We start from the raw sequence: 67,918 nt of genomic DNA, 5'->3' as shown, positions 1-67,918 counted from the left end.
GGAGCAACTCCTGAGGCAACGCTGGGCTCAGGTGGGCACACGAGGCCCGGCCCCCTCCCCACTCCCCCCCGCCCCCCTCCGTGGACCAGGCAAGAGTGCCTTCACGAGCCTCCTGCCCATGTTTCAGGGCACAGCCCCCCCCTTCTGCAGCCTCATCCCGCCCAGCGTCATCGCTCCAGGCACTGGCCACCTTCTTGCCATGCCCAAAGACCAAGGCCTCACCTCTTCCCCCACCGACACCTGCAGCCCCGGCACTGGCAGGAGTTGCCTGGCCCCAAGCAGCTGCAGCTCCTCACGCCGCCCACGTGCCCCAGCAGCTCCCGCTCTCTCTACTTGTCCCCCGGGCAGTCCCAGGGCCTGAGCACCAGGACTGCCCTGGGAACACGCTGGCACCACGCAGCCCCGGGGAGGCCTGCTGAGAGACAGAACAAACTCAAATCAAATCAGGGACGGCGGGAAGTCGTCCCGGCCCGGCGCCCTCCGCCTCCTCTGCGCCCAGCTCCAGCGCCCCCCGCTGCCCCGCTCCCAGCCACGCAGCCCCGGGCGCTGTCCACTGTGCCGAGAGCAGACAGGGGCCCGGCCACACACAGCGTCCCGCCACTTTGCTGGGGCGCGGCGCGGCGGGCCAGGTTGGGGTTCGCGCACAGCGACAGCGGCGGCTCCCAGGCCCTCACCGTGTCTCCCAGGGCGCACTAATACAGCGCGGCGTCCCGCCGCTGTGCCCGGGCGAGGCGCAGGGCGCCACACTGGCGCTCTGCCGCCGTGAGCACGGGGGCCCGCGCCGCTTTTTCTCCGCCTCCCACACCCGTTGCTATCAGCTGCGGCCATCGGTGCGGGCGCTGCCGCGACCAGGAGGACGTTTGGCGCCCCTGCACGTTGGCGTGTGAGCAGGCGGGGATGGTGCGGGTGCCGGCGGCCTCGCTGGCCTCTGCCGACGGCTCCTGCTGCACCTGGGCTGCCTGCTGCCGCCGCCCCTGCCGAGAGAGAGAGAGGGGAGAAGAAAGTCACGTCAACAAGCGCTTGCCTGTCCCCAAGGGAGGGGTGGGCTGAAAGGAAGGCTGAAGAGAGGAAGGCTCGCAACGAGGAAAGGCTGGAGTGGGGTGGGCACAGTTGCCTCGGTAGGTGCAGGCAGCGCGGAGGAGCAAGGGAGACGTGAGAGCTGGCTGCTCGACAGCACGGCTGGGGAGAGGAGGTGCGCGAAGGAGCCGTTGGGCCAGAAGCGAGGCCCAACGCTTGGGCGGCCCCGAGGGCTGCGCAGCCCGCGGTGCTTCTCCCGGGCCACAGCCTCGGTCCCCCGCCGCCACCAGCCCCACGCTCCCACAAGCGCCGTGGTGAGCGCCGGCAGCCCGGCGAGCCGGCACGGCCGCATCGCAACGCCATGCCTCACCTCGCCTGGCATGGCCCCGCGTCATTTCGCCCTGCCGCCCGCGCCGACTCTCTGCTGCGGTGCCGGCGCCTCCTCTCGGCTGCCGCCGCCGCCGCCGCCAGCTCGGTCCCCGGGGCTGCGCCCTGGCCCCAGCGCCACTCTCAGCCTCGGCCTCGGCCTCGTCCGCGCCGGGGCCAGGGCCGGAGGTGCGCCGGGGCCAGGGCGGCGGTGCGCTGCGGAGGGGAGGTGAGAGCGGCGGGAGCGGGGCGCTCACCCGGAGGTGGCGGCTGCGTGCCAGGCCCCGCGCTCCTGGGCTCGCGAACGAGCCCGGCGGCCGCGGCCATGGCCCGCACACGGGCTCAGGCGTGCCTTGCCTTGCCGTGCCGGGTGGAGAGGAGACAGCACGGCGGCGGTGGGCAGGGTCGCGGCAGGTGGCAGAGGCGGGGACGAGCACAAAGCGGAGCGCCACGAGCGGCGGTGGCGGGGGGGGAGGGGAGCCAGCGGTCGCAGAGCTCCTCAATCCCGGCAGCAGCCACGGCTTATGTGCGGCCGCACGGGAATAGCGCAGCCCAAAACGACACCAGCCCTTGCCAGGGGCCCGCAGGCGGCTGCTGCTGCCCGTGGAGCTGCGGCCGCCGGCCGAGAGGCCCGTGACAAGCTGGCAACAGCGGCCCCGGGAAAGGCGGCTGCGAGTGGCAGCGAGACAGAGCCGCCGCGCAGCTGCGGGGTTTCAACGGCGACCGGCCCGCAGCGCCCCTCCGCCTGCAGGAGGGTGCGCAGGGGGCTGCCCCGGCGCGGGCACCTTGGCCTCGAGCATCCTCGGCCTCCCTGAAAGTAGCAAAGGGGCAGGGGGAGAAGGGGCGGCGGGGCAGAGCAAAAGTGAAAGGCACCAACTTTGACAGTTGCGTACATTACTCGAGACCCAGGCTTTTGTGTGTATATGTCTATAGTTGTTTCCAAAAAAAGTTCTGACTGGGAATGCATTGTCTGTGAGGCTTGCCCGGGAAACAGAGTCTCTGGACTGTCCTTGTCGGCTTCCACTTGAGTCCCACGCAGCGCCTCAGCTCTTCGAGGCAGGCGTTAGCCGATGCAACGCGACCTGCAGCTCTCCTCGATAAAGGCAGGAAGACTCTCCTGCGGAAGGGCCGGCTGTGGGAGAAGAGCTGTTTACTGCAGAAGCAGCAAGAGGGAGAAGGTGAAGCGGCGCTAGGAGAGCTGCAGGCAGAGCAGCGACCGCTGGGCCTGTTGGCCTGTGCGGGGAGGCTCGCGACAGTGCAAGGAAGAGCGAGTGGCCCTACAGGCAGAGCGTTACAGAGACCAGAAAGGTCTGTAAACCAGAGGAAGTCACAGCAGTTTTGCTTCCAAACTGTTGTGGAAGCAGGAGGGACGGGAGCTGCGCTCCCCACATCTGGAAGCAGCTCTGCAGACCCCGAGGCTGTGGGGCTGGGTAGGACAGAGCCGCCGGGGCCGAGCAGCGCTTCCTGGAGGTCGGGGAGGGGGGGAGTTGGGGGGGGGGCCAGCAAATGCTGCCCGGCCCCCTCGCCTGCCGCGAGTTTCTGCCCCTCCCCACTGGGAGCTTCAGGCCCGGCGCTGCCCCACGCACCCAGCGGTGGCTGCGGCGCGCAGCCGCCTCCCTGCTGTGCCCCGAGCTCGCCGGATGCCCCCGCGGGGCTCGGAGCCGCGGCAGGGCTGCTGCTGCCGCTGCTGCCGCTGCCCGAGCGCCCGCCCACCCGCCTTCCCGGCCGGCACCATGAGTGGGCCTCGGCCCCAGTGACACACCTGTCCCAGAGCCAGGCCCCAGAGAGGCGGCGCTTGGCGCCGGAGCCCGGAGCGCACTTCTGCCCTGGCAGCGCCGAGGCAAGGACAGCCTGGGCTTTTCTCGCCCTGGCACTGCCCCGGGCACACGCAGGCTGTCCGGCCAACCTCCTCCACCTGCCCGGAAAGGGCGAGTCCCGGCCAAGAGCCCTTTGCGCACCCAGAGCTCTCCCCACGGGGGCAGGCGTCTTCTGCCCACGCCTGGCACCCGTTCTCCCAGCTCGGATCAGGACGGAGGCGAGCCGCTGCTGCCAGCGCTCAGCCACACCCAGCAGAGCAGGCAGAGACACCTTGCGGCCGTTGCCCGCATGCCTTTCCCAAGGCAGCGGCGTGGGCGTGGGCGGAGAGGGCGGCACACTGTGCACCTGAGGAAGGAGGGGCTGCAGCTGCTCTTCAGGGTCCACTGTCTCTGGGCCTCTGGGCCCATGGCGTGGGAGAGTGCCAAGCTGCCCAGAGCAGAGACTTGCAGGCTAGCTGGTGCAGCTCCGCAGGAGGAGCAGACGGGGCAGGTGTCTTCTGCGGGCTTGCGCCTTGCACGTCACAAGAGCTGCTTGCATGATCTCCGGGGCAGGTGCTAACTCAGACAGGCCTGTGCTGGCAGGCACCCCCCATTGCTGTGGGCTGAGCTGTGCGCGCCAGCCTACGCTCCCTGCCCCACTTAACCCAGCCTCCATCCCCGGGGAACAGGCAGGGGAAAGGGCAGAAGCTGGGGCAGAAGCTACCACGGCACGGAACATAGCCCAGCATCTCTCCGCACCTCTGATGGCCCACCGACTGTTGAACTACTGCTGCGTTGTCAGGGCAATGAGTCGGAGAAGGCCCGAGCCCCAAGGCCGTGCAGCAGGCTGACTGGTGGCACTGTGCGGGTGCCTCTGTCAGCAGCCGACACTCTAGCAGAGGCCGTTGCTCTGCTGGCCGGCAGCCTCAGCAGGAGCACCTGCAACCCTGCCTGAGCTCTGAGCGCTACAGAAGCGGCTCTGTTCGCCAGGCTCCCCATTTCCCAGCAGGTGCTTGGCGTGCAGCTCCTCCTGCAGCCACAGAAGCCAAGGAGCCCAGGCCACAGCTCGTGCAAACAGCCAGCACGCGCTCCCAAAAGTCAGCCGGACAGAGGCCCCGCTCTCTCCTCCCTGTCTCCAAGCTCCCGCTCCAGGCTTCTGGCCATCTTTCCAGCCCAGCGTGTTCAGCTTCTCTTTCCCCCTGCACACCTGAGCTGCGCGTTTCCTCCCAGAGCTGCGAGCGCAGCCGGGCAGGCAACCTTGCCAGGCACTTCAGTCCTAGCCCAGTTCGCGGGCACCCAAAAGCGGCAGGCAGCTCCGCCACGCCAGACAAGTGTAGCCTGTGCACTGCAGTGCGCCGAGCAGCAGGCCGCAAAGGTTGCCAGCAACATGCACAGCGCGCGCAAAGGGGCGAACCTGAGCGACCTGGGCTTGGTAGCAGAACCCAAATGTGGAGCAAATGACCTCATGCGTGGGTCCCTCGTGGCGACCCGCACAGGCCCTCCATCCCACACCCACAGCTAGGGTCCAGCAGAGCAGCAGCTGCGCGGCTTCTGGGCCACTGGTGGAAATGAGCTGGGAGGGATGTGGCAGGTCGTCGCGCATCGTCGCGCATGGCAGGGTGCCCAAGGGGGCGTGCAGCCAAGGCGGGCAGGAGCTGGGCCCCTTCCGGCAAGCGGGGCCACAAGCAACACCACTGGAGTGACGCAGGCACGCGTCACCTGCCTGCGCTGGAGCCCTCTGCCACTCGAGCCGAGTCTGCCAACCACACCGACGTGTTCCTGCCCCGGAAGCCCTGGGCCAGTCACGCGAGCACTCAGAACAAGCCTCCGTGGGGGAACGGGCATGGCGTGAACGGGGAAATGACGAGGCAGCAATGCAGGAAACAAAAACACAGGCCGTCTCATTAGCGGGGATGGTCTGCATTGGAGATGAGCTTGTCAGGGGACGGTCACCTCTGCAAAGCGGGCCTCTGCGCCTGAGGCAGTGCAGGACCAGGAGAAAAGGCAGCCCGAGTCCTCCCTCTCTCACCCACTTCTCCCGCAGCCTCCTCCTTGGCAAGCAGGCGAGTCTGAAGCAATTTCTTGTTAGACCTCTGGCCTCAGCTGAAGGGAGAGATTACAGCGCTTGCGCTCCCCAAGCATCCATGCTCTGCTGCAGAGGCTGCAGAGGAGCAACTCCTGAGGCAACGCTGGGCTCAGGTGGGCACACGAGGCCCGGCCCCCTCCCCACTCCCCCCCGCCCCCCTCCGTGGACCAGGCAAGAGTGCCTTCACGAGCCTCCTGCCCATGTTTCAGGGCACAGCCCCCCCCTTCTGCAGCCTCATCCCGCCCAGCGTCATCGCTCCAGGCACTGGCCACCTTCTTGCCATGCCCAAAGACCAAGGCCTCACCTCTTCCCCCACCGACACCTGCAGCCCCGGCACTGGCAGGAGTTGCCTGGCCCCAAGCAGCTGCAGCTCCTCACGCCGCCCACGTGCCCCAGCAGCTCCCGCTCTCTCTACTTGTCCCCCGGGCAGTCCCAGGGCCTGAGCACCAGGACTGCCCTGGGAACACGCTGGCACCACGCAGCCCCGGGGAGGCCTGCTGAGAGACAGAACAAACTCAAATCAAATCAGGGACGGCGGGAAGTCGTCCCGGCCCGGCGCCCTCCGCCTCCTCTGCGCCCAGCTCCAGCGCCCCCCGCTGCCCCGCTCCCAGCCACGCAGCCCCGGGCGCTGTCCACTGTGCCGAGAGCAGACAGGGGCCCGGCCACACACAGCGTCCCGCCACTTTGCTGGGGCGCGGCGCGGCGGGCCAGGTTGGGGTTCGCGCACAGCGACAGCGGCGGCTCCCAGGCCCTCACCGTGTCTCCCAGGGCGCACTAATACAGCGCGGCGTCCCGCCGCTGTGCCCGGGCGAGGCGCAGGGCGCCACACTGGCGCTCTGCCGCCGTGAGCACGGGGGCCCGCGCCGCTTTTTCTCCGCCTCCCACACCCGTTGCTATCAGCTGCGGCCATCGGTGCGGGCGCTGCCGCGACCAGGAGGACGTTTGGCGCCCCTGCACGTTGGCGTGTGAGCAGGCGGGGATGGTGCGGGTGCCGGCGGCCTCGCTGGCCTCTGCCGACGGCTCCTGCTGCACCTGGGCTGCCTGCTGCCGCCGCCCCTGCCGAGAGAGAGAGAGGGGAGAAGAAAGTCACGTCAACAAGCGCTTGCCTGTCCCCAAGGGAGGGGTGGGCTGAAAGGAAGGCTGAAGAGAGGAAGGCTCGCAACGAGGAAAGGCTGGAGTGGGGTGGGCACAGTTGCCTCGGTAGGTGCAGGCAGCGCGGAGGAGCAAGGGAGACGTGAGAGCTGGCTGCTCGACAGCACGGCTGGGGAGAGGAGGTGCGCGAAGGAGCCGTTGGGCCAGAAGCGAGGCCCAACGCTTGGGCGGCCCCGAGGGCTGCGCAGCCCGCGGTGCTTCTCCCGGGCCACAGCCTCGGTCCCCCGCCGCCACCAGCCCCACGCTCCCACGAGCGCCGTGGTGAGCGCCGGCAGCCCGGCGAGCCGGCACGGCCGCATCGCAACGCCATGCCTCACCTCGCCCGGCATGGCCCCGCGTCATTTCGCCCTGCCACCCGCGCCGACTCTCTGCTGCGGTGCCGGCGCCTCCTCTCGGCTGCCGCCGCCGCCGCCGCCAGCTCGGTCCCCGGGGCTGCGCCCTGGCCCCGGCGCCACTCTCAGCCTCGGCCTCGGCCTCGGCCTCGGCCTCGTCCGCGCCGGGGCCGGAGGTGCGCCGGGGCCAGGGCGGCGGTGCGCTGCGGAGGGGGGGTGAGAGCGGCGGGAGCGGGGCGCTCACCCGGAGGTGGCGGCTGCGTGCCAGGCCCCGCGCTCCTGGGCTCGCGAACGAGCCCGGCGGCCGCGGCCATGGCCCGCACACGGGCTCAGGCGTGCCTTGCCTTGCCGTGCCGGGTGGAGAGGAGACAGCACGGCGGCGGTGGGCAGGGTCGCGGCAGGTGGCAGAGGCGGGGACGAGCACAAAGCGGAGCGCCACGAGCCGCGGTGGCGGTGGCGGGGGGGGGGGGGAGCCAGCGGTCGCAGAGCTCCTCAATCCCGGCAGCAGCCACGGCTTATGTGCGGCCGCACGGGAATAGCGCAGCCCAAAACGACACCAGCCCTTGCCAGGGGCCCGCAGGCGGCTGCTGCTGCCCGTGGAGCTGCGGCCGCCGGCCGAGAGGCCCGTGACAAGCTGGCAACAGCGGCCCCGGGAAAGGCGGCTGCGAGTGGCAGCGAGACGGAGCCGCCGCGCAGCTGCGGGGTTTCAACGGCGACCGGCCCGCAGCGCCCCTCCGCCTGCAGAAGGGTGCGCAGGGGGCTGCCCCGGCGCGGGCACCTTGGCCTCGAGCATCCTCGGCCTCCCTGAAAGTAGCAAAGGGGCAGGGGGAGAAGGGGCGGCGGGGCAGAGCAAAAGTGAAAGGCACCAACTTTGACAGTTGCGTACATTACTCGAGACCCAGGCTTTTGTGTGTATATGTCTATAGTTGTTTCCAAAAAAAGTTCTGACTGGGAATGCATTGTCTGTGAGGCTTGCCCGGGAAACAGAGAGTCTCTGGACTGTCCTTGTCGGCTTCCACTTGAGTCCCACGCAGCGCCTCAGCTCTTCGAGGCAGGCGTTAGCCGATGCAACGCGACCTGCAGCTCTCCTCGATAAAGGCAGGAAGACTCTCCTGCGGAAGGGCCGGCTGTGGGAGAAGAGCTGTTTACTGCAGAAGCAGCAAGAGGGAGAAGGTGAAGCGGCGCTAGGAGAGCTGCAGGCAGAGCAGCGACCGCTGGGCCTGTTGGCCTGTGCGGGGAGGCTCGCGACAGTGCAAGGAAGAGCGAGTGGCCCTACAGGCAGAGCGTTACAGAGACCAGAAAGGTCTGTAAACCAGAGGAAGTCACAGCAGTTTTGCTTCCAAACTGTTGTGGAAGCAGGAGGGACGGGAGCTGCGCTCCCCACATCTGGAAGCAGCTCTGCAGACCCCGAGGCTGTGGGGCTGGGTAGGACAGAGCCGCCGGGGCCGAGCAGCGCTTCCTGGAGGTCGGGGAGGGGGGGAGTTGGGGGGGGCCAGCAAATGCTGCCCGGCCCCCTCGCCTGCCGCGAGTTTCTGCCCCTCCCCACTGGGAGCTTCAGGCCCGGCGCTGCCCCACGCACCCAGCGGTGGCTGCGGCGCGCAGCCGCCTCCCTGCTGTGCCCCGAGCTCGCCGGATGCCCCCGCGGGGCTCGGAGCCGCGGCAGGGCTGCTGCTGCCGCTGCCCGAGCGCCCGCCCACCCGCCTTCCCGGCCGGCACCATGAGTGGGCCTCGGCCCCAGTGACACACCTGTCCCAGAGCCAGGCCCCAGAGAGGCGGCGCTTGGCGCCGGAGCCCGGAGCGCACTTCTGCCCTGGCAGCGCCGAGGCAAGGACAGCCTGGGCTTTTCTCGCCCTGGCACTGCCCCGGGCACACGCAGGCTGTCCAGCCAACCTCCTCCACCTGCCCGGAAAGGGCGAGTCCCGGCCAAGAGCCCTTCGCGCACCCAGAGCTCTCCCCACGGGGGCAGGCGTCTTCTGCCCACGCCTGGCACCCGTTCTCCCAGCTCGGATCAGGACGGAGGCGAGCCGCTGCTGCCAGCGCTCAGCCACACCCAGCAGAGCAGGCAGAGACACCTTGCGGCCGTTGCCCGCATGCCTTTCCCAAGGCAGCGGCGTGGGCGTGGGCGGAGAGGGCGGCACACTGTGCACCTGAGGAAGGAGGGGCTGCAGCTGCTCTTCAGGGTCCACTGTCTCTGGGCCTCTGGGCCCATGGCGTGGGAGAGTGCCAAGCTGCCCAGAGCAGAGACTTGCAGGCTAGCTGGTGCAGCTCCGCAGGAGGAGCAGACGGGGCAGGTGTCTTCTGCGGGCTTGCGCCTTGCACGTCACAAGAGCTGCTTGCATGATCTCCGGGGCAGGTGCTAACTCAGACAGGCCTGTGCTGGCAGGCACCCCCCATTGCTGTGGGCTGAGCTGTGCGCGCCAGCCTACGCTCCCTGCCCCACTTAACCCAGCCTCCATCCCCGGGGAACAGGCAGGGGAAAGGGCAGAAGCTGGGGCAGAAGCTACCACGGCACGGAACATAGCCCAGCATCTCTCCGCACCTCTGATGGCCCACCGACTGTTGAACTACTGCTGCGTTGTCAGGGCAATGAGTCGGAGAAGGCCCGAGCCCCAAGGCCGTGCAGCAGGCTGACTGGTGGCACTGTGCGGGTGCCTCTGTCAGCAGCCGACACTCTAGCAGAGGCCGTTGCTCTGCTGGCCGGCAGCCTCAGCAGGAGCACCTGCAACCCTGCCTGAGCTCTGAGCGCTACAGAAGCGGCTCTGTTCGCCAGGCTCCCCATTTCCCAGCAGGTGCTTGGCGTGCAGCTCCTCCTGCAGCCACAGAAGCCAAGGAGCCCAGGCCACAGCTCGTGCAAACAGCCAGCACGCGCTCCCAAAAGTCAGCCGGACAGAGGCCCCGCTCTCTCCTCCCTGTCTCCAAGCTCCCGCTCCAGGCTTCTGGCCATCTTTCCAGCCCAGCGTGTTCAGCTTCTCTTTCCCCCTGCACACCTGAGCTGCGCGTTTCCTCCCAGAGCTGCGAGCGCAGCCGGGCAGGCAACCTTGCCAGGCACTTCAGTCCTAGCCCAGTTCGCGGGCACCCAAAAGCGGCAGGCAGCTCCGCCACGCCAGACAAGTGTAGCCTGTGCACTGCAGTGCGCCGAGCAGCAGGCCGCAAAGGTTGCCAGCAACATGCACAGCGCGCGCAAAGGGGCGAACCTGAGCGACCTGGGCTTGGTAGCAGAACCCAAATGTGGAGCAAATGACCTCATGCGTGGGTCCCTCGTGGCGACCCGCACAGGCCCTCCATCCCACACCCACAGCTAGGGTCCAGCAGAGCAGCAGCTGCGCGGCTTCTGGGCCACTGGTGGAAATGAGCTGGGAGGGATGTGGCAGGTCGTCGCGCATCGTCGCGCATGGCAGGGTGCCCAAGGGGGCGTGCAGCCAAGGCGGGCAGGAGCTGGGCCCCTTCCGGCAAGCGGGGCCACAAGCAACACCACTGGAGTGACGCAGGCACGCGTCACCTGCCTGCGCTGGAGCCCTCTGCCACTCGAGCCGAGTCTGCCAACCACACCGACGTGTTCCTGCCCCGGAAGCCCTGGGCCAGTCACGCGAGCACTCAGAACAAGCCTCCGTGGGGGAACGGGCATGGCGTGAACGGGGAAATGACGAGGCAGCAATGCAGGAAACAAAAACACAGGCCGTCTCATTAGCGGGGATGGTCTGCATTGGAGATGAGCTTGTCAGGGGACGGTCACCTCTGCAAAGCGGGCCTCTGCGCCTGAGGCAGTGCAGGACCAGGAGAAAAGGCAGCCCGAGTCCTCCCTCTCTCACCCACTTCTCCCGCAGCCTCCTCCTTGGCAAGCAGGCGAGTCTGAAGCAATTTCTTGTTAGACCTCTGGCCTCAGCTGAAGGGAGAGATTACAGCGCTTGCGCTCCCCAAGCATCCATGCTCTGCTGCAGAGGCTGCAGAGGAGCAACTCCTGAGGCAACGCTGGGCTCAGGTGGGCACACGAGGCCCGGCCCCCTCCCCACTCCCCCCCGCCCCCCTCCGTGGACCAGGCAAGAGTGCCTTCACGAGCCTCCTGCCCATGTTTCAGGGCACAGCCCCCCCCTTCTGCAGCCTCATCCCGCCCAGCGTCATCGCTCCAGGCACTGGCCACCTTCTTGCCATGCCCAAAGACCAAGGCCTCACCTCTTCCCCCACCGACACCTGCAGCCCCGGCACTGGCAGGAGTTGCCTGGCCCCAAGCAGCTGCAGCTCCTCACGCCGCCCACGTGCCCCAGCAGCTCCCGCTCTCTCTACTTGTCCCCCGGGCAGTCCCAGGGCCTGAGCACCAGGACTGCCCTGGGAACACGCTGGCACCACGCAGCCCCGGGGAGGCCTGCTGAGAGACAGAACAAACTCAAATCAAATCAGGGACGGCGGGAAGTCGTCCCGGCCCGGCGCCCTCCGCCTCCTCTGCGCCCAGCTCCAGCGCCCCCCGCTGCCCCGCTCCCAGCCACGCAGCCCCGGGCGCTGTCCACTGTGCCGAGAGCAGACAGGGGCCCGGCCACACACAGCGTCCCGCCACTTTGCTGGGGCGCGGCGCGGCGGGCCAGGTTGGGGTTCGCGCACAGCGACAGCGGCGGCTCCCAGGCCCTCACCGTGTCTCCCAGGGCGCACTAATACAGCGCGGCGTCCCGCCGCTGTGCCCGGGCGAGGCGCAGGGCGCCACACTGGCGCTCTGCCGCCGTGAGCACGGGGGCCCGCGCCGCTTTTTCTCCGCCTCCCACACCCGTTGCTATCAGCTGCGGCCATCGGTGCGGGCGCTGCCGCGACCAGGAGGACGTTTGGCGCCCCTGCACGTTGGCGTGTGAGCAGGCGGGGATGGTGCGGGTGCCGGCGGCCTCGCTGGCCTCTGCCGACGGCTCCTGCTGCACCTGGGCTGCCTGCTGCCGCCGCCCCTGCCGAGAGAGAGAGAGGGGAGAAGAAAGTCACGTCAACAAGCGCTTGCCTGTCCCCAAGGGAGGGGTGGGCTGAAAGGAAGGCTGAAGAGAGGAAGGCTCGCAACGAGGAAAGGCTGGAGTGGGGTGGGCACAGTTGCCTCGGTAGGTGCAGGCAGCGCGGAGGAGCAAGGGAGACGTGAGAGCTGGCTGCTCGACAGCACGGCTGGGGAGAGGAGGTGCGCGAAGGAGCCGTTGGGCCAGAAGCGAGGCCCAACGCTTGGGCGGCCCCGAGGGCTGCGCAGCCCGCGGTGCTTCTCCCGGGCCACAGCCTCGGTCCCCCGCCGCCACCAGCCCCACGCTCCCACGAGCGCCGTGGTGAGCGCCGGCAGCCCGGCGAGCCGGCACGGCCGCATCGCAACGCCATGCCTCACCTCGCCCGGCATGGCCCCGCGTCATTTCGCCCTGCCACCCGCGCCGACTCTCTGCTGCGGTGCCGGCGCCTCCTCTCGGCTGCCGCCGCCGCCGCCGCCAGCTCGGTCCCCGGGGCTGCGCCCTGGCCCCGGCGCCACTCTCAGCCTCGGCCTCGGCCTCGGCCTCGGCCTCGTCCGCGCCGGGGCCGGAGGTGCGCCGGGGCCAGGGCGGCGGTGCGCTGCGGAGGGGGGGTGAGAGCGGCGGGAGCGGGGCGCTCACCCGGAGGTGGCGGCTGCGTGCCAGGCCCCGCGCTCCTGGGCTCGCGAACGAGCCCGGCGGCCGCGGCCATGGCCCGCACACGGGCTCAGGCGTGCCTTGCCTTGCCGTGCCGGGTGGAGAGGAGACAGCACGGCGGCGGTGGGCAGGGTCGCGGCAGGTGGCAGAGGCGGGGACGAGCACAAAGCGGAGCGCCACGAGCCGCGGTGGCGGTGGCGGGGGGGGGGGGGAGCCAGCGGTCGCAGAGCTCCTCAATCCCGGCAGCAGCCACGGCTTATGTGCGGCCGCACGGGAATAGCGCAGCCCAAAACGACACCAGCCCTTGCCAGGGGCCCGCAGGCGGCTGCTGCTGCCCGTGGAGCTGCGGCCGCCGGCCGAGAGGCCCGTGACAAGCTGGCAACAGCGGCCCCGGGAAAGGCGGCTGCGAGTGGCAGCGAGACGGAGCCGCCGCGCAGCTGCGGGGTTTCAACGGCGACCGGCCCGCAGCGCCCCTCCGCCTGCAGAAGGGTGCGCAGGGGGCTGCCCCGGCGCGGGCACCTTGGCCTCGAGCATCCTCGGCCTCCCTGAAAGTAGCAAAGGGGCAGGGGGAGAAGGGGCGGCGGGGCAGAGCAAAAGTGAAAGGCACCAACTTTGACAGTTGCGTACATTACTCGAGACCCAGGCTTTTGTGTGTATATGTCTATAGTTGTTTCCAAAAAAAGTTCTGACTGGGAATGCATTGTCTGTGAGGCTTGCCCGGGAAACAGAGAGTCTCTGGACTGTCCTTGTCGGCTTCCACTTGAGTCCCACGCAGCGCCTCAGCTCTTCGAGGCAGGCGTTAGCCGATGCAACGCGACCTGCAGCTCTCCTCGATAAAGGCAGGAAGACTCTCCTGCGGAAGGGCCGGCTGTGGGAGAAGAGCTGTTTACTGCAGAAGCAGCAAGAGGGAGAAGGTGAAGCGGCGCTAGGAGAGCTGCAGGCAGAGCAGCGACCGCTGGGCCTGTTGGCCTGTGCGGGGAGGCTCGCGACAGTGCAAGGAAGAGCGAGTGGCCCTACAGGCAGAGCGTTACAGAGACCAGAAAGGTCTGTAAACCAGAGGAAGTCACAGCAGTTTTGCTTCCAAACTGTTGTGGAAGCAGGAGGGACGGGAGCTGCGCTCCCCACATCTGGAAGCAGCTCTGCAGACCCCGAGGCTGTGGGGCTGGGTAGGACAGAGCCGCCGGGGCCGAGCAGCGCTTCCTGGAGGTCGGGGAGGGGGGGAGTTGGGGGGGGCCAGCAAATGCTGCCCGGCCCCCTCGCCTGCCGCGAGTTTCTGCCCCTCCCCACTGGGAGCTTCAGGCCCGGCGCTGCCCCACGCACCCAGCGGTGGCTGCGGCGCGCAGCCGCCTCCCTGCTGTGCCCCGAGCTCGCCGGATGCCCCCGCGGGGCTCGGAGCCGCGGCAGGGCTGCTGCTGCCGCTGCCCGAGCGCCCGCCCACCCGCCTTCCCGGCCGGCACCATGAGTGGGCCTCGGCCCCAGTGACACACCTGTCCCAGAGCCAGGCCCCAGAGAGGCGGCGCTTGGCGCCGGAGCCCGGAGCGCACTTCTGCCCTGGCAGCGCCGAGGCAAGGACAGCCTGGGCTTTTCTCGCCCTGGCACTGCCCCGGGCACACGCAGGCTGTCCAGCCAACCTCCTCCACCTGCCCGGAAAGGGCGAGTCCCGGCCAAGAGCCCTTCGCGCACCCAGAGCTCTCCCCACGGGGGCAGGCGTCTTCTGCCCACGCCTGGCACCCGTTCTCCCAGCTCGGATCAGGACGGAGGCGAGCCGCTGCTGCCAGCGCTCAGCCACACCCAGCAGAGCAGGCAGAGACACCTTGCGGCCGTTGCCCGCATGCCTTTCCCAAGGCAGCGGCGTGGGCGTGGGCGGAGAGGGCGGCACACTGTGCACCTGAGGAAGGAGGGGCTGCAGCTGCTCTTCAGGGTCCACTGTCTCTGGGCCTCTGGGCCCATGGCGTGGGAGAGTGCCAAGCTGCCCAGAGCAGAGACTTGCAGGCTAGCTGGTGCAGCTCCGCAGGAGGAGCAGACGGGGCAGGTGTCTTCTGCGGGCTTGCGCCTTGCACGTCACAAGAGCTGCTTGCATGATCTCCGGGGCAGGTGCTAACTCAGACAGGCCTGTGCTGGCAGGCACCCCCCATTGCTGTGGGCTGAGCTGTGCGCGCCAGCCTACGCTCCCTGCCCCACTTAACCCAGCCTCCATCCCCGGGGAACAGGCAGGGGAAAGGGCAGAAGCTGGGGCAGAAGCTACCACGGCACGGAACATAGCCCAGCATCTCTCCGCACCTCTGATGGCCCACCGACTGTTGAACTACTGCTGCGTTGTCAGGGCAATGAGTCGGAGAAGGCCCGAGCCCCAAGGCCGTGCAGCAGGCTGACTGGTGGCACTGTGCGGGTGCCTCTGTCAGCAGCCGACACTCTAGCAGAGGCCGTTGCTCTGCTGGCCGGCAGCCTCAGCAGGAGCACCTGCAACCCTGCCTGAGCTCTGAGCGCTACAGAAGCGGCTCTGTTCGCCAGGCTCCCCATTTCCCAGCAGGTGCTTGGCGTGCAGCTCCTCCTGCAGCCACAGAAGCCAAGGAGCCCAGGCCACAGCTCGTGCAAACAGCCAGCACGCGCTCCCAAAAGTCAGCCGGACAGAGGCCCCGCTCTCTCCTCCCTGTCTCCAAGCTCCCGCTCCAGGCTTCTGGCCATCTTTCCAGCCCAGCGTGTTCAGCTTCTCTTTCCCCCTGCACACCTGAGCTGCGCGTTTCCTCCCAGAGCTGCGAGCGCAGCCGGGCAGGCAACCTTGCCAGGCACTTCAGTCCTAGCCCAGTTCGCGGGCACCCAAAAGCGGCAGGCAGCTCCGCCACGCCAGACAAGTGTAGCCTGTGCACTGCAGTGCGCCGAGCAGCAGGCCGCAAAGGTTGCCAGCAACATGCACAGCGCGCGCAAAGGGGCGAACCTGAGCGACCTGGGCTTGGTAGCAGAACCCAAATGTGGAGCAAATGACCTCATGCGTGGGTCCCTCGTGGCGACCCGCACAGGCCCTCCATCCCACACCCACAGCTAGGGTCCAGCAGAGCAGCAGCTGCGCGGCTTCTGGGCCACTGGTGGAAATGAGCTGGGAGGGATGTGGCAGGTCGTCGCGCATCGTCGCGCATGGCAGGGTGCCCAAGGGGGCGTGCAGCCAAGGCGGGCAGGAGCTGGGCCCCTTCCGGCAAGCGGGGCCACAAGCAACACCACTGGAGTGACGCAGGCACGCGTCACCTGCCTGCGCTGGAGCCCTCTGCCACTCGAGCCGAGTCTGCCAACCACACCGACGTGTTCCTGCCCCGGAAGCCCTGGCCCGAGTCCTCCCTCTCTCACCCACTTCTCCCGCAGCCTCCTCCTTGGCAAGCAGGCGAGTCTGAAGCAATTTCTTGTTAGACCTCTGGCCTCAGCTGAAGGGAGAGATTACAGCGCTTGCGCTCCCCAAGCATCCATGCTCTGCTGCAGAGGCTGCAGAGGAGCAACTCCTGAGGCAACGCTGGGCTCAGGTGGGCACACGAGGCCCGGCCCCCTCCCCACTCCCCCCGCCCCCCTCCGTGGACCAGGCAAGAGTGCCTTCACGAGCCTCCTGCCCATGTTTCAGGGCACAGCCCCCCCCTTCTGCAGCCTCATCCCGCCCAGCGTCATCGCTCCAGGCACTGGCCACCTTCTTGCCATGCCCAAAGACCAAGGCCTCACCTCTTCCCCCACCGACACCTGCAGCCCCGGCACTGGCAGGAGTTGCCTGGCCCCAAGCAGCTGCAGCTCCTCACGCCGCCCACGTGCCCCAGCAGCTCCCGCTCTCTCTACTTGTCCCCCGGGCAGTCCCAGGGCCTGAGCACCAGGACTGCCCTGGGAACACGCTGGCACCACGCAGCCCCGGGGAGGCCTGCTGAGAGACAGAACAAACTCAAATCAAATCAGGGACGGCGGGAAGTCGTCCCGGCCCGGCGCCCTCCGCCTCCTCTGCGCCCAGCTCCAGCGCCCCCCGCTGCCCCGCTCCCAGCCACGCAGCCCCGGGCGCTGTCCACTGTGCCGAGAGCAGACAGGGGCCCGGCCACACACAGCGTCCCGCCACTTTGCTGGGGCGCGGCGCGGCGGGCCAGGTTGGGGTTCGCGCACAGCGACAGCGGCGGCTCCCAGGCCCTCACCGTGTCTCCCAGGGCGCACTAATACAGCGCGGCGTCCCGCCGCTGTGCCCGGGCGAGGCGCAGGGCGCCACACTGGCGCTCTGCCGCCGTGAGCACGGGGGCCCGCGCCGCTTTTTCTCCGCCTCCCACACCCGTTGCTATCAGCTGCGGCCATCGGTGCGGGCGCTGCCGCGACCAGGAGGACGTTTGGCGCCCCTGCACGTTGGCGTGTGAGCAGGCGGGGATGGTGCGGGTGCCGGCGGCCTCGCTGGCCTCTGCCGACGGCTCCTGCTGCACCTGGGCTGCCTGCTGCCGCCGCCCCTGCCGAGAGAGAGAGAGGGGAGAAGAAAGTCACGTCAACAAGCGCTTGCCTGTCCCCAAGGGAGGGGTGGGCTGAAAGGAAGGCTGAAGAGAGGAAGGCTCGCAACGAGGAAAGGCTGGAGTGGGGTGGGCACAGTTGCCTCGGTAGGTGCAGGCAGCGCGGAGGAGCAAGGGAGACGTGAGAGCTGGCTGCTCGACAGCACGGCTGGGGAGAGGAGGTGCGCGAAGGAGCCGTTGGGCCAGAAGCGAGGCCCAACGCTTGGGCGGCCCCGAGGGCTGCGCAGCCCGCGGTGCTTCTCCCGGGCCACAGCCTCGGTCCCCCGCCGCCACCAGCCCCACGCTCCCACGAGCGCCGTGGTGAGCGCCGGCAGCCCGGCGAGCCGGCACGGCCGCATCGCAACGCCATGCCTCACCTCGCCCGGCATGGCCCCGCGTCATTTCGCCCTGCCACCCGCGCCGACTCTCTGCTGCGGTGCCGGCGCCTCCTCTCGGCTGCCGCCGCCGCCGCCGCCAGCTCGGTCCCCGGGGCTGCGCCCTGGCCCCGGCGCCACTCTCAGCCTCGGCCTCGGCCTCGGCCTCGTCCGCGCCGGGGCCAGGGCCGGAGGTGCGCCGGGGCCAGGGCGGCGGTGCGCTGCGGAGGGGGGGTGAGAGCGGCGGGAGCGGGGCGCTCACCCGGAGGTGGCGGCTGCGTGCCAGGCCCCGCGCTCCTGGGCTCGCGAACGAGCCCGGCGGCCGCGGCCATGGCCCGCACACGGGCTCAGGCGTGCCTTGCCTTGCCGTGCCGGGTGGAGAGGAGACAGCACGGCGGCGGTGGGCAGGGTCGCGGCAGGTGGCAGAGGCGGGGACGAGCACAAAGCGGAGCGCCACGAGCCGCGGTGGCGGTGGCGGGGGGGGGGAGCCAGCGGTCGCAGAGCTCCTCAATCCCGGCAGCAGCCACGGCTTATGTGCGGCCGCACGGGAATAGCGCAGCCCAAAACGACACCAGCCCTTGCCAGGGGCCCGCAGGCGGCTGCTGCTGCCCGTGGAGCTGCGGCCGCCGGCCGAGAGGCCCGTGACAAGCTGGCAACAGCGGCCCCGGGAAAGGCGGCTGCGAGTGGCAGCGAGACGGAGCCGCCGCGCAGCTGCGGGGTTTCAACGGCGACCGGCCCGCAGCGCCCCTCCGCCTGCAGGAGGGTGCGCAGGGGGCTGCCCCGGCGCGGGCACCTTGGCCTCGAGCATCCTCGGCCTCCCTGAAAGTAGCAAAGGGGCAGGGGGAGAAGGGGCGGCGGGGCAGAGCAAAAGTGAAAGGCACCAACTTTGACAGTTGCGTACATTACTCGAGACCCAGGCTTTTGTGTGTATATGTCTATAGTTGTTTCCAAAAAAAGTTCTGACTGGGAATGCATTGTCTGTGAGGCTTGCCCGGGAAACAGAGAGTCTCTGGACTGTCCTTGTCGGCTTCCACTTGAGTCCCACGCAGCGCCTCAGCTCTTCGAGGCAGGCGTTAGCCGATGCAACGCGACCTGCAGCTCTCCTCGATAAAGGCAGGAAGACTCTCCTGCGGAAGGGCCGGCTGTGGGAGAAGAGCTGTTTACTGCAGAAGCAGCAAGAGGGAGAAGGTGAAGCGGCGCTAGGAGAGCTGCAGGCAGAGCAGCGACCGCTGGGCCTGTTGGCCTGTGCGGGGAGGCTCGCGACAGTGCAAGGAAGAGCGAGTGGCCCTACAGGCAGAGCGTTACAGAGACCAGAAAGGTCTGTAAACCAGAGGAAGTCACAGCAGTTTTGCTTCCAAACTGTTGTGGAAGCAGGAGGGACGGGAGCTGCGCTCCCCACATCTGGAAGCAGCTCTGCAGACCCCGAGGCTGTGGGGCTGGGTAGGACAGAGCCGCCGGGGCCGAGCAGCGCTTCCTGGAGGTCGGGGAGGGGGGGAGTTGGGGGGGGCCAGCAAATGCTGCCCGGCCCCCTCGCCTGCCGCGAGTTTCTGCCCCTCCCCACTGGGAGCTTCAGGCCCGGCGCTGCCCCACGCACCCAGCGGTGGCTGCGGCGCGCAGCCGCCTCCCTGCTGTGCCCCGAGCTCGCCGGATGCCCCCGCGGGGCTCGGAGCCGCGGCAGGGCTGCTGCTGCCGCTGCCCGAGCGCCCGCCCACCCGCCTTCCCGGCCGGCACCATGAGTGGGCCTCGGCCCCAGTGACACACCTGTCCCAGAGCCAGGCCCCAGAGAGGCGGCGCTTGGCGCCGGAGCCCGGAGCGCACTTCTGCCCTGGCAGCGCCGAGGCAAGGACAGCCTGGGCTTTTCTCGCCCTGGCACTGCCCCGGGCACACGCAGGCTGTCCAGCCAACCTCCTCCACCTGCCCGGAAAGGGCGAGTCCCGGCCAAGAGCCCTTCGCGCACCCAGAGCTCTCCCCACGGGGGCAGGCGTCTTCTGCCCACGCCTGGCACCCGTTCTCCCAGCTCGGATCAGGACGGAGGCGAGCCGCTGCTGCCAGCGCTCAGCCACACCCAGCAGAGCAGGCAGAGACACCTTGCGGCCGTTGCCCGCATGCCTTTCCCAAGGCAGCGGCGTGGGCGTGGGCGGAGAGGGCGGCACACTGTGCACCTGAGGAAGGAGGGGCTGCAGCTGCTCTTCAGGGTCCACTGTCTCTGGGCCTCTGGGCCCATGGCGTGGGAGAGTGCCAAGCTGCCCAGAGCAGAGACTTGCAGGCTAGCTGGTGCAGCTCCGCAGGAGGAGCAGACGGGGCAGGTGTCTTCTGCGGGCTTGCGCCTTGCACGTCACAAGAGCTGCTTGCATGATCTCCGGGGCAGGTGCTAACTCAGACAGGCCTGTGCTGGCAGGCACCCCCCATTGCTGTGGGCTGAGCTGTGCGCGCCAGCCTACGCTCCCTGCCCCACTTAACCCAGCCTCCATCCCCGGGGAACAGGCAGGGGAAAGGGCAGAAGCTGGGGCAGAAGCTACCACGGCACGGAACATAGCCCAGCATCTCTCCGCACCTCTGATGGCCCACCGACTGTTGAACTACTGCTGCGTTGTCAGGGCAATGAGTCGGAGAAGGCCCGAGCCCCAAGGCCGTGCAGCAGGCTGACTGGTGGCACTGTGCGGGTGCCTCTGTCAGCAGCCGACACTCTAGCAGAGGCCGTTGCTCTGCTGGCCGGCAGCCTCAGCAGGAGCACCTGCAACCCTGCCTGAGCTCTGAGCGCTACAGAAGCGGCTCTGTTCGCCAGGCTCCCCATTTCCCAGCAGGTGCTTGGCGTGCAGCTCCTCCTGCAGCCACAGAAGCCAAGGAGCCCAGGCCACAGCTCGTGCAAACAGCCAGCACGCGCTCCCAAAAGTCAGCCGGACAGAGGCCCCGCTCTCTCCTCCCTGTCTCCAAGCTCCCGCTCCAGGCTTCTGGCCATCTTTCCAGCCCAGCGTGTTCAGCTTCTCTTTCCCCCTGCACACCTGAGCTGCGCGTTTCCTCCCAGAGCTGCGAGCGCAGCCGGGCAGGCAACCTTGCCAGGCACTTCAGTCCTAGCCCAGTTCGCGGGCACCCAAAAGCGGCAGGCAGCTCCGCCACGCCAGACAAGTGTAGCCTGTGCACTGCAGTGCGCCGAGCAGCAGGCCGCAAAGGTTGCCAGCAACATGCACAGCGCGCGCAAAGGGGCGAACCTGAGCGACCTGGGCTTGGTAGCAGAACCCAAATGTGGAGCAAATGACCTCATGCGTGGGTCCCTCGTGGCGACCCGCACAGGCCCTCCATCCCACACCCACAGCTAGGGTCCAGCAGAGCAGCAGCTGCGCGGCTTCTGGGCCACTGGTGGAAATGAGCTGGGAGGGATGTGGCAGGTCGTCGCGCATCGTCGCGCATGGCAGGGTGCCCAAGGGGGCGTGCAGCCAAGGCGGGCAGGAGCTGGGCCCCTTCCGGCAAGCGGGGCCACAAGCAACACCACTGGAGTGACGCAGGCACGCGTCACCTGCCTGCGCTGGAGCCCTCTGCCACTCGAGCCGAGTCTGCCAACCACACCGACGTGTTCCTGCCCCGGAAGCCCTGGGCCAGTCACGCGAGCACTCAGAACAAGCCTCCGTGGGGGAACGGGCATGGCGTGAACGGGGAAATGACGAGGCAGCAATGCAGGAAACAAAAACACAGGCCGTCTCATTAGCGGGGATGGTCTGCATTGGAGATGAGCTTGTCAGGGGACGGTCACCTCTGCAAAGCGGGCCTCTGCGCCTGAGGCAGTGCAGGACCAGGAGAAAAGGCAGCCCGAGTCCTCCCTCTCTCACCCACTTCTCCCGCAGCCTCCTCCTTGGCAAGCAGGCGAGTCTGAAGCAATTTCTTGTTAGACCTCTGGCCTCAGCTGAAGGGAGAGATTACAGCGCTTGCGCTCCCCAAGCATCCATGCTCTGCTGCAGAGGCTGCAGAGGAGCAACTCCTGAGGCAACGCTGGGCTCAGGTGGGCACACGAGGCCCGGCCCCCTCCCCACTCCCCCCCGCCCCCCTCCGTGGACCAGGCAAGAGTGCCTTCACGAGCCTCCTGCCCATGTTTCAGGGCACAGCCCCCCCCTTCTGCAGCCTCATCCCGCCCAGCGTCATCGCTCCAGGCACTGGCCACCTTCTTGCCATGCCCAAAGACCAAGGCCTCACCTCTTCCCCCACCGACACCTGCAGCCCCGGCACTGGCAGGAGTTGCCTGGCCCCAAGCAGCTGCAGCTCCTCACGCCGCCCACGTGCCCCAGCAGCTCCCGCTCTCTCTACTTGTCCCCCGGGCAGTCCCAGGGCCTGAGCACCAGGACTGCCCTGGGAACACGCTGGCACCACGCAGCCCCGGGGAGGCCTGCTGAGAGACAGAACAAACTCAAATCAAATCAGGGACGGCGGGAAGTCGTCCCGGCCCGGCGCCCTCCGCCTCCTCTGCGCCCAGCTCCAGCGCCCCCCGCTGCCCCGCTCCCAGCCACGCAGCCCCGGGCGCTGTCCACTGTGCCGAGAGCAGACAGGGGCCCGGCCACACACAGCGTCCCGCCACTTTGCTGGGGCGCGGCGCGGCGGGCCAGGTTGGGGTTCGCGCACAGCGACAGCGGCGGCTCCCAGGCCCTCACCGTGTCTCCCAGGGCGCACTAATACAGCGCGGCGTCCCGCCGCTGTGCCCGGGCGAGGCGCAGGGCGCCACACTGGCGCTCTGCCGCCGTGAGCACGGGGGCCCGCGCCGCTTTTTCTCCGCCTCCCACACCCGTTGCTATCAGCTGCGGCCATCGGTGCGGGCGCTGCCGCGACCAGGAGGACGTTTGGCGCCCCTGCACGTTGGCGTGTGAGCAGGCGGGGATGGTGCGGGTGCCGGCGGCCTCGCTGGCCTCTGCCGACGGCTCCTGCTGCACCTGGGCTGCCTGCTGCCGCCGCCCCTGCCGAGAGAGAGAGAGGGGAGAAGAAAGTCACGTCAACAAGCGCTTGCCTGTCCCCAAGGGAGGGGTGGGCTGAAAGGAAGGCTGAAGAGAGGAAGGCTCGCAACGAGGAAAGGCTGGAGTGGGGTGGGCACAGTTGCCTCGGTAGGTGCAGGCAGCGCGGAGGAGCAAGGGAGACGTGAGAGCTGGCTGCTCGACAGCACGGCTGGGGAGAGGAGGTGCGCGAAGGAGCCGTTGGGCCAGAAGCGAGGCCCAACGCTTGGGCGGCCCCGAGGGCTGCGCAGCCCGCGGTGCTTCTCCCGGGCCACAGCCTCGGTCCCCCGCCGCCACCAGCCCCACGCTCCCACGAGCGCCGTGGTGAGCGCCGGCAGCCCGGCGAGCCGGCACGGCCGCATCGCAACGCCATGCCTCACCTCGCCCGGCATGGCCCCGCGTCATTTCGCCCTGCCACCCGCGCCGACTCTCTGCTGCGGTGCCGGCGCCTCCTCTCGGCTGCCGCCGCCGCCGCCGCCAGCTCGGTCCCCGGGGCTGCGCCCTGGCCCCGGCGCCACTCTCAGCCTCGGCCTCGGCCTCGGCCTCGTCCGCGCCGGGGCCAGGGCCGGAGGTGCGCCGGGGCCAGGGCGGCGGTGCGCTGCGGAGGGGGGGTGAGAGCGGCGGGAGCGGGGCGCTCACCCGGAGGTGGCGGCTGCGTGCCAGGCCCCGCGCTCCTGGGCTCGCGAACGAGCCCGGCGGCCGCGGCCATGGCCCGCACACGGGCTCAGGCGTGCCTTGCCTTGCCGTGCCGGGTGGAGAGGAGACAGCACGGCGGCGGTGGGCAGGGTCGCGGCAGGTGGCAGAGGCGGGGACGAGCACAAAGCGGAGCGCCACGAGCCGCGGTGGCGGTGGCGGGGGGGGGGAGCCAGCGGTCGCAGAGCTCCTCAATCCCGGCAGCAGCCACGGCTTATGTGCGGCCGCACGGGAATAGCGCAGCCCAAAACGACACCAGCCCTTGCCAGGGGCCCGCAGGCGGCTGCTGCTGCCCGTGGAGCTGCGGCCGCCGGCCGAGAGGCCCGTGACAAGCTGGCAACAGCGGCCCCGGGAAAGGCGGCTGCGAGTGGCAGCGAGACGGAGCCGCCGCGCAGCTGCGGGGTTTCAACGGCGACCGGCCCGCAGCGCCCCTCCGCCTGCAGGAGGGTGCGCAGGGGGCTGCCCCGGCGCGGGCACCTTGGCCTCGAGCATCCTCGGCCTCCCTGAAAGTAGCAAAGGGGCAGGGGGAGAAGGGGCGGCGGGGCAGAGCAAAAGTGAAAGGCACCAACTTTGACAGTTGCGTACATTACTCGAGACCCAGGCTTTTGTGTGTATATGTCTATAGTTGTTTCCAAAAAAAGTTCTGACTGGGAATGCATTGTCTGTGAGGCTTGCCCGGGAAACAGAGAGTCTCTGGACTGTCCTTGTCGGCTTCCACTTGAGTCCCACGCAGCGCCTCAGCTCTTCGAGGCAGGCGTTAGCCGATGCAACGCGACCTGCAGCTCTCCTCGATAAAGGCAGGAAGACTCTCCTGCGGAAGGGCCGGCTGTGGGAGAAGAGCTGTTTACTGCAGAAGCAGCAAGAGGGAGAAGGTGAAGCGGCGCTAGGAGAGCTGCAGGCAGAGCAGCGACCGCTGGGCCTGTTGGCCTGTGCGGGGAGGCTCGCGACAGTGCAAGGAAGAGCGAGTGGCCCTACAGGCAGAGCGTTACAGAGACCAGAAAGGTCTGTAAACCAGAGGAAGTCACAGCAGTTTTGCTTCCAAACTGTTGTGGAAGCAGGAGGGACGGGAGCTGCGCTCCCCACATCTGGAAGCAGCTCTGCAGACCCCGAGGCTGTGGGGCTGGGTAGGACAGAGCCGCCGGGGCCGAGCAGCGCTTCCTGGAGGTCGGGGAGGGGGGGAGTTGGGGGGGGCCAGCAAATGCTGCCCGGCCCCCTCGCCTGCCGCGAGTTTCTGCCCCTCCCCACTGGGAGCTTCAGGCCCGGCGCTGCCCCACGCACCCAGCGGTGGCTGCGGCGCGCAGCCGCCTCCCTGCTGTGCCCCGAGCTCGCCGGATGCCCCCGCGGGGCTCGGAGCCGCGGCAGGGCTGCTGCTGCCGCTGCCCGAGCGCCCGCCCACCCGCCTTCCCGGCCGGCACCATGAGTGGGCCTCGGCCCCAGTGACACACCTGTCCCAGAGCCAGGCCCCAGAGAGGCGGCGCTTGGCGCCGGAGCCCGGAGCGCACTTCTGCCCTGGCAGCGCCGAGGCAAGGACAGCCTGGGCTTTTCTCGCCCTGGCACTGCCCCGGGCACACGCAGGCTGTCCAGCCAACCTCCTCCACCTGCCCGGAAAGGGCGAGTCCCGGCCAAGAGCCCTTCGCGCACCCAGAGCTCTCCCCACGGGGGCAGGCGTCTTCTGCCCACGCCTGGCACCCGTTCTCCCAGCTCGGATCAGGACGGAGGCGAGCCGCTGCTGCCAGCGCTCAGCCACACCCAGCAGAGCAGGCAGAGACACCTTGCGGCCGTTGCCCGCATGCCTTTCCCAAGGCAGCGGCGTGGGTGTGGGCGGAGAGGGCGGCACACTGTGCACCTGAGGAAGGAGGGGCTGCAGCTGCTCTTCAGGGTCCACTGTCTCTGGGCCTCTGGGCCCATGGCGTGGGAGAGTGCCAAGCTGCCCAGAGCAGAGACTTGCAGGCTAGCTGGTGCAGCTCCGCAGGAGGAGCAGACGGGGCAGGTGTCTTCTGCGGGCTTGCGCCTTGCACGTCACAAGAGCTGCTTGCATGATCTCCGGGGCAGGTGCTAACTCAGACAGGCCTGTGCTGGCAGGCACCCCCCATTGCTGTGGGCTGAGCTGTGCGCGCCAGCCTACGCTCCCTGCCCCACTTAACCCAGCCTCCATCCCCGGGGAACAGGCAGGGGAAAGGGCAGAAGCTGGGGCAGAAGCTACCACGGCACGGAACATAGCCCAGCATCTCTCCGCACCTCTGATGGCCCACCGACTGTTGAACTACTGCTGCGTTGTCAGGGCAATGAGTCGGAGAAGGCCCGAGCCCCAAGGCCGTGCAGCAGGCTGACTGGTGGCACTGTGCGGGTGCCTCTGTCAGCAGCCGACACTCTAGCAGAGGCCGTTGCTCTGCTGGCCGGCAGCCTCAGCAGGAGCACCTGCAACCCTGCCTGAGCTCTGAGCGCTACAGAAGCGGCTCTGTTCGCCAGGCTCCCCATTTCCCAGCAGGTGCTTGGCGTGCAGCTCCTCCTGCAGCCACAGAAGCCAAGGAGCCCAGGCCACAGCTCGTGCAAACAGCCAGCACGCGCTCCCAAAAGTCAGCCGGACAGAGGCCCCGCTCTCTCCTCCCTGTCTCCAAGCTCCCGCTCCAGGCTTCTGGCCATCTTTCCAGCCCAGCGTGTTCAGCTTCTCTTTCCCCCTGCACACCTGAGCTGCGCGTTTCCTCCCAGAGCTGCGAGCGCAGCCGGGCAGGCAACCTTGCCAGGCACTTCAGTCCTAGCCCAGTTCGCGGGCACCCAAAAGCGGCAGGCAGCTCCGCCACGCCAGACAAGTGTAGCCTGTGCACTGCAGTGCGCCGAGCAGCAGGCCGCAAAGGTTGCCAGCAACATGCACAGCGCGCGCAAAGGGGCGAACCTGAGCGACCTGGGCTTGGTAGCAGAACCCAAATGTGGAGCAAATGACCTCATGCGTGGGTCCCTCGTGGCGACCCGCACAGGCCCTCCATCCCACACCCACAGCTAGGGTCCAGCAGAGCAGCAGCTGCGCGGCTTCTGGGCCACTGGTGGAAATGAGCTGGGAGGGATGTGGCAGGTCGTCGCGCATCGTCGCGCATGGCAGGGTGCCCAAGGGGGCGTGCAGCCAAGGCGGGCAGGAGCTGGGCCCCTTCCGGCAAGCGGGGCCACAAGCAACACCACTGGAGTGACGCAGGCACGCGTCACCTGCCTGCGCTGGAGCCCTCTGCCACTCGAGCCGAGTCTGCCAACCACACCGACGTGTTCCTGCCCCGGAAGCCCTGGGCCAGTCACGCGAGCACTCAGAACAAGCCTCCGTGGGGGAACGGGCATGGCGTGAACGGGGAAATGACGAGGCAGCAATGCAGGAAACAAAAACACAGGCCGTCTCATTAGCGGGGATGGTCTGCATTGGAGATGAGCTTGTCAGGGGACGGTCACCTCTGCAAAGCGGGCCTCTGCGCCTGAGGCAGTGCAGGACCAGGAGAAAAGGCAGCCCGAGTCCTCCCTCTCTCACCCACTTCTCCCGCAGCCTCCTCCTTGGCAAGCAGGCGAGTCTGAAGCAATTTCTTGTTAGACCTCTGGCCTCAGCTGAAGGGAGAGATTACAGCGCTTGCGCTCCCCAAGCATCCATGCTCTGCTGCAGAGGCTGCAGAGGAGCAACTCCTGAGGCAACGCTGGGCTCAGGTGGGCACACGAGGCCCGGCCCCCTCCCCACTCCCCCCCGCCCCCCTCCGTGGACCAGGCAAGAGTGCCTTCACGAGCCTCCTGCCCATGTTTCAGGGCACAGCCCCCCCCTTCTGCAGCCTCATCCCGCCCAGCGTCATCGCTCCAGGCACTGGCCACCTTCTTGCCATGCCCAAAGACCAAGGCCTCACCTCTTCCCCCACCGACACCTGCAGCCCCGGCACTGGCAGGAGTTGCCTGGCCCCAAGCAGCTGCAGCTCCTCACGCCGCCCACGTGCCCCAGCAGCTCCCGCTCTCTCTACTTGTCCCCCGGGCAGTCCCAGGGCCTGAGCACCAGGACTGCCCTGGGAACACGCTGGCACCACGCAGCCCCGGGGAGGCCTGCTGAGAGACAGAACAAACTCAAATCAAATCAGGGACGGCGGGAAGTCGTCCCGGCCCGGCGCCCTCCGCCTTCTCTGCGCCCAGCTCCAGCGCCCCCCGCTGCCCCGCTCCCAGCCACGCAGCCCCGGGCGCTGTCCACTGTGCCGAGAGCAGACAGGGGCCCGGCCACACACAGCGTCCCGCCACTTTGCTGGGGCGCGGCGCGGCGGGCCAGGTTGGGGTTCGCGCACAGCGACAGCGGCGGCTCCCAGGCCCTCACCGTGTCTCCCAGGGCGCACTAATACAGCGCGGCGTCCCGCCGCTGTGCCCGGGCGAGGCGCAGGGTGCCACACTGGCGCTCTGCCGCCGTGAGCACGGGGGCCCGCGCCGCTTTTTCTCCGCCTCCCACACCCGTTGCTATCAGCTGCGGCCATCGGTGCGGGCGCTGCCGCGACCAGGAGGACGTTTGGCGCCCCTGCACGTTGGCGTGTGAGCAGGCGGGGATGGTGCGGGTGCCGGCGGCCTCGCTGGCCTCTGCCGACGGCTCCTGCTGCACCTGGGCTGCCTGCTGCCGCCGCCCCTGCCGAGAGAGAGAGAGGGGAGAAGAAAGTCACGTCAACAAGCGCTTGCCTGTCCCCAAGGGAGGGGTGGGCTGAAAGGAAGGCTGAAGAGAGGAAGGCTCGCAACGAGGAAAGGCTGGAGTGGGGTGGGCACAGTTGCCTCGGTAGGTGCAGGCAGCGCGGAGGAGCAAGGGAGACGTGAGAGCTGGCTGCTCGACAGCACGGCTGGGGAGAGGAGGTGCGCGAAGGAGCCGTTGGGCCAGAAGCGAGGCCCAACGCTTGGGCGGCCCCGAGGGCTGCGCAGCCCGCGGTGCTTCTCCCGGGCCACAGCCTCGGTCCCCCGCCGCCACCAGCCCCACGCTCCCACGAGCGCCGTGGTGAGCGCCGGCAGCCCGGCGAGCCGGCACGGCCGCATCGCAACGCCATGCCTCACCTCGCCTGGCATGGCCCCGCGTCATTTCGCCCTGCCGCCCGCGCCGACTCTCTGCTGCGGTGCCGGCGCCTCCTCTCGGCTGCCGCCGCCGCCGCCGCCAGCTCGGTCCCCGGGGCTGCGCCCTGGCCCCGGCGCCACTCTCAGCCTCGGCCTCGGCCTCGGCCTCGGCCTCGTCCGCGCCGGGGCCAGGGCCGGAGGTGCGCCGGGGCCAGGGCGGCGGTGCGCTGCGGAGGGGAGGTGAGAGCGGCGGGAGCGGGGCGCTCACCCGGAGGTGGCGGCTGCGTGCCAGGCCCCGCGCTCCTGGGCTCGCGAACGAGCCCGGCGGCCGCGGCCATGGCCCGCACACGGGCTCAGGCGTGCCTTGCCTTGCCGTGCCGGGTGGAGAGGAGACAGCACGGCGGCGGTGGGCAGGGTCGCGGCAGGTGGCAGAGGCGGGGACGAGCACAAAGCGGAGCGCCACGAGCCGCGGTGGCGGTGGCGGGGGGGGGGAGCCAGCGGTCGCAGAGCTCCTCAATCCCGGCAGCAGCCACGGCTTATGTGCGGCCGCACGGGAATAGCGCAGCCCAAAACGACACCAGCCCTTGCCAGGGGCCCGCAGGCGGCTGCTGCTGCCCGTGGAGCTGCGGCCGCCGGCCGAGAGGCCCGTGACAAGCTGGCAACAGCGGCCCCGGGAAAGGCGGCTGCGAGTGGCAGCGAGACGGAGCCGCCGCGCAGCTGCGGGGTTTCAACGGCGACCGGCCCGCAGCGCCCCTCCGCCTGCAGGAGGGTGCGCAGGGGGCTGCCCCGGCGCGGGCACCTTGGCCTCGAGCATCCTCGGCCTCCCTGAAAGTAGCAAAGGGGCAGGGGGAGAAGGGGCGGCGGGGCAGAGCAAAAGTGAAAGGCACCAACTTTGACAGTTGCGTACATTACTCGAGACCCAGGCTTTTGTGTGTATATGTCTATAGTTGTTTCCAAAAAAAGTTCTGACTGGGAATGCATTGTCTGTGAGGCTTGCCCGGGAAACAGAGAGTCTCTGGACTGTCCTTGTCGGCTTCCACTTGAGTCCCACGCAGCGCCTCAGCTCTTCGAGGCAGGCGTTAGCCGATGCAACGCGACCTGCAGCTCTCCTCGATAAAGGCAGGAAGACTCTCCTGCGGAAGGGCCGGCTGTGGGAGAAGAGCTGTTTACTGCAGAAGCAGCAAGAGGGAGAAGGTGAAGCGGCGCTAGGAGAGCTGCAGGCAGAGCAGCGACCGCTGGGCCTGTTGGCCTGTGCGGGGAGGCTCGCGACAGTGCAAGGAAGAGCGAGTGGCCCTACAGGCAGAGCGTTACAGAGACCAGAAAGGTCTGTAAACCAGAGGAAGTCACAGCAGTTTTGCTTCCAAACTGTTGTGGAAGCAGGAGGGACGGGAGCTGCGCTCCCCACATCTGGAAGCAGCTCTGCAGACCCCGAGGCTGTGGGGCTGGGTAGGACAGAGCCGCCGGGGCCGAGCAGCGCTTCCTGGAGGTCGGGGAGGGGGGGAGTTGGGGGGGGCCAGCAAATGCTGCCCGGCCCCCTCGCCTGCCGCGAGTTTCTGCCCCTCCCCACTGGGAGCTTCAGGCCCGGCGCTGCCCCACGCACCCAGCGGTGGCTGCGGCGCGCAGCCGCCTCCCTGCTGTGCCCCGAGCTCGCCGGATGCCCCCGCGGGGCTCGGAGCCGCGGCAGGGCTGCTGCTGCCGCTGCCCGAGCGCCCGCCCACCCGCCTTCCCGGCCGGCACCATGAGTGGGCCTCGGCCCCAGTGACACACCTGTCCCAGAGCCAGGCCCCAGAGAGGCGGCGCTTGGCGCCGGAGCCCGGAGCGCACTTCTGCCCTGGCAGCGCCGAGGCAAGGACAGCCTGGGCTTTTCTCGCCCTGGCACTGCCCCGGGCACACGCAGGCTGTCCAGCCAACCTCCTCCACCTGCCCGGAAAGGGCGAGTCCCGGCCAAGAGCCCTTCGCGCACCCAGAGCTCTCCCCACGGGGGCAGGCGTCTTCTGCCCACGCCTGGCACCCGTTCTCCCAGCTCGGATCAGGACGGAGGCGAGCCGCTGCTGCCAGCGCTCAGCCACACCCAGCAGAGCAGGCAGAGACACCTTGCGGCCGTTGCCCGCATGCCTTTCCCAAGGCAGCGGCGTGGGCGTGGGCGGAGAGGGCGGCACACTGTGCACCTGAGGAAGGAGGGGCTGCAGCTGCTCTTCAGGGTCCACTGTCTCTGGGCCTCTGGGCCCATGGCGTGGGAGAGTGCCAAGCTGCCCAGAGCAGAGACTTGCAGGCTAGCTGGTGCAGCTCCGCAGGAGGAGCAGACGGGGCAGGTGTCTTCTGCGGGCTTGCGCCTTGCACGTCACAAGAGCTGCTTGCATGATCTCCGGGGCAGGTGCTAACTCAGACAGGCCTGTGCTGGCAGGCACCCCCCATTGCTGTGGGCTGAGCTGTGCGCGCCAGCCTACGCTCCCTGCCCCACTTAACCCAGCCTCCATCCCCGGGGAACAGGCAGGGGAAAGGGCAGAAGCTGGGGCAGAAGCTACCACGGCACGGAACATAGCCCAGCATCTCTCCGCACCTCTGATGGCCCACCGACTGTTGAACTACTGCTGCGTTGTCAGGGCAATGAGTCGGAGAAGGCCCGAGCCCCAAGGCCGTGCAGCAGGCTGACTGGTGGCACTGTGCGGGTGCCTCTGTCAGCAGCCGACACTCTAGCAGAGGCCGTTGCTCTGCTGGCCGGCAGCCTCAGCAGGAGCACCTGCAACCCTGCCTGAGCTCTGAGCGCTACAGAAGCGGCTCTGTTCGCCAGGCTCCCCATTTCCCAGCAGGTGCTTGGCGTGCAGCTCCTCCTGCAGCCACAGAAGCCAAGGAGCCCAGGCCACAGCTCGTGCAAACAGCCAGCACGCGCTCCCAAAAGTCAGCCGGACAGAGGCCCCGCTCTCTCCTCCCTGTCTCCAAGCTCCCGCTCCAGGCTTCTGGCCATCTTTCCAGCCCAGCGTGTTCAGCTTCTCTTTCCCCCTGCACACCTGAGCTGCGCGTTTCCTCCCAGAGCTGCGAGCGCAGCCGGGCAGGCAACCTTGCCAGGCACTTCAGTCCTAGCCCAGTTCGCGGGCACCCAAAAGCGGCAGGCAGCTCCGCCACGCCAGACAAGTGTAGCCTGTGCACTGCAGTGCGCCGAGCAGCAGGCCGCAAAGGTTGCCAGCAACATGCACAGCGCGCGCAAAGGGGCGAACCTGAGCGACCTGGGCTTGGTAGCAGAACCCAAATGTGGAGCAAATGACCTCATGCGTGGGTCCCTCGTGGCGACCCGCACAGGCCCTCCATCCCACACCCACAGCTAGGGTCCAGCAGAGCAGCAGCTGCGCGGCTTCTGGGCCACTGGTGGAAATGAGCTGGGAGGGATGTGGCAGGTCGTCGCGCATCGTCGCGCATGGCAGGGTGCCCAAGGGGGCGTGCAGCCAAGGCGGGCAGGAGCTGGGCCCCTTCCGGCAAGCGGGGCCACAAGCAACACCACTGGAGTGACGCAGGCACGCGTCACCTGCCTGCGCTGGAGCCCTCTGCCACTCGAGCCGAGTCTGCCAACCACACCGACGTGTTCCTGCCCCGGAAGCCCTGGGCCAGTCACGCGAGCACTCAGAACAAGCCTCCGTGGGGGAACGGGCATGGCGTGAACGGGGAAATGACGAGGCAGCAATGCAGGAAACAAAAACACAGGCCGTCTCATTAGCGGGGATGGTCTGCATTGGAGATGAGCTTGTCAGGGGACGGTCACCTCTGCAAAGCGGGCCTCTGCGCCTGAGGCAGTGCAGGACCAGGAGAAAAGGCAGCCCGAGTCCTCCCTCTCTCACCCACTTCTCCCGCAGCCTCCTCCTTGGCAAGCAGGCGAGTCTGAAGCAATTTCTTGTTAGACCTCTGGCCTCAGCTGAAGGGAGAGATTACAGCGCTTGCGCTCCCCAAGCATCCATGCTCTGCTGCAGAGGCTGCAGAGGAGCAACTCCTGAGGCAACGCTGGGCTCAGGTGGGCACACGAGGCCCGGCCCCCTCCCCACTCCCCCCGCCCCCCTCCGTGGACCAGGCAAGAGTGCCTTCACGAGCCTCCTGCCCATGTTTCAGGGCACAGCCCCCCCCTTCTGCAGCCTCATCCCGCCCAGCGTCATCGCTCCAGGCACTGGCCACCTTCTTGCCATGCCCAAAGACCAAGGCCTCACCTCTTCCCCCACCGACACCTGCAGCCCCGGCACTGGCAGGAGTTGCCTGGCCCCAAGCAGCTGCAGCTCCTCACGCCGCCCACGTGCCCCAGCAGCTCCCGCTCTCTCTACTTGTCCCCCGGGCAGTCCCAGGGCCTGAGCACCAGGACTGCCCTGGGAACACGCTGGCACCACGCAGCCCCGGGGAGGCCTGCTGAGAGACAGAACAAACTCAAATCAAATCAGGGACGGCGGGAAGTCGTCCCGGCCCGGCGCCCTCCGCCTCCTCTGCGCCCAGCTCCAGCGCCCCCCGCTGCCCCGCTCCCAGCCACGCAGCCCCGGGCGCTGTCCACTGTGCCGAGAGCAGACAGGGGCCCGGCCACACACAGCGTCCCGCCACTTTGCTGGGGCGCGGCGCGGCGGGCCAGGTTGGGGTTCGCGCACAGCGACAGCGGCGGCTCCCAGGCCCTCACCGTGTCTCCCAGGGCGCACTAATACAGCGCGGCGTCCCGCCGCTGTGCCCGGGCGAGGCGCAGGGCGCCACACTGGCGCTCTGCCGCCGTGAGCACGGGGGCCCGCGCCGCTTTTTCTCCGCCTCCCACACCCGTTGCTATCAGCTGCGGCCATCGGTGCGGGCGCTGCCGCGACCAGGAGGACGTTTGGCGCCCCTGCACGTTGGCGTGTGAGCAGGCGGGGATGGTGCGGGTGCCGGCGGCCTCGCTGGCCTCTGCCGACGGCTCCTGCTGCACCTGGGCTGCCTGCTGCCGCCGCCCCTGCCGAGAGAGAGAGAGGGGAGAAGAAAGTCACGTCAACAAGCGCTTGCCTGTCCCCAAGGGAGGGGTGGGCTGAAAGGAAGGCTGAAGAGAGGAAGGCTCGCAACGAGGAAAGGCTGGAGTGGGGTGGGCACAGTTGCCTCGGTAGGTGCAGGCAGCGCGGAGGAGCAAGGGAGACGTGAGAGCTGGCTGCTCGACAGCACGGCTGGGGAGAGGAGGTGCGCGAAGGAGCCGTTGGGCCAGAAGCGAGGCCCAACGCTTGGGCGGCCCCGAGGGCTGCGCAGCCCGCGGTGCTTCTCCCGGGCCACAGCCTCGGTCCCCCGCCGCCACCAGCCCCACGCTCCCACGAGCGCCGTGGTGAGCGCCGGCAGCCCGGCGAGCCGGCACGGCCGCATCGCAACGCCATGCCTCACCTCGCCCGGCATGGCCCCGCGTCATTTCGCCCTGCCACCCGCGCCGACTCTCTGCTGCGGTGCCGGCGCCTCCTCTCGGCTGCCGCCGCCGCCGCCGCCAGCTCGGTCCCCGGGGCTGCGCCCTGGCCCCGGCGCCACTCTCAGCCTCGGCCTCGGCCTCGGCCTCGGCCTCGTCCGCGCCGGGGCCAGGGCCGGAGGTGCGCCGGGGCCAGGGCGGCGGTGCGCTGCGGAGGGGGGGTGAGAGCGGCGGGAGCGGGGCGCTCACCCGGAGGTGGCGGCTGCGTGCCAGGCCCCGCGCTCCTGGGCTCGCGAACGAGCCCGGCGGCCGCGGCCATGGCCCGCACACGGGCTCAGGCGTGCCTTGCCTTGCCGTGCCGGGTGGAGAGGAGACAGCACGGCGGCGGTGGGCAGGGTCGCGGCAGGTGGCAGAGGCGGGGACGAGCACAAAGCGGAGCGCCACGAGCCGCGGTGGCGGTGGCGGGGGGGGGAGCCAGCGGTCGCAGAGCTCCTCAATCCCGGCAGCAGCCACGGCTTATGTGCGGCCGCACGGGAATAGCGCAGCCCAAAACGACACCAGCCCTTGCCAGGGGCCCGCAGGCGGCTGCTGCTGCCCGTGGAGCTGCGGCCGCCGGCCGAGAGGCCCGTGACAAGCTGGCAACAGCGGCCCCGGGAAAGGCGGCTGCGAGTGGCAGCGAGACGGAGCCGCCGCGCAGCTGCGGGGTTTCAACGGCGACCGGCCCGCAGCGCCCCTCCGCCTGCAGGAGGGTGCGCAGGGGGCTGCCCCGGCGCGGGCACCTTGGCCTCGAGCATCCTCGGCCTCCCTGAAGGTAGCAAAGGGGCAGGGGGAGAAGGGGCGGCGGGGCAGAGCAAAAGTGAAAGGCACCAACTTTGACAGTTGCGTACATTACTCGAGACCCAGGCTTTTGTGTGTATATGTCTATAGTTGTTTCCAAAAAAAGTTCTGACTGGGAATGCATTGTCTGTGAGGCTTGCCCGGGAAACAGAGAGTCTCTGGACTGTCCTTGTCGGCTTCCACTTGAGTCCCACGCAGCGCCTCAGCTCTTCGAGGCAGGCGTTAGCCGATGCAACGCGACCTGCAGCTCTCCTCGATAAAGGCAGGAAGACTCTCCTGCGGAAGGGCCGGCTGTGGGAGAAGAGCTGTTTACTGCAGAAGCAGCAAGAGGGAGAAGGTGAAGCGGCGCTAGGAGAGCTGCAGGCAGAGCAGCGACCGCTGGGCCTGTTGGCCTGTGCGGGGAGGCTCGCGACAGTGCAAGGAAGAGCGAGTGGCCCTACAGGCAGAGCGTTACAGAGACCAGAAAGGTCTGTAAACCAGAGGAAGTCACAGCAGTTTTGCTTCCAAACTGTTGTGGAAGCAGGAGGGACGGGAGCTGCGCTCCCCACATCTGGAAGCAGCTCTGCAGACCCCGAGGCTGTGGGGCTGGGTAGGACAGAGCCGCCGGGGCCGAGCAGCGCTTCCTGGAGGTCGGGGAGGGGGGGAGTTGGGGGGGGGCCAGCAAATGCTGCCCGGCCCCCTCGCCTGCCGCGAGTTTCTGCCCCTCCCCACTGGGAGCTTCAGGCCCGGCGCTGCCCCACGCACCCAGCGGTGGCTGCGGCGCGCAGCCGCCTCCCTGCTGTGCCCCGAGCTCGCCGGATGCCCCCGCGGGGCTCGGAGCCGCGGCAGGGCTGCTGCTGCCGCTGCCCGAGCGCCCGCCCACCCGCCTTCCCGGCCGGCACCATGAGTGGGCCTCGGCCCCAGTGACACACCTGTCCCAGAGCCAGGCCCCAGAGAGGCGGCGCTTGGCGCCGGAGCCCGGAGCGCACTTCTGCCCTGGCAGCGCCGAGGCAAGGACAGCCTGGGCTTTTCTCGCCCTGGCACTGCCCCGGGCACACGCAGGCTGTCCAGCCAACCTCCTCCACCTGCCCGGAAAGGGCGAGTCCCGGCCAAGAGCCCTTCGCGCACCCAGAGCTCTCCCCACGGGGGCAGGCGTCTTCTGCCCACGCCTGGCACCCGTTCTCCCAGCTCGGGTCAGGACGGAGGCGAGCCGCTGCTGCCAGCGCTCAGCCACACCCAGCAGAGCAGGCAGAGACACCTTGCGGCCGTTGCCCGCATGCCTTTCCCAAGGCAGCGGCGTGGGCGTGGGCGGAGAGGGCGGCACACTGTGCACCTGAGGAAGGAGGGGCTGCAGCTGCTCTTCAGGGTCCACTGTCTCTGGGCCTCTGGGCCCATGGCGTGGGAGAGTGCCAAGCTGCCCAGAGCAGAGACTTGCAGGCTAGCTGGTGCAGCTCCGCAGGAGGAGCAGACGGGGCAGGTGTCTTCTGCGGGCTTGCGCCTTGCACGTCACAAGAGCTGCTTGCATGATCTCCGGGGCAGGTGCTAACTCAGACAGGCCTGTGCTGGCAGGCACCCCCCATTGCTGTGGGCTGAGCTGTGCGCGCCAGCCTACGCTCCCTGCCCCACTTAACCCAGCCTCCATCCCCGGGGAACAGGCAGGGGAAAGGGCAGAAGCTGGGGCAGAAGCTACCACGGCACGGAACATAGCCCAGCATCTCTCCGCACCTCTGATGGCCCACCGACTGTTGAACTACTGCTGCGTTGTCAGGGCAATGAGTCGGAGAAGGCCCGAGCCCCAAGGCCGTGCAGCAGGCTGACTGGTGGCACTGTGCGGGTGCCTCTGTCAGCAGCCGACACTCTAGCAGAGGCCGTTGCTCTGCTGGCCGGCAGCCTCAGCAGGAGCACCTGCAACCCTGCCTGAGCTCTGAGCGCTACAGAAGCGGCTCTGTTCGCCAGGCTCCCCATTTCCCAGCAGGTGCTTGGCGTGCAGCTCCTCCTGCAGCCACAGAAGCCAAGGAGCCCAGGCCACAGCTCGTGCAAACAGCCAGCACGCGCTCCCAAAAGTCAGCCGGACAGAGGCCCCGCTCTCTCCTCCCTGTCTCCAAGCTCCCGCTCCAGGCTTCTGGCCATCTTTCCAGCCCAGCGTGTTCAGCTTCTCTTTCCCCCTGCACACCTGAGCTGCGCGTTTCCTCCCAGAGCTGCGAGCGCAGCCGGGCAGGCAACCTTGCCAGGCACTTCAGTCCTAGCCCAGTTCGCGGGCACCCAAAAGCGGCAGGCAGCTCCGCCACGCCAGACAAGTGTAGCCTGTGCACTGCAGTGCGCCGAGCAGCAGGCCGCAAAGGTTGCCAGCAACATGCACAGCGCGCGCAAAGGGGCGAACCTGAGCGACCTGGGCTTGGTAGCAGAACCCAAATGTGGAGCAAATGACCTCATGCGTGGGTCCCTCGTGGCGACCCGCACAGGCCCTCCATCCCACACCCACAGCTAGGGTCCAGCAGAGCAGCAGCTGCGCGGCTTCTGGGCCACTGGTGGAAATGAGCTGGGAGGGATGTGGCAGGTCGTCGCGCATCGTCGCGCATGGCAGGGTGCCCAAGGGGGCGTGCAGCCAAGGCGGGCAGGAGCTGGGCCCCTTCCGGCAAGCGGGGCCACAAGCAACACCACTGGAGTGACGCAGGCACGCGTCACCTGCCTGCGCTGGAGCCCTCTGCCACTCGAGCCGAGTCTGCCAACCACACCGACGTGTTCCTGCCCCGGAAGCCCTGGGCCAGTCACGCGAGCACTCAGAACAAGCCTCCGTGGGGGAACGGGCATGGCGTGAACGGGGAAATGACGAGGCAGCAATGCAGGAAACAAAAACACAGGCCGTCTCATTAGCGGGGATGGTCTGCATTGGAGATGAGCTTGTCAGGGGACGGTCACCTCTGCAAAGCGGGCCTCTGCGCCTGAGGCAGTGCAGGACCAGGAGAAAAGGCAGCCCGAGTCCTCCCTCTCTCACCCACTTCTCCCGCAGCCTCCTCCTTGGCAAGCAGGCGAGTCTGAAGCAATTTCTTGTTAGACCTCTGGCCTCAGCTGAAGGGAGAGATTACAGCGCTTGCGCTCCCCAAGCATCCATGCTCTGCTGCAGAGGCTGCAGAGGAGCAACTCCTGAGGCAACGCTGGGCTCAGGTGGGCACACGAGGCCCGGCCCCCTCCCCACTCCCCCCCGCCCCCCTCCGTGGACCAGGCAAGAGTGCCTTCACGAGCCTCCTGCCCATGTTTCAGGGCACAGCCCCCCCCTTCTGCAGCCTCATCCCGCCCAGCGTCATCGCTCCAGGCACTGGCCACCTTCTTGCCATGCCCAAAGACCAAGGCCTCACCTCTTCCCCCACCGACACCTGCAGCCCCGGCACTGGCAGGAGTTGCCTGGCCCCAAGCAGCTGCAGCTCCTCACGCCGCCCACGTGCCCCAGCAGCTCCCGCTCTCTCTACTTGTCCCCCGGGCAGTCCCAGGGCCTGAGCACCAGGACTGCCCTGGGAACACGCTGGCACCACGCAGCCCCGGGGAGGCCTGCTGAGAGACAGAACAAACTCAAATCAAATCAGGGACGGCGGGAAGTCGTCCCGGCCCGGCGCCCTCCGCCTCCTCTGCGCCCAGCTCCAGCGCCCCCCGCTGCCCCGCTCCCAGCCACGCAGCCCCGGGCGCTGTCCACTGTGCCGAGAGCAGACAGGGGCCCGGCCACACACAGCGTCCCGCCACTTTGCTGGGGCGCGGCGCGGCGGGCCAGGTTGGGGTTCGCGCACAGCGACAGCGGCGGCTCCCAGGCCCTCACCGTGTCTCCCAGGGCGCACTAATACAGCGCGGCGTCCCGCCGCTGTGCCCGGGCGAGGCGCAGGGCGCCACACTGGCGCTCTGCCGCCGTGAGCACGGGGGCCCGCGCCGCTTTTTCTCCGCCTCCCACACCCGTTGCTATCAGCTGCGGCCATCGGTGCGGGCGCTGCCGCGACCAGGAGGACGTTTGGCGCCCCTGCACGTTGGCGTGTGAGCAGGCGGGGATGGTGCGGGTGCCGGCGGCCTCGCTGGCCTCTGCCGACGGCTCCTGCTGCACCTGGGCTGCCTGCTGCCGCCGCCCCTGCCGAGAGAGAGAGAGGGGAGAAGAAAGTCACGTCAACAAGCGCTTGCCTGTCCCCAAGGGAGGGGTGGGCTGAAAGGAAGGCTGAAGAGAGGAAGGCTCGCAACGAGGAAAGGCTGGAGTGGGGTGGGCACAGTTGCCTCGGTAGGTGCAGGCAGCGCGGAGGAGCAAGGGAGACGTGAGAGCTGGCTGCTCGACAGCACGGCTGGGGAGAGGAGGTGCGCGAAGGAGCCGTTGGGCCAGAAGCGAGGCCCAACGCTTGGGCGGCCCCGAGGGCTGCGCAGCCCGCGGTGCTTCTCCCGGGCCACAGCCTCGGTCCCCCGCCGCCACCAGCCCCACGCTCCCACGAGCGCCGTGGTGAGCGCCGGCAGCCCGGCGAGCCGGCACGGCCGCATCGCAACGCCATGCCTCACCTCGCCCGGCATGGCCCCGCGTCATTTCGCCCTGCCACCCGCGCCGACTCTCTGCTGCGGTGCCGGCGCCTCCTCTCGGCTGCCGCCGCCGCCGCCGCCAGCTCGGTCCCCGGGGCTGCGCCCTGGCCCCGGCGCCACTCTCAGCCTCGGCCTCGGCCTCGGCCTCGTCCGCGCCGGGGCCAGGGCCGGAGGTGCGCCGGGGCCAGGGCGGCGGTGCGCTGCGGAGGGGGGGTGAGAGCGGCGGGAGCGGGGCGCTCACCCGGAGGTGGCGGCTGCGTGCCAGGCCCCGCGCTCCTGGGCTCGCGAACGAGCCCGGCGGCCGCGGCCATGGCCCGCACACGGGCTCAGGCGTGCCTTGCCTTGCCGTGCCGGGTGGAGAGGAGACAGCACGGCGGCGGTGGGCAGGGTCGCGGCAGGTGGCAGAGGCGGGGACGAGCACAAAGCGGAGCGCCACGAGCCGCGGTGGCGGTGGCGGGGGGGGGGAGCCAGCGGTCGCAGAGCTCCTCAATCCCGGCAGCAGCCACGGCTTATGTGCGGCCGCACGGGAATAGCGCAGCCCAAAACGACACCAGCCCTTGCCAGGGGCCCGCAGGCGGCTGCTGCTGCCCGTGGAGCTGCGGCCGCCGGCCGAGAGGCCCGTGACAAGCTGGCAACAGCGGCCCCGGGAAAGGCGGCTGCGAGTGGCAGCGAGACGGAGCCGCCGCGCAGCTGCGGGGTTTCAACGGCGACCGGCCCGCAGCGCCCCTCCGCCTGCAGGAGGGTGCGCAGGGGGCTGCCCCGGCGCGGGCACCTTGGCCTCGAGCATCCTCGGCCTCCCTGAAAGTAGCAAAGGGGCAGGGGGAGAAGGGGCGGCGGGGCAGAGCAAAAGTGAAAGGCACCAACTTTGACAGTTGCGTACATTACTCGAGACCCAGGCTTTTGTGTGTATATGTCTATAGTTGTTTCCAAAAAAAGTTCTGACTGGGAATGCATTGTCTGTGAGGCTTGCCCGGGAAACAGAGAGTCTCTGGACTGTCCTTGTCGGCTTCCACTTGAGTCCCACGCAGCGCCTCAGCTCTTCGAGGCAGGCGTTAGCCGATGCAACGCGACCTGCAGCTCTCCTCGATAAAGGCAGGAAGACTCTCCTGCGGAAGGGCCGGCTGTGGGAGAAGAGCTGTTTACTGCAGAAGCAGCAAGAGGGAGAAGGTGAAGCGGCGCTAGGAGAGCTGCAGGCAGAGCAGCGACCGCTGGGCCTGTTGGCCTGTGCGGGGAGGCTCGCGACAGTGCAAGGAAGAGCGAGTGGCCCTACAGGCAGAGCGTTACAGAGACCAGAAAGGTCTGTAAACCAGAGGAAGTCACAGCAGTTTTGCTTCCAAACTGTTGTGGAAGCAGGAGGGACGGGAGCTGCGCTCCCCACATCTGGAAGCAGCTCTGCAGACCCCGAGGCTGTGGGGCTGGGTAGGACAGAGCCGCCGGGGCCGAGCAGCGCTTCCTGGAGGTCGGGGAGGGGGGGAGTTGGGGGGGGCCAGCAAATGCTGCCCGGCCCCCTCGCCTGCCGCGAGTTTCTGCCCCTCCCCACTGGGAGCTTCAGGCCCGGCGCTGCCCCACGCACCCAGCGGTGGCTGCGGCGCGCAGCCGCCTCCCTGCTGTGCCCCGAGCTCGCCGGATGCCCCCGCGGGGCTCGGAGCCGCGGCAGGGCTGCTGCTGCCGCTGCCCGAGCGCCCGCCCACCCGCCTTCCCGGCCGGCACCATGAGTGGGCCTCGGCCCCAGTGACACACCTGTCCCAGAGCCAGGCCCCAGAGAGGCGGCGCTTGGCGCCGGAGCCCGGAGCGCACTTCTGCCCTGGCAGCGCCGAGGCAAGGACAGCCTGGGCTTTTCTCGCCCTGGCACTGCCCCGGGCACACGCAGGCTGTCCAGCCAACCTCCTCCACCTGCCCGGAAAGGGCGAGTCCCGGCCAAGAGCCCTTCGCGCACCCAGAGCTCTCCCCACGGGGGCAGGCGTCTTCTGCCCACGCCTGGCACCCGTTCTCCCAGCTCGGATCAGGACGGAGGCGAGCCGCTGCTGCCAGCGCTCAGCCACACCCAGCAGAGCAGGCAGAGACACCTTGCGGCCGTTGCCCGCATGCCTTTCCCAAGGCAGCGGCGTGGGCGTGGGCGGAGAGGGCGGCACACTGTGCACCTGAGGAAGGAGGGGCTGCAGCTGCTCTTCAGGGTCCACTGTCTCTGGGCCTCTGGGCCCATGGCGTGGGAGAGTGCCAAGCTGCCCAGAGCAGAGACTTGCAGGCTAGCTGGTGCAGCTCCGCAGGAGGAGCAGACGGGGCAGGTGTCTTCTGCGGGCTTGCGCCTTGCACGTCACAAGAGCTGCTTGCATGATCTCCGGGGCAGGTGCTAACTCAGACAGGCCTGTGCTGGCAGGCACCCCCCATTGCTGTGGGCTGAGCTGTGCGCGCCAGCCTACGCTCCCTGCCCCACTTAACCCAGCCTCCATCCCCGGGGAACAGGCAGGGGAAAGGGCAGAAGCTGGGGCAGAAGCTACCACGGCACGGAACATAGCCCAGCATCTCTCCGCACCTCTGATGGCCCACCGACTGTTGAACTACTGCTGCGTTGTCAGGGCAATGAGTCGGAGAAGGCCCGAGCCCCAAGGCCGTGCAGCAGGCTGACTGGTGGCACTGTGCGGGTGCCTCTGTCAGCAGCCGACACTCTAGCAGAGGCCGTTGCTCTGCTGGCCGGCAGCCTCAGCAGGAGCACCTGCAACCCTGCCTGAGCTCTGAGCGCTACAGAAGCGGCTCTGTTCGCCAGGCTCCCCATTTCCCAGCAGGTGCTTGGCGTGCAGCTCCTCCTGCAGCCACAGAAGCCAAGGAGCCCAGGCCACAGCTCGTGCAAACAGCCAGCACGCGCTCCCAAAAGTCAGCCGGACAGAGGCCCCGCTCTCTCCTCCCTGTCTCCAAGCTCCCGCTCCAGGCTTCTGGCCATCTTTCCAGCCCAGCGTGTTCAGCTTCTCTTTCCCCCTGCACACCTGAGCTGCGCGTTTCCTCCCAGAGCTGCGAGCGCAGCCGGGCAGGCAACCTTGCCAGGCACTTCAGTCCTAGCCCAGTTCGCGGGCACCCAAAAGCGGCAGGCAGCTCCGCCACGCCAGACAAGTGTAGCCTGTGCACTGCAGTGCGCCGAGCAGCAGGCCGCAAAGGTTGCCAGCAACATGCACAGCGCGCGCAAAGGGGCGAACCTGAGCGACCTGGGCTTGGTAGCAGAACCCAAATGTGGAGCAAATGACCTCATGCGTGGGTCCCTCGTGGCGACCCGCACAGGCCCTCCATCCCACACCCACAGCTAGGGTCCAGCAGAGCAGCAGCTGCGCGGCTTCTGGGCCACTGGTGGAAATGAGCTGGGAGGGATGTGGCAGGTCGTCGCGCATCGTCGCGCATGGCAGGGTGCCCAAGGGGGCGTGCAGCCAAGGCGGGCAGGAGCTGGGCCCCTTCCGGCAAGCGGGGCCACAAGCAACACCACTGGAGTGACGCAGGCACGCGTCACCTGCCTGCGCTGGAGCCCTCTGCCACTCGAGCCGAGTCTGCCAACCACACCGACGTGTTCCTGCCCCGGAAGCCCTGGGCCAGTCACGCGAGCACTCAGAACAAGCCTCCGTGGGGGAACGGGCATGGCGTGAACGGGGAAATGACGAGGCAGCAATGCAGGAAACAAAAACACAGGCCGTCTCATTAGCGGGGATGGTCTGCATTGGAGATGAGCTTGTCAGGGGACGGTCACCTCTGCAAAGCGGGCCTCTGCGCCTGAGGCAGTGCAGGACCAGGAGAAAAGGCAGCCCGAGTCCTCCCTCTCTCACCCACTTCTCCCGCAGCCTCCTCCTTGGCAAGCAGGCGAGTCTGAAGCAATTTCTTGTTAGACCTCTGGCCTCAGCTGAAGGGAGAGATTACAGCGCTTGCGCTCCCCAAGCATCCATGCTCTGCTGCAGAGGCTGCAGAGGAGCAACTCCTGAGGCAACGCTGGGCTCAGGTGGGCACACGAGGCCCGGCCCCCTCCCCACTCCCCCCCGCCCCCCTCCGTGGACCAGGCAAGAGTGCCTTCACGAGCCTCCTGCCCATGTTTCAGGGCACAGCCCCCCCCTTCTGCAGCCTCATCCCGCCCAGCGTCATCGCTCCAGGCACTGGCCACCTTCTTGCCATGCCCAAAGACCAAGGCCTCACCTCTTCCCCCACCGACACCTGCAGCCCCGGCACTGGCAGGAGTTGCCTGGCCCCAAGCAGCTGCAGCTCCTCACGCCGCCCACGTGCCCCAGCAGCTCCCGCTCTCTCTACTTGTCCCCCGGGCAGTCCCAGGGCCTGAGCACCAGGACTGCCCTGGGAACATGCTGGCACCACGCAGCCCCGGGGAGGCCTGCTGAGAGACAGAACAAACTCAAATCAAATCAGGGACGGCGGGAAGTCGTCCCGGCCCGGCGCCCTCCGCCTCCTCTGCGCCCAGCTCCAGCGCCCCCCGCTGCCCCGCTCCCAGCCACGCAGCCCCGGGCGCTGTCCACTGTGCCGAGAGCAGACAGGGGCCCGGCCACACACAGCGTCCCGCCACTTTGCTGGGGCGCGGTGCGGCGGGCCAGGTTGGGGTTCACGCACAGCGACAGCGGCGGCTCCCAGGCCCTCACCGTGTCTCCCAGGGCGCACTAATACAGCGCGGCGTCCCGCCGCTGTGCCCGGGCGAGGCGCAGGGCGCCACACTGGCGCTCTGCCGCCGTGAGCACGGGGGCCCGCGCCGCTTTTTCTCCGCCTCCCACACCCGTTGCTATCAGCTGCGGCCATCGGTGCGGGCGCTGCCGCGACCAGGAGGACGTTTGGCGCCCCTGCACGTTGGCGTGTGAGCAGGCGGGGATGGTGCGGGTGCCGGCGGCCTCGCTGGCCTCTGCCGACGGCTCCTGCTGCACCTGGGCTGCCTGCTGCCGCCGCCCCTGCCGAGAGAGAGAGAGGGGAGAAGAAAGTCACGTCAACAAGCGCTTGCCTGTCCCCAAGGGAGGGGTGGGCTGAAAGGAAGGCTGAAGAGAGGAAGGCTCGCAACGAGGAAAGGCTGGAGTGGGGTGGGCACAGTTGCCTCGGTAGGTGCAGGCAGCGCGGAGGAGCAAGGGAGACGTGAGAGCTGGCTGCTCGACAGCACGGCTGGGGAGAGGAGGTGCGCGAAGGAGCCGTTGGGCCAGAAGCGAGGCCCAACGCTTGGGCGGCCCCGAGGGCTGCGCAGCCCGCGGTGCTTCTCCCGGGCCACAGCCTCGGTCCCCCGCCGCCACCAGCCCCACGCTCCCACGAGCGCCGTGGTGAGCGCCGGCAGCCCGGCGAGCCGGCACGGCCGCATCGCAACGCCATGCCTCACCTCGCCCGGCATGGCCCCGCGTCATTTCGCCCTGCCACCCGCGCCGACTCTCTGCTGCGGTGCCGGCGCCTCCTCTCGGCTGCCGCCGCCGCCGCCGCCAGCTCGGTCCCCGGGGCTGCGCCCTGGCCCCGGCGCCACTCTCAGCCTCGGCCTCGGCCTCGGCCTCGGCCTCGTCCGCGCCGGGGCCAGGGCCGGAGGTGCGCCGGGGCCAGGGCGGCGGTGCGCTGCGGAGGGGGGGTGAGAGCGGCGGGAGCGGGGCGCTCACCCGGAGGTGGCGGCTGCGTGCCAGGCCCCGCGCTCCTGGGCTCGCGAACGAGCCCGGCGGCCGCGGCCATGGCCCGCACACGGGCTCAGGCGTGCCTTGCCTTGCCGTGCCGGGTGGAGAGGAGACAGCACGGCGGCGGTGGGCAGGGTCGCGGCAGGTGGCAGAGGCGGGGACGAGCACAAAGCGGAGCGCCACGAGCCGCGGTGGCGGTGGCGGGGGGGGGGAGCCAGCGGTCGCAGAGCTCCTCAATCCCGGCAGCAGCCACGGCTTATGTGCGGCCGCACGGGAATAGCGCAGCCCAAAACGACACCAGCCCTTGCCAGGGGCCCGCAGGCGGCTGCTGCTGCCCGTGGAGCTGCGGCCGCCGGCCGAGAGGCCCGTGACAAGCTGGCAACAGCGGCCCCGGGAAAGGCGGCTGCGAGTGGCAGCGAGACGGAGCCGCCGCGCAGCTGCGGGGTTTCAACGGCGACCGGCCCGCAGCGCCCCTCCGCCTGCAGGAGGGTGCGCAGGGGGCTGCCCCGGCGCGGGCACCTTGGCCTCGAGCATCCTCGGCCTCCCTGAAAGTAGCAAAGGGGCAGGGGGAGAAGGGGCGGCGGGGCAGAGCAAAAGTGAAAGGCACCAACTTTGACAGTTGCGTACATTACTCGAGACCCAGGCTTTTGTGTGTATATGTCTATAGTTGTTTCCAAAAAAAGTTCTGACTGGGAATGCATTGTCTGTGAGGCTTGCCCGGGAAACAGAGAGTCTCTGGACTGTCCTTGTCGGCTTCCACTTGAGTCCCACGCAGCGCCTCAGCTCTTCGAGGCAGGCGTTAGCCGATGCAACGCGACCTGCAGCTCTCCTCGATAAAGGCAGGAAGACTCTCCTGCGGAAGGGCCGGCTGTGGGAGAAGAGCTGTTTACTGCAGAAGCAGCAAGAGGGAGAAGGTGAAGCGGCGCTAGGAGAGCTGCAGGCAGAGCAGCGACCGCTGGGCCTGTTGGCCTGTGCGGGGAGGCTCGCGACAGTGCAAGGAAGAGCGAGTGGCCCTACAGGCAGAGCGTTACAGAGACCAGAAAGGTCTGTAAACCAGAGGAAGTCACAGCAGTTTTGCTTCCAAACTGTTGTGGAAGCAGGAGGGACGGGAGCTGCGCTCCCCACATCTGGAAGCAGCTCTGCAGACCCCGAGGCTGTGGGGCTGGGTAGGACAGAGCCGCCGGGGCCGAGCAGCGCTTCCTGGAGGTCGGGGAGGGGGGGAGTTGGGGGGGGGCCAGCAAATGCTGCCCGGCCCCCTCGCCTGCCGCGAGTTTCTGCCCCTCCCCACTGGGAGCTTCAGGCCCGGCGCTGCCCCACGCACCCAGCGGTGGCTGCGGCGCGCAGCCGCCTCCCTGCTGTGCCCCGAGCTCGCCGGATGCCCCCGCGGGGCTCGGAGCCGCGGCAGGGCTGCTGCTGCCGCTGCCCGAGCGCCCGCCCACCCGCCTTCCCGGCCGGCACCATGAGTGGGCCTCGGCCCCAGTGACACACCTGTCCCAGAGCCAGGCCCCAGAGAGGCGGCGCTTGGCGCCGGAGCCCGGAGCGCACTTCTGCCCTGGCAGCGCCGAGGCAAGGACAGCCTGGGCTTTTCTCGCCCTGGCACTGCCCCGGGCACACGCAGGCTGTCCAGCCAACCTCCTCCACCTGCCCGGAAAGGGCGAGTCCCGGCCAAGAGCCCTTCGCGCACCCAGAGCTCTCCCCACGGGGGCAGGCGTCTTCTGCCCACGCCTGGCACCCGTTCTCCCAGCTCGGATCAGGACGGAGGCGAGCCGCTGCTGCCAGCGCTCAGCCACACCCAGCAGAGCAGGCAGAGACACCTTGCGGCCGTTGCCCGCATGCCTTTCCCAAGGCAGCGGCGTGGGCGTGGGCGGAGAGGGCGGCACACTGTGCACCTGAGGAAGGAGGGGCTGCAGCTGCTCTTCAGGGTCCACTGTCTCTGGGCCTCTGGGCCCATGGCGTGGGAGAGTGCCAAGCTGCCCAGAGCAGAGACTTGCAGGCTAGCTGGTGCAGCTCCGCAGGAGGAGCAGACGGGGCAGGTGTCTTCTGCGGGCTTGCGCCTTGCACGTCACAAGAGCTGCTTGCATGATCTCCGGGGCAGGTGCTAACTCAGACAGGCCTGTGCTGGCAGGCACCCCCCATTGCTGTGGGCTGAGCTGTGCGCGCCAGCCTACGCTCCCTGCCCCACTTAACCCAGCCTCCATCCCCGGGGAACAGGCAGGGGAAAGGGCAGAAGCTGGGGCAGAAGCTACCACGGCACGGAACATAGCCCAGCATCTCTCCGCACCTCTGATGGCCCACCGACTGTTGAACTACTGCTGCGTTGTCAGGGCAATGAGTCGGAGAAGGCCCGAGCCCCAAGGCCGTGCAGCAGGCTGACTGGTGGCACTGTGCGGGTGCCTCTGTCAGCAGCCGACACTCTAGCAGAGGCCGTTGCTCTGCTGGCCGGCAGCCTCAGCAGGAGCACCTGCAACCCTGCCTGAGCTCTGAGCGCTACAGAAGCGGCTCTGTTCGCCAGGCTCCCCATTTCCCAGCAGGTGCTTGGCGTGCAGCTCCTCCTGCAGCCACAGAAGCCAAGGAGCCCAGGCCACAGCTCGTGCAAACAGCCAGCACGCGCTCCCAAAAGTCAGCCGGACAGAGGCCCCGCTCTCTCCTCCCTGTCTCCAAGCTCCCGCTCCAGGCTTCTGGCCATCTTTCCAGCCCAGCGTGTTCAGCTTCTCTTTCCCCCTGCACACCTGAGCTGCGCGTTTCCTCCCAGAGCTGCGAGCGCAGCCGGGCAGGCAACCTTGCCAGGCACTTCAGTCCTAGCCCAGTTCGCGGGCACCCAAAAGCGGCAGGCAGCTCCGCCACGCCAGACAAGTGTAGCCTGTGCACTGCAGTGCGCCGAGCAGCAGGCCGCAAAGGTTGCCAGCAACATGCACAGCGCGCGCAAAGGGGCGAACCTGAGCGACCTGGGCTTGGTAGCAGAACCCAAATGTGGAGCAAATGACCTCATGCGTGGGTCCCTCGTGGCGACCCGCACAGGCCCTCCATCCCACACCCACAGCTAGGGTCCAGCAGAGCAGCAGCTGCGCGGCTTCTGGGCCACTGGTGGAAATGAGCTGGGAGGGATGTGGCAGGTCGTCGCGCATCGTCGCGCATGGCAGGGTGCCCAAGGGGGCGTGCAGCCAAGGCGGGCAGGAGCTGGGCCCCTTCCGGCAAGCGGGGCCACAAGCAACACCACTGGAGTGACGCAGGCACGCGTCACCTGCCTGCGCTGGAGCCCTCTGCCACTCGAGCCGAGTCTGCCAACCACACCGACGTGTTCCTGCCCCGGAAGCCCTGGGCCAGTCACGCGAGCACTCAGAACAAGCCTCCGTGGGGGAACGGGCATGGCGTGAACGGGGAAATGACGAGGCAGCAATGCAGGAAACAAAAACACAGGCCGTCTCATTAGCGGGGATGGTCTGCATTGGAGATGAGCTTGTCAGGGGACGGTCACCTCTGCAAAGCGGGCCTCTGCGCCTGAGGCAGTGCAGGACCAGGAGAAAAGGCAGCCCGAGTCCTCCCTCTCTCACCCACTTCTCCCGCAGCCTCCTCCTTGGCAAGCAGGCGAGTCTGAAGCAATTTCTTGTTAGACCTCTGGCCTCAGCTGAAGGGAGAGATTACAGCGCTTGCGCTCCCCAAGCATCCATGCTCTGCTGCAGAGGCTGCAGAGGAGCAACTCCTGAGGCAACGCTGGGCTCAGGTGGGCACACGAGGCCCGGCCCCCTCCCCACTCCCCCCCGCCCCCCTCCGTGGACCAGGCAAGAGTGCCTTCACGAGCCTCCTGCCCATGTTTCAGGGCACAGCCCCCCCCTTCTGCAGCCTCATCCCGCCCAGCGTCATCGCTCCAGGCACTGGCCACCTTCTTGCCATGCCCAAAGACCAAGGCCTCACCTCTTCCCCCACCGACACCTGCAGCCCCGGCACTGGCAGGAGTTGCCTGGCCCCAAGCAGCTGCAGCTCCTCACGCCGCCCACGTGCCCCAGCAGCTCCCGCTCTCTCTACTTGTCCCCCGGGCAGTCCCAGGGCCTGAGCACCAGGACTGCCCTGGGAACACGCTGGCACCACGCAGCCCCGGGGAGGCCTGCTGAGAGACAGAACAAACTCAAATCAAATCAGGGACGGCGGGAAGTCGTCCCGGCCCGGCGCCCTCCGCCTCCTCTGCGCCCAGCTCCAGCGCCCCCCGCTGCCCCGCTCCCAGCCACGCAGCCCCGGGCGCTGTCCACTGTGCCGAGAGCAGACAGGGGCCCGGCCACACACAGCGTCCCGCCACTTTGCTGGGGCGCGGCGCGGCGGGCCAGGTTGGGGTTCGCGCACAGCGACAGCGGCGGCTCCCAGGCCCTCACCGTGTCTCCCAGGGCGCACTAATACAGCGCGGCGTCCCGCCGCTGTGCCCGGGCGAGGCGCAGGGCGCCACACTGGCGCTCTGCCGCCGTGAGCACGGGGGCCCGCGCCGCTTTTTCTCCGCCTCCCACACCCGTTGCTATCAGCTGCGGCCATCGGTGCGGGCGCTGCCGCGACCAGGAGGACGTTTGGCGCCCCTGCACGTTGGCGTGTGAGCAGGCGGGGATGGTGCGGGTGCCGGCGGCCTCGCTGGCCTCTGCCGACGGCTCCTGCTGCACCTGGGCTGCCTGCTGCCGCCGCCCCTGCCGAGAGAGAGAGAGGGGAGAAGAAAGTCACGTCAACAAGCGCTTGCCTGTCCCCAAGGGAGGGGTGGGCTGAAAGGAAGGCTGAAGAGAGGAAGGCTCGCAACGAGGAAAGGCTGGAGTGGGGTGGGCACAGTTGCCTCGGTAGGTGCAGGCAGCGCGGAGGAGCAAGGGAGACGTGAGAGCTGGCTGCTCGACAGCACGGCTGGGGAGAGGAGGTGCGCGAAGGAGCCGTTGGGCCAGAAGCGAGGCCCAACGCTTGGGCGGCCCCGAGGGCTGCGCAGCCCGCGGTGCTTCTCCCGGGCCACAGCCTCGGTCCCCCGCCGCCACCAGCCCCACGCTCCCACGAGCGCCGTGGTGAGCGCCGGCAGCCCGGCGAGCCGGCACGGCCGCATCGCAACGCCATGCCTCACCTCGCCCGGCATGGCCCCGCGTCATTTCGCCCTGCCACCCGCGCCGACTCTCTGCTGCGGTGCCGGCGCCTCCTCTCGGCTGCCGCCGCCGCCGCCGCCAGCTCGGTCCCCGGGGCTGCGCCCTGGCCCCGGCGCCACTCTCAGCCTCGGCCTCGGCCTCGGCCTCGGCCTCGTCCGCGCCGGGGCCAGGGCCGGAGGTGCGCCGGGGCCAGGGCGGCGGTGCGCTGCGGAGGGGGGGTGAGAGCGGCGGGAGCGGGGCGCTCACCCGGAGGTGGCGGCTGCGTGCCAGGCCCCGCGCTCCTGGGCTCGCGAACGAGCCCGGCGGCCGCGGCCATGGCCCGCACACGGGCTCAGGCGTGCCTTGCCGTGCCGTGCCGGGTGGAGAGGAGACAGCACGGCGGCGGTGGGCAGGGTCGCGGCAGGTGGCAGAGGCGGGGACGAGCACAAAGCGGAGCGCCACGAGCCGCGGTGGCGGTGGCGGGGGGGGGGGAGCCAGCGGTCGCAGAGCTCCTCAATCCCGGCAGCAGCCACGGCTTATGTGCGGCCGCACGGGAATAGCGCAGCCCAAAACGACACCAGCCCTTGCCAGGGGCCCGCAGGCGGCTGCTGCTGCCCGTGGAGCTGCGGCCGCCGGCCGAGAGGCCCGTGACAAGCTGGCAACAGCGGCCCCGGGAAAGGCGGCTGCGAGTGGCAGCGAGACGGAGCCGCCGCGCAGCTGCGGGGTTTCAACGGCGACCGGCCCGCAGCGCCCCTCCGCCTGCAGGAGGGTGCGCAGGGGGCTGCCCCGGCGCGGGCACCTTGGCCTCGAGCATCCTCGGCCTCCCTGAAAGTAGCAAAGGGGCAGGGGGAGAAGGGGCGGCGGGGCAGAGCAAAAGTGAAAGGCACCAACTTTGACAGTTGCGTACATTACTCGAGACCCAGGCTTTTGTGTGTATATGTCTATAGTTGTTTCCAAAAAAAGTTCTGACTGGGAATGCATTGTCTGTGAGGCTTGCCCGGGAAACAGAGAGTCTCTGGACTGTCCTTGTCGGCTTCCACTTGAGTCCCACGCAGCGCCTCAGCTCTTCGAGGCAGGCGTTAGCCGATGCAACGCGACCTGCAGCTCTCCTCGATAAAGGCAGGAAGACTCTCCTGCGGAAGGGCCGGCTGTGGGAGAAGAGCTGTTTACTGCAGAAGCAGCAAGAGGGAGAAGGTGAAGCGGCGCTAGGAGAGCTGCAGGCAGAGCAGCGACCGCTGGGCCTGTTGGCCTGTGCGGGGAGGCTCGCGACAGTGCAAGGAAGAGCGAGTGGCCCTACAGGCAGAGCGTTACAGAGACCAGAAAGGTCTGTAAACCAGAGGAAGTCACAGCAGTTTTGCTTCCAAACTGTTGTGGAAGCAGGAGGGACGGGAGCTGCGCTCCCCACATCTGGAAGCAGCTCTGCAGACCCCGAGGCTGTGGGGCTGGGTAGGACAGAGCCGCCGGGGCCGAGCAGCGCTTCCTGGAGGTCGGGGAGGGGGGGAGTTGGGGGGGGCCAGCAAATGCTGCCCGGCCCCCTCGCCTGCCGCGAGTTTCTGCCCCTCCCCACTGGGAGCTTCAGGCCCGGCGCTGCCCCACGCACCCAGCGGTGGCTGCGGCGCGCAGCCGCCTCCCTGCTGTGCCCCGAGCTCGCCGGATGCCCCCGCGGGGCTCGGAGCCGCGGCAGGGCTGCTGCTGCCGCTGCCCGAGCGCCCGCCCACCCGCCTTCCCGGCCGGCACCATGAGTGGGCCTCGGCCCCAGTGACACACCTGTCCCAGAGCCAGGCCCCAGAGAGGCGGCGCTTGGCGCCGGAGCCCGGAGCGCACTTCTGCCCTGGCAGCGCCGAGGCAAGGACAGCCTGGGCTTTTCTCGCCCTGGCACTGCCCCGGGCACACGCAGGCTGTCCGGCCAACCTCCTCCACCTGCCCGGAAAGGGCGAGTCCCGGCCAAGAGCCCTTCGCGCACCCAGAGCTCTCCCCACGGGGGCAGGCGTCTTCTGCCCACGCCTGGCACCCGTTCTCCCAGCTCGGATCAGGACGGAGGCGAGCCGCTGCTGCCAGCGCTCAGCCACACCCAGCAGAGCAGGCAGAGACACCTTGCGGCCGTTGCCCGCATGCCTTTCCCAAGGCAGCGGCGTGGGCGTGGGCGGAGAGGGCGGCACACTGTGCACCTGAGGAAGGAGGGGCTGCAGCTGCTCTTCAGGGTCCACTGTCTCTGGGCCTCTGGGCCCATGGCGTGGGAGAGTGCCAAGCTGCCCAGAGCAGAGACTTGCAGGCTAGCTGGTGCAGCTCCGCAGGAGGAGCAGACGGGGCAGGTGTCTTCTGCGGGCTTGCGCCTTGCACGTCACAAGAGCTGCTTGCATGATCTCCGGGGCAGGTGCTAACTCAGACAGGCCTGTGCTGGCAGGCACCCCCCATTGCTGTGGGCTGAGCTGTGCGCGCCAGCCTACGCTCCCTGCCCCACTTAACCCAGCCTCCATCCCCGGGGAACAGGCAGGGGAAAGGGCAGAAGCTGGGGCAGAAGCTACCACGGCACGGAACATAGCCCAGCATCTCTCCGCACCTCTGATGGCCCACCGACTGTTGAACTACTGCTGCGTTGTCAGGGCAATGAGTCGGAGAAGGCCCGAGCCCCAAGGCCGTGCAGCAGGCTGACTGGTGGCACTGTGCGGGTGCCTCTGTCAGCAGCCGACACTCTAGCAGAGGCCGTTGCTCTGCTGGCCGGCAGCCTCAGCAGGAGCACCTGCAACCCTGCCTGAGCTCTGAGCGCTACAGAAGCGGCTCTGTTCGCCAGGCTCCCCATTTCCCAGCAGGTGCTTGGCGTGCAGCTCCTCCTGCAGCCACAGAAGCCAAGGAGCCCAGGCCACAGCTCGTGCAAACAGCCAGCACGCGCTCCCAAAAGTCAGCCGGACAGAGGCCCCGCTCTCTCCTCCCTGTCTCCAAGCTCCCGCTCCAGGCTTCTGGCCATCTTTCCAGCCCAGCGTGTTCAGCTTCTCTTTCCCCCTGCACACCTGAGCTGCGCGTTTCCTCCCAGAGCTGCGAGCGCAGCCGGGCAGGCAACCTTGCCAGGCACTTCAGTCCTAGCCCAGTTCGCGGGCACCCAAAAGCGGCAGGCAGCTCCGCCACGCCAGACAAGTGTAGCCTGTGCACTGCAGTGCGCCGAGCAGCAGGCCGCAAAGGTTGCCAGCAACATGCACAGCGCGCGCAAAGGGGCGAACCTGAGCGACCTGGGCTTGGTAGCAGAACCCAAATGTGGAGCAAATGACCTCATGCGTGGGTCCCTCGTGGCGACCCGCACAGGCCCTCCATCCCACACCCACAGCTAGGGTCCAGCAGAGCAGCAGCTGCGCGGCTTCTGGGCCACTGGTGGAAATGAGCTGGGAGGGATGTGGCAGGTCGTCGCGCATCGTCGCGCATGGCAGGGTGCCCAAGGGGGCGTGCAGCCAAGGCGGGCAGGAGCTGGGCCCCTTCCGGCAAGCGGGGCCACAAGCAACACCACTGGAGTGACGCAGGCACGCGTCACCTGCCTGCGCTGGAGCCCTCTGCCACTCGAGCCGAGTCTGCCAACCACACCGACGTGTTCCTGCCCCGGAAGCCCTGGGCCAGTCACGCGAGCACTCAGAACAAGCCTCCGTGGGGGAACGGGCATGGCGTGAACGGGGAAATGACGAGGCAGCAATGCAGGAAACAAAAACACAGGCCGTCTCATTAGCGGGGATGGTCTGCATTGGAGATGAGCTTGTCAGGGGACGGTCACCTCTGCAAAGCGGGCCTCTGCGCCTGAGGCAGTGCAGGACCAGGAGAAAAGGCAGCCCGAGTCCTCCCTCTCTCACCCACTTCTCCCGCAGCCTCCTCCTTGGCAAGCAGGCGAGTCTGAAGCAATTTCTTGTTAGACCTCTGGCCTCAGCTGAAGGGAGAGATTACAGCGCTTGCGCTCCCCAAGCATCCATGCTCTGCTGCAGAGGCTGCAGAGGAGCAACTCCTGAGGCAACGCTGGGCTCAGGTGGGCACACGAGGCCCGGCCCCCTCCCCACTCCCCCCCGCCCCCCTCCGTGGACCAGGCAAGAGTGCCTTCACGAGCCTCCTGCCCATGTTTCAGGGCACAGCCCCCCCCTTCTGCAGCCTCATCCCGCCCAGCGTCATCGCTCCAGGCACTGGCCACCTTCTTGCCATGCCCAAAGACCAAGGCCTCACCTCTTCCCCCACCGACACCTGCAGCCCCGGCACTGGCAGGAGTTGCCTGGCCCCAAGCAGCTGCAGCTCCTCACGCCGCCCACGTGCCCCAGCAGCTCCCGCTCTCTCTACTTGTCCCCCGGGCAGTCCCAGGGCCTGAGCACCAGGACTGCCCTGGGAACACGCTGGCACCATGCAGCCCCGGGGAGGCCTGCTGAGAGACAGAACAAACTCAAATCAAATCAGGGACGGCGGGAAGTCGTCCCGGCCCGGCGCCCTCCGCCTCCTCTGCGCCCAGCTCCAGCGCCCCCCGCTGCCCCGCTCCCAGCCACGCAGCCCCGGGCGCTGTCCACTGTGCCGAGAGCAGACAGGGGCCCGGCCACACACAGCGTCCCACCACTTTGCTGGGGCGCGGTGCGGCGGGCCAGGTTGGGGTTCGCGCACAGCGACAGCGGCGGCTCCCAGGCCCTCACCGTGTCTCCCAGGGCGCACTAATACAGCGCGGCGTCCCGCCGCTGTGCCCGGGCGAGGCGCAGGGCGCCACACTGGCGCTCTGCCGCCGTGAGCACGGGGGCCCGCGCCGCTTTTTCTCCGCCTCCCACACCCGTTGCTATCAGCTGCGGCCATCGGTGCGGGCGCTGCCGCGACCAGGAGGACGTTTGGCGCCCCTGCACGTTGGCGTGTGAGCAGGCGGGGATGGTGCGGGTGCCGGCGGCCTCGCTGGCCTCTGCCGACGGCTCCTGCTGCACCTGGGCTGCCTGCTGCCGCCGCCCCTGCCGAGAGAGAGAGAGGGGAGAAGAAAGTCACGTCAACAAGCGCTTGCCTGTCCCCAAGGGAGGGGTGGGCTGAAAGGAAGGCTGAAGAGAGGAAGGCTCGCAACGAGGAAAGGCTGGAGTGGGGTGGGCACAGTTGCCTCGGTAGGTGCAGGCAGCGCGGAGGAGCAAGGGAGACGTGAGAGCTGGCTGCTCGACAGCACGGCTGGGGAGAGGAGGTGCGCGAAGGAGCCGTTGGGCCAGAAGCGAGGCCCAACGCTTGGGCGGCCCCGAGGGCTGCGCAGCCCGCGGTGCTTCTCCCGGGCCACAGCCTCGGTCCCCCGCCGCCACCAGCCCCACGCTCCCACGAGCGCCGTGGTGAGCGCCGGCAGCCCGGCGAGCCGGCACGGCCGCATCGCAACGCCATGCCTCACCTCGCCTGGCATGGCCCCGCGTCATTTCGCCCTGCCACCCGCGCCGACTCTCTGCTGCGGTGCCGGCGCCTCCTCTCGGCTGCCGCCGCCGCCGCCGCCAGCTCGGTCCCCGGGGCTGCGCCCTGGCCCCGGCGCCACTCTCAGCCTCGGCCTCGGCCTCGGCCTCGTCCGCGCCGGGGCCAGGGCCGGAGGTGCGCCGGGGCCAGGGCGGCGGTGCGCTGCGGAGGGGAGGTGAGAGCGGCGGGAGCGGGGCGCTCACCCGGAGGTGGCGGCTGCGTGCCAGGCCCCGCGCTCCTGGGCTCGCGAACGAGCCCGGCGGCCGCGGCCATGGCCCGCACACAGGCTCAGGCGTGCCTTGCCTTGCCGTGCCGGGTGGAGAGGAGACAGCACGGCGGCGGTGGGCAGGGTCGCGGCAGGTGGCAGAGGCGGGGACGAGCACAAAGCGGAGCGCCACGAGCCGCGGTGGCGGTGGCGGGGGGGGGGGGGAGCCAGCGGTCGCAGAGCTCCTCAATCCCGGCAGCAGCCACGGCTTATGTGCGGCCGCACGGGAATAGCGCAGCCCAAAACGACACCAGCCCTTGCCAGGGGCCCGCAGGCGGCTGCTGCTGCCCGTGGAGCTGCGGCCGCCGGCCGAGAGGCCCGTGACAAGCTGGCAACAGCGGCCCCGGGAAAGGCGGCTGCGAGTGGCAGCGAGACGGAGCCGCCGCGCAGCTGCGGGGTTTCAACGGCGACCGGCCCGCAGCGCCCCTCCGCCTGCAGGAGGGTGCGCAGGGGGCTGCCCCGGCGCGGGCACCTTGGCCTCGAGCATCCTCGGCCTCCCTGAAAGTAGCAAAGGGGCAGGGGGAGAAGGGGCGGCGGGGCAGAGCAAAAGTGAAAGGCACCAACTTTGACAGTTGCGTACATTACTCGAGACCCAGGCTTTTGTGTGTATATGTCTATAGTTGTTTCCAAAAAAAGTTCTGACTGGGAATGCATTGTCTGTGAGGCTTGCCCGGGAAACAGAGAGTCTCTGGACTGTCCTTGTCGGCTTCCACTTGAGTCCCACGCAGCGCCTCAGCTCTTCGAGGCAGGCGTTAGCCGATGCAACGCGACCTGCAGCTCTCCTCGATAAAGGCAGGAAGACTCTCCTGCGGAAGGGCCGGCTGTGGGAGAAGAGCTGTTTACTGCAGAAGCAGCAAGAGGGAGAAGGTGAAGCGGCGCTAGGAGAGCTGCAGGCAGAGCAGCGACCGCTGGGCCTGTTGGCCTGTGCGGGGAGGCTCGCGACAGTGCAAGGAAGAGCGAGTGGCCCTACAGGCAGAGCGTTACAGAGACCAGAAAGGTCTGTAAACCAGAGGAAGTCACAGCAGTTTTGCTTCCAAACTGTTGTGGAAGCAGGAGGGACGGGAGCTGCGCTCCCCACATCTGGAAGCAGCTCTGCAGACCCCGAGGCTGTGGGGCTGGGTAGGACAGAGCCGCCGGGGCCGAGCAGCGCTTCCTGGAGGTCGGGGAGGGGGGGAGTTGGGGGGGGGCCAGCAAATGCTGCCCGGCCCCCTCGCCTGCCGCGAGTTTCTGCCCCTCCCCACTGGGAGCTTCAGGCCCGGCGCTGCCCCACGCACCCAGCGGTGGCTGCGGCGCGCAGCCGCCTCCCTGCTGTGCCCCGAGCTCGCCGGATGCCCCCGCGGGGCTCGGAGCCGCGGCAGGGCTGCTGCTGCCGCTGCCCGAGCGCCCGCCCACCCGCCTTCCCGGCCGGCACCATGAGTGGGCCTCGGCCCCAGTGACACACCTGTCCCAGAGCCAGGCCCCAGAGAGGCGGCGCTTGGCGCCGGAGCCCGGAGCGCACTTCTGCCCTGGCAGCGCCGAGGCAAGGACAGCCTGGGCTTTTCTCGCCCTGGCACTGCCCCGGGCACACGCAGGCTGTCCAGCCAACCTCCTCCACCTGCCCGGAAAGGGCGAGTCCCGGCCAAGAGCCCTTCGCGCACCCAGAGCTCTCCCCACGGGGGCAGGCGTCTTCTGCCCACGCCTGGCACCCGTTCTCCCAGCTCGGATCAGGACGGAGGCGAGCCGCTGCTGCCAGCGCTCAGCCACACCCAGCAGAGCAGGCAGAGACACCTTGCGGCCGTTGCCCGCATGCCTTTCCCAAGGCAGCGGCGTGGGCGTGGGCGGAGAGGGCGGCACACTGTGCACCTGAGGAAGGAGGGGCTGCAGCTGCTCTTCAGGGTCCACTGTCTCTGGGCCTCTGGGCCCATGGCGTGGGAGAGTGCCAAGCTGCCCAGAGCAGAGACTTGCAGGCTAGCTGGTGCAGCTCCGCAGGAGGAGCAGACGGGGCAGGTGTCTTCTGCGGGCTTGCGCCTTGCACGTCACAAGAGCTGCTTGCATGATCTCCGGGGCAGGTGCTAACTCAGACAGGCCTGTGCTGGCAGGCACCCCCCATTGCTGTGGGCTGAGCTGTGCGCGCCAGCCTACGCTCCCTGCCCCACTTAACCCAGCCTCCATCCCCGGGGAACAGGCAGGGGAAAGGGCAGAAGCTGGGGCAGAAGCTACCACGGCACGGAACATAGCCCAGCATCTCTCCGCACCTCTGATGGCCCACCGACTGTTGAACTACTGCTGCGTTGTCAGGGCAATGAGTCGGAGAAGGCCCGAGCCCCAAGGCCGTGCAGCAGGCTGACTGGTGGCACTGTGCGGGTGCCTCTGTCAGCAGCCGACACTCTAGCAGAGGCCGTTGCTCTGCTGGCCGGCAGCCTCAGCAGGAGCACCTGCAACCCTGCCTGAGCTCTGAGCGCTACAGAAGCGGCTCTGTTCGCCAGGCTCCCCATTTCCCAGCAGGTGCTTGGCGTGCAGCTCCTCCTGCAGCCACAGAAGCCAAGGAGCCCAGGCCACAGCTCGTGCAAACAGCCAGCACGCGCTCCCAAAAGTCAGCCGGACAGAGGCCCCGCTCTCTCCTCCCTGTCTCCAAGCTCCCGCTCCAGGCTTCTGGCCATCTTTCCAGCCCAGCGTGTTCAGCTTCTCTTTCCCCCTGCACACCTGAGCTGCGCGTTTCCTCCCAGAGCTGCGAGCGCAGCCGGGCAGGCAACCTTGCCAGGCACTTCAGTCCTAGCCCAGTTCGCGGGCACCCAAAAGCGGCAGGCAGCTCCGCCACGCCAGACAAGTGTAGCCTGTGCACTGCAGTGCGCCGAGCAGCAGGCCGCAAAGGTTGCCAGCAACATGCACAGCGCGCGCAAAGGGGCGAACCTGAGCGACCTGGGCTTGGTAGCAGAACCCAAATGTGGAGCAAATGACCTCATGCGTGGGTCCCTCGTGGCGACCCGCACAGGCCCTCCATCCCACACCCACAGCTAGGGTCCAGCAGAGCAGCAGCTGCGCGGCTTCTGGGCCACTGGTGGAAATGAGCTGGGAGGGATGTGGCAGGTCGTCGCGCATCGTCGCGCATGGCAGGGTGCCCAAGGGGGCGTGCAGCCAAGGCGGGCAGGAGCTGGGCCCCTTCCGGCAAGCGGGGCCACAAGCAACACCACTGGAGTGACGCAGGCACGCGTCACCTGCCTGCGCTGGAGCCCTCTGCCACTCGAGCCGAGTCTGCCAACCACACCGACGTGTTCCTGCCCCGGAAGCCCTGGGCCAGTCACGCGAGCACTCAGAACAAGCCTCCGTGGGGGAACGGGCATGGCGTGAACGGGGAAATGACGAGGCAGCAATGCAGGAAACAAAAACACAGGCCGTCTCATTAGCGGGGATGGTCTGCATTGGAGATGAGCTTGTCAGGGGACGGTCACCTCTGCAAAGCGGGCCTCTGCGCCTGAGGCAGTGCAGGACCAGGAGAAAAGGCAGCCCGAGTCCTCCCTCTCTCACCCACTTCTCCCGCAGCCTCCTCCTTGGCAAGCAGGCGAGTCTGAAGCAATTTCTTGTTAGACCTCTGGCCTCAGCTGAAGGGAGAGATTACAGCGCTTGCGCTCCCCAAGCATCCATGCTCTGCTGCAGAGGCTGCAGAGGAGCAACTCCTGAGGCAACGCTGGGCTCAGGTGGGCACACGAGGCCCGGCCCCCTCCCCACTCCCCCCCGCCCCCCTCCGTGGACCAGGCAAGAGTGCCTTCACGAGCCTCCTGCCCATGTTTCAGGGCACAGCCCCCCCCTTCTGCAGCCTCATCCCGCCCAGCGTCATCGCTCCAGGCACTGGCCACCTTCTTGCCATGCCCAAAGACCAAGGCCTCACCTCTTCCCCCACCGACACCTGCAGCCCCGGCACTGGCAGGAGTTGCCTGGCCCCAAGCAGCTGCAGCTCCTCACGCCGCCCACGTGCCCCAGCAGCTCCCGCTCTCTCTACTTGTCCCCCGGGCAGTCCCAGGGCCTGAGCACCAGGACTGCCCTGGGAACACGCTGGCACCATGCAGCCCCGGGGAGGCCTGCTGAGAGACAGAACAAACTCAAATCAAATCAGGGACGGCGGGAAGTCGTCCCGGCCCGGCGCCCTCCGCCTCCTCTGCGCCCAGCTCCAGCGCCCCCCGCTGCCCCGCTCCCAGCCACGCAGCCCCGGGCGCTGTCCACTGTGCCGAGAGCAGACAGGGGCCCGGCCACACACAGCGTCCCGCCACTTTGCTGGGGCGCGGCGCGGCGGGCCAGGTTGGGGTTCGCGCACAGCGACAGCGGCGGCTCCCAGGCCCTCACCGTGTCTCCCAGGGCGCACTAATACAGCGCGGCGTCCCGCCGCTGTGCCCGGGCGAGGCGCAGGGCGCCACACTGGCGCTCTGCCGCCGTGAGCACGGGGGCCCGCGCCGCTTTTTCTCCGCCTCCCACACCCGTTGCTATCAGCTGCGGCCATCGGTGCGGGCGCTGCCGCGACCAGGAGGACGTTTGGCGCCCCTGCACGTTGGCGTGTGAGCAGGCGGGGATGGTGCGGGTGCCGGCGGCCTCGCTGGCCTCTGCCGACGGCTCCTGCTGCACCTGGGCTGCCTGCTGCCGCCGCCCCTGCCGAGAGAGAGAGAGGGGAGAAGAAAGTCACGTCAACAAGCGCTTGCCTGTCCCCAAGGGAGGGGTGGGCTGAAAGGAAGGCTGAAGAGAGGAAGGCTCGCAACGAGGAAAGGCTGGAGTGGGGTGGGCACAGTTGCCTCGGTAGGTGCAGGCAGCGCGGAGGAGCAAGGGAGACGTGAGAGCTGGCTGCTCGACAGCACGGCTGGGGAGAGGAGGTGCGCGAAGGAGCCGTTGGGCCAGAAGCGAGGCCCAACGCTTGGGCGGCCCCGAGGGCTGCGCAGCCCGCGGTGCTTCTCCCGGGCCACAGCCTCGGTCCCCCGCCGCCACCAGCCCCACGCTCCCACGAGCGCCGTGGTGAGCGCCGGCAGCCCGGCGAGCCGGCACGGCCGCATCGCAACGCCATGCCTCACCTCGCCTGGCATGGCCCCGCGTCATTTCGCCCTGCCGCCCGCGCCGACTCTCTGCTGCGGTGCCGGCGCCTCCTCTCGGCTGCCGCCGCCGCCGCCGCCAGCTCGGTCCCCGGGGCTGCGCCCTGGCCCCGGCGCCACTCTCAGCCTCGGCCTCGGCCTCGGCCTCGGCCTCGTCCGCGCCGGGGCCAGGGCCGGAGGTGCGCCGGGGCCAGGGCGGCGGTGCGCTGCGGAGGGGAGGTGAGAGCGGCGGGAGCGGGGCGCTCACCCGGAGGTGGCGGCTGCGTGCCAGGCCCCGCGCTCCTGGGCTCGCGAACGAGCCCGGCGGCCGCGGCCATGGCCCGCACACAGGCTCAGGCGTGCCTTGCCTTGCCGTGCCGGGTGGAGAGGAGACAGCACGGCAGCGGTGGGCAGGGTCGCGGCAGGTGGCAGAGGCGGGGACGAGCACAAAGCGGAGCGCCACGAGCCGCGGTGGCGGTGGCGGGGGGGGGGGGGAGCCAGCGGTCGCAGAGCTCCTCAATCCCGGCAGCAGCCACGGCTTATGTGCGGCCGCACGGGAATAGCGCAGCCCAAAACGACACCAGCCCTTGCCAGGGGCCCGCAGGCGGCTGCTGCTGCCCGTGGAGCTGCGGCCGCCGGCCGAGAGGCCCGTGACAAGCTGGCAACAGCGGCCCCGGGAAAGGCGGCTGCGAGTGGCAGCGAGACGGAGCCGCCGCGCAGCTGCGGGGTTTCAACGGCGACCGGCCCGCAGCGCCCCTCCGCCTGCAGGAGGGTGCGCAGGGGGCTGCCCCGGCGCGGGCACCTTGGCCTCGAGCATCCTCGGCCTCCCTGAAAGTAGCAAAGGGGCAGGGGGAGAAGGGGCGGCGGGGCAGAGCAAAAGTGAAAGGCACCAACTTTGACAGTTGCGTACATTACTCGAGACCCAGGCTTTTGTGTGTATATGTCTATAGTTGTTTCCAAAAAAAGTTCTGACTGGGAATGCATTGTCTGTGAGGCTTGCCCGGGAAACAGAGAGTCTCTGGACTGTCCTTGTCGGCTTCCACTTGAGTCCCACGCAGCGCCTCAGCTCTTCGAGGCAGGCGTTAGCCGATGCAACGCGACCTGCAGCTCTCCTCGATAAAGGCAGGAAGACTCTCCTGCGGAAGGGCCGGCTGTGGGAGAAGAGCTGTTTACTGCAGAAGCAGCAAGAGGGAGAAGGTGAAGCGGCGCTAGGAGAGCTGCAGGCAGAGCAGCGACCGCTGGGCCTGTTGGCCTGTGCGGGGAGGCTCGCGACAGTGCAAGGAAGAGCGAGTGGCCCTACAGGCAGAGCGTTACAGAGACCAGAAAGGTCTGTAAACCAGAGGAAGTCACAGCAGTTTTGCTTCCAAACTGTTGTGGAAGCAGGAGGGACGGGAGCTGCGCTCCCCACATCTGGAAGCAGCTCTGCAGACCCCGAGGCTGTGGGGCTGGGTAGGACAGAGCCGCCGGGGCCGAGCAGCGCTTCCTGGAGGTCGGGGAGGGGGGGAGTTGGGGGGGGGCCAGCAAATGCTGCCCGGCCCCCTCGCCTGCCGCGAGTTTCTGCCCCTCCCCACTGGGAGCTTCAGGCCCGGCGCTGCCCCACGCACCCAGCGGTGGCTGCGGCGCGCAGCCGCCTCCCTGCTGTGCCCCGAGCTCGCCGGATGCCCCCGCGGGGCTCGGAGCCGCGGCAGGGCTGCTGCTGCCGCTGCCCGAGCGCCCGCCCACCCGCCTTCCCGGCCGGCACCATGAGTGGGCCTCGGCCCCAGTGACACACCTGTCCCAGAGCCAGGCCCCAGAGAGGCGGCGCTTGGCGCCGGAGCCCGGAGCGCACTTCTGCCCTGGCAGCGCCGAGGCAAGGACAGCCTGGGCTTTTCTCGCCCTGGCACTGCCCCGGGCACACGCAGGCTGTCCAGCCAACCTCCTCCACCTGCCCGGAAAGGGCGAGTCCCGGCCAAGAGCCCTTCGCGCACCCAGAGCTCTCCCCACGGGGGCAGGCGTCTTCTGCCCACGCCTGGCACCCGTTCTCCCAGCTCGGATCAGGACGGAGGCGAGCCGCTGCTGCCAGCGCTCAGCCACACCCAGCAGAGCAGGCAGAGACACCTTGCGGCCGTTGCCCGCATGCCTTTCCCAAGGCAGCGGCGTGGGCGTGGGCGGAGAGGGCGGCACACTGTGCACCTGAGGAAGGAGGGGCTGCAGCTGCTCTTCAGGGTCCACTGTCTCTGGGCCTCTGGGCCCATGGCGTGGGAGAGTGCCAAGCTGCCCAGAGCAGAGACTTGCAGGCTAGCTGGTGCAGCTCCGCAGGAGGAGCAGACGGGGCAGGTGTCTTCTGCGGGCTTGCGCCTTGCACGTCACAAGAGCTGCTTGCATGATCTCCGGGGCAGGTGCTAACTCAGACAGGCCTGTGCTGGCAGGCACCCCCCATTGCTGTGGGCTGAGCTGTGCGCGCCAGCCTACGCTCCCTGCCCCACTTAACCCAGCCTCCATCCCCGGGGAACAGGCAGGGGAAAGGGCAGAAGCTGGGGCAGAAGCTACCACGGCACGGAACATAGCCCAGCATCTCTCCGCACCTCTGATGGCCCACCGACTGTTGAACTACTGCTGCGTTGTCAGGGCAATGAGTCGGAGAAGGCCCGAGCCCCAAGGCCGTGCAGCAGGCTGACTGGTGGCACTGTGCGGGTGCCTCTGTCAGCAGCCGACACTCTAGCAGAGGCCGTTGCTCTGCTGGCCGGCAGCCTCAGCAGGAGCACCTGCAACCCTGCCTGAGCTCTGAGCGCTACAGAAGCGGCTCTGTTCGCCAGGCTCCCCATTTCCCAGCAGGTGCTTGGCGTGCAGCTCCTCCTGCAGCCACAGAAGCCAAGGAGCCCAGGCCACAGCTCGTGCAAACAGCCAGCACGCGCTCCCAAAAGTCAGCCGGACAGAGGCCCCGCTCTCTCCTCCCTGTCTCCAAGCTCCCGCTCCAGGCTTCTGGCCATCTTTCCAGCCCAGCGTGTTCAGCTTCTCTTTCCCCCTGCACACCTGAGCTGCGCGTTTCCTCCCAGAGCTGCGAGCGCAGCCGGGCAGGCAACCTTGCCAGGCACTTCAGTCCTAGCCCAGTTCGCGGGCACCCAAAAGCGGCAGGCAGCTCCGCCACGCCAGACAAGTGTAGCCTGTGCACTGCAGTGCGCCGAGCAGCAGGCCGCAAAGGTTGCCAGCAACATGCACAGCGCGCGCAAAGGGGCGAACCTGAGCGACCTGGGCTTGGTAGCAGAACCCAAATGTGGAGCAAATGACCTCATGCGTGGGTCCCTCGTGGCGACCCGCACAGGCCCTCCATCCCACACCCACAGCTAGGGTCCAGCAGAGCAGCAGCTGCGCGGCTTCTGGGCCACTGGTGGAAATGAGCTGGGAGGGATGTGGCAGGTCGTCGCGCATCGTCGCGCATGGCAGGGTGCCCAAGGGGGCGTGCAGCCAAGGCGGGCAGGAGCTGGGCCCCTTCCGGCAAGCGGGGCCACAAGCAACACCACTGGAGTGACGCAGGCACGCGTCACCTGCCTGCGCTGGAGCCCTCTGCCACTCGAGCCGAGTCTGCCAACCACACCGACGTGTTCCTGCCCCGGAAGCCCTGGGCCAGTCACGCGAGCACTCAGAACAAGCCTCCGTGGGGGAACGGGCATGGCGTGAACGGGGAAATGACGAGGCAGCAATGCAGGAAACAAAAACACAGGCCGTCTCATTAGCGGGGATGGTCTGCATTGGAGATGAGCTTGTCAGGGGACGGTCACCTCTGCAAAGCGGGCCTCTGCGCCTGAGGCAGTGCAGGACCAGGAGAAAAGGCAGCCCGAGTCCTCCCTCTCTCACCCACTTCTCCCGCAGCCTCCTCCTTGGCAAGCAGGCGAGTCTGAAGCAATTTCTTGTTAGACCTCTGGCCTCAGCTGAAGGGAGAGATTACAGCGCTTGCGCTCCCCAAGCATCCATGCTCTGCTGCAGAGGCTGCAGAGGAGCAACTCCTGAGGCAACGCTGGGCTCAGGTGGGCACACGAGGCCCGGCCCCCTCCCCACTCCCCCCCGCCCCCCTCCGTGGACCAGGCAAGAGTGCCTTCACGAGCCTCCTGCCCATGTTTCAGGGCACAGCCCCCCCCTTCTGCAGCCTCATCCCGCCCAGCGTCATCGCTCCAGGCACTGGCCACCTTCTTGCCATGCCCAAAGACCAAGGCCTCACCTCTTCCCCCACCGACACCTGCAGCCCCGGCACTGGCAGGAGTTGCCTGGCCCCAAGCAGCTGCAGCTCCTCACGCCGCCCACGTGCCCCAGCAGCTCCCGCTCTCTCTACTTGTCCCCCGGGCAGTCCCAGGGCCTGAGCACCAGGACTGCCCTGGGAACACGCTGGCACCACGCAGCCCCGGGGAGGCCTGCTGAGAGACAGAACAAACTCAAATCAAATCAGGGACGGCGGGAAGTCGTCCCGGCCCGGCGCCCTCCGCCTCCTCTGCGCCCAGCTCCAGCGCCCCCCGCTGCCCCGCTCCCAGCCACGCAGCCCCGGGCGCTGTCCACTGTGCCGAGAGCAGACAGGGGCCCGGCCACACACAGCGTCCCGCCACTTTGCTGGGGCGCGGCGCGGCGGGCCAGGTTGGGGTTCGCGCACAGCGACAGCGGCGGCTCCCAGGCCCTCACCGTGTCTCCCAGGGCGCACTAATACAGCGCGGCGTCCCGCCGCTGTGCCCGGGCGAGGCGCAGGGCACCACACTGGCGCTCTGCCGCCGTGAGCACGGGGGCCCGCGCCGCTTTTTCTCCGCCTCCCACACCCGTTGCTATCAGCTGCGGCCATCGGTGCGGGCGCTGCCGCGACCAGGAGGACGTTTGGCGCCCCTGCACGTTGGCGTGTGAGCAGGCGGGGATGGTGCGGGTGCCGGCGGCCTCGCTGGCCTCTGCCGACGGCTCCTGCTGCACCTGGGCTGCCTGCTGCCGCCGCCCCTGCCGAGAGAGAGAGAGGGGAGAAGAAAGTCACGTCAACAAGCGCTTGCCTGTCCCCAAGGGAGGGGTGGGCTGAAAGGAAGGCTGAAGAGAGGAAGGCTCGCAACGAGGAAAGGCTGGAGTGGGGTGGGCACAGTTGCCTCGGTAGGTGCAGGCAGCGCGGAGGAGCAAGGGAGACGTGAGAGCTGGCTGCTCGACAGCACGGCTGGGGAGAGGAGGTGCGCGAAGGAGCCGTTGGGCCAGAAGCGAGGCCCAACGCTTGGGCGGCCCCGAGGGCTGCGCAGCCCGCGGTGCTTCTCCCGGGCCACAGCCTCGGTCCCCCGCCGCCACCAGCCCCACGCTCCCACGAGCGCCGTGGTGAGCGCCGGCAGCCCGGCGAGCCGGCACGGCCGCATCGCAACGCCATGCCTCACCTCGCCTGGCATGGCCCCGCGTCATTTCGCCCTGCCGCCCGCGCCGACTCTCTGCTGCGGTGCCGGCGCCTCCTCTCGGCTGCCGCCGCCGCCGCCGCCAGCTCGGTCCCCGGGGCTGCGCCCTGGCCCCGGCGCCACTCTCAGCCTCGGCCTCGGCCTCGTCCGCGCCGGGGCCAGGGCCGGAGGTGCGCCGGGGCCAGGGCGGCGGTGCGCTGCGGAGGGGGGGTGAGAGCGGCGGGAGCGGGGCGCTCACCCGGAGGTGGCGGCTGCGTGCCAGGCCCCGCGCTCCTGGGCTCGCGAACGAGCCCGGCGGCCGCGGCCATGGCCCGCACACGGGCTCAGGCGTGCCTTGCCTTGCCGTGCCGGGTGGAGAGGAGACAGCACGGCGGCGGTGGGCAGGGTCGCGGCAGGTGGCAGAGGCGGGGACGAGCACAAAGCGGAGCGCCACGAGCCGCGGTGGCGGTGGCGGGGGGGGGGAGCCAGCGGTCGCAGAGCTCCTCAATCCCGGCAGCAGCCACGGCTTATGTGCGGCCGCACGGGAATAGCGCAGCCCAAAACGACACCAGCCCTTGCCAGGGGCCCGCAGGCGGCTGCTGCTGCCCGTGGAGCTGCGGCCGCCGGCCGAGAGGCCCGTGACAAGCTGGCAACAGTGGCCCCGGGAAAGGCGGCTGCGAGTGGCAGCGAGACGGAGCCGCCGCGCAGCTGCGGGGTTTCAACGGCGACCGGCCCGCAGCGCCCCTCCGCCTGCAGGAGGGTGCGCAGGGGGCTGCCCCGGCGCGGGCACCTTGGCCTCGAGCATCCTCGGCCTCCCTGAAAGTAGCAAAGGGGCAGGGGGAGAAGGGGCGGCGGGGCAGAGCAAAAGTGAAAGGCACCAACTTTGACAGTTGCGTACATTACTCGAGACCCAGGCTTTTGTGTGTATATGTCTATAGTTGTTTCCAAAAAAAGTTCTGACTGGGAATGCATTGTCTGTGAGGCTTGCCCGGGAAACAGAGAGTCTCTGGACTGTCCTTGTCGGCTTCCACTTGAGTCCCACGCAGCGCCTCAGCTCTTCGAGGCAGGCGTTAGCCGATGCAACGCGACCTGCAGCTCTCCTCGATAAAGGCAGGAAGACTCTCCTGCGGAAGGGCCGGCTGTGGGAGAAGAGCTGTTTACTGCAGAAGCAGCAAGAGGGAGAAGGTGAAGCGGCGCTAGGAGAGCTGCAGGCAGAGCAGCGACCGCTGGGCCTGTTGGCCTGTGCGGGGAGGCTCGCGACAGTGCAAGGAAGAGCGAGTGGCCCTACAGGCAGAGCGTTACAGAGACCAGAAAGGTCTGTAAACCAGAGGAAGTCACAGCAGTTTTGCTTCCAAACTGTTGTGGAAGCAGGAGGGACGGGAGCTGCGCTCCCCACATCTGGAAGCAGCTCTGCAGACCCCGAGGCTGTGGGGCTGGGTAGGACAGAGCCGCCGGGGCCGAGCAGCGCTTCCTGGAGGTCGGGGAGGGGGGGAGTTGGGGGGGGCCAGCAAATGCTGCCCGGCCCCCTCGCCTGCCGCGAGTTTCTGCCCCTCCCCACTGGGAGCTTCAGGCCCGGCGCTGCCCCACGCACCCAGCGGTGGCTGCGGCGCGCAGCCGCCTCCCTGCTGTGCCCCGAGCTCGCCGGATGCCCCCGCGGGGCTCGGAGCCGCGGCAGGGCTGCTGCTGCCGCTGCCCGAGCGCCCGCCCACCCGCCTTCCCGGCCGGCACCATGAGTGGGCCTCGGCCCCAGTGACACACCTGTCCCAGAGCCAGGCCCCAGAGAGGCGGCGCTTGGCGCCGGAGCCCGGAGCGCACTTCTGCCCTGGCAGCGCCGAGGCAAGGACAGCCTGGGCTTTTCTCGCCCTGGCACTGCCCCGGGCACACGCAGGCTGTCCAGCCAACCTCCTCCACCTGCCCGGAAAGGGCGAGTCCCGGCCAAGAGCCCTTCGCGCACCCAGAGCTCTCCCCACGGGGGCAGGCGTCTTCTGCCCACGCCTGGCACCCGTTCTCCCAGCTCGGATCAGGACGGAGGCGAGCCGCTGCTGCCAGCGCTCAGCCACACCCAGCAGAGCAGGCAGAGACACCTTGCGGCCGTTGCCCGCATGCCTTTCCCAAGGCAGCGGCGTGGGCGTGGGCGGAGAGGGCGGCACACTGTGCACCTGAGGAAGGAGGGGCTGCAGCTGCTCTTCAGGGTCCACTGTCTCTGGGCCTCTGGGCCCATGGCGTGGGAGAGTGCCAAGCTGCCCAGAGCAGAGACTTGCAGGCTAGCTGGTGCAGCTCCGCAGGAGGAGCAGACGGGGCAGGTGTCTTCTGCGGGCTTGCGCCTTGCACGTCACAAGAGCTGCTTGCATGATCTCCGGGGCAGGTGCTAACTCAGACAGGCCTGTGCTGGCAGGCACCCCCATTGCTGTGGGCTGAGCTGTGCGCGCCAGCCTACGCTCCCTGCCCCACTTAACCCAGCCTCCATCCCCGGGGAACAGGCAGGGGAAAGGGCAGAAGCTGGGGCAGAAGCTACCACGGCACGGAACATAGCCCAGCAT

Source organism: Struthio camelus, chromosome 25 (genome assembly GCF_040807025.1).
Source record: "Struthio camelus isolate bStrCam1 chromosome 25, bStrCam1.hap1, whole genome shotgun sequence".
Classification (NCBI taxonomy): domain Eukaryota; kingdom Metazoa; phylum Chordata; class Aves; order Struthioniformes; family Struthionidae; genus Struthio; species Struthio camelus.
Note: the sequence above shows the minus strand (reverse complement) of the source record.